Here is a 72,089-nt window from a genome sequence, read left to right as displayed (position 1 = left end):
GCATCAGACACCAATGGGACACCAGCACAGTGACATTGCAATGTACCTTTCCAGAAGTTTCTGCTCTTGGCCTCCTGTCCAATTACTGGTTGTCCTGTTGCTGGTCCATGGCTTGGCTCACTAGAGTCAGCTGCTTTGTGTTGTACTCAGGTCTTGGCCCAAGTGAGACTGTGGTATTCTTGTCTCTCTGGCCCTTTATGTTATAAAGATTTGAGGAACTGGAATTTTGCATTTTATTGTTGGTATTCTCTCCCCAGCCTCCCTGAGTTTTCAACAAGCTTATGCTAAGAGACTAATACTGCTCTGTCAAGCCATCATTCCTCTAATCCTCTGTGGGCTAAGTTCTGCAGGCACTAAAGCCTCAGAACACTCTTGAATGGAGGTCTAATTTTCAGATATTACTTGCAGTGATTGTTCTTCCCTGACAGTACAACACGCACAGTTTTATCCATTTATAGTCAGGCCATCTTTAATTTAGGTTGAATTATTTTTGTCTTTTGAAATGTTTCAGTCTTTTATTTAAACACATTTTCTCCACCCATAAAGAACAGTAGAAAAAAAATAATTTGTAGCTTTTCTCCCAATATGTTTAATGGAAAATTGTTACTGTCATTGTCTCAAGCTCTGTTGAGCATGTGTTATCATTAGAATCTGTCTCCAAGTTATCTAGAGTTTTTTTCATAAGATCAATATATAATTTCTAAAGATAAGTTAAACTAATTGGTTTTGCCTACCAAGATAAAAAATCAGTGTATGTGAGTAGGTGTTTGCATGATAAAGCAGTCTGTATCAGTTGCTAAATTTCAGCTTTAATATTCTGTTTTATGCTGCAGAACTCTTTTGGCTAGCATATTTATGTATTTGAAGCCTGTGTTACATTCCACAGTCATCAAAACATTCATTACAAAAGTCTGCTCCTTTTTTATCAGTTCTCTGTATTATTAGGATGTAGATGCAATCACACTTAGTGCTGCTGTTGGTGTGTACATGATCTGACTTCTTCCCTGATAGATCTGATACTTTAATGTGCATTGATGTAAAGCAACACACAGGTAGAATTAAATTCTAATCTGTTGGCAAATCTACACTGGCAAGCATTGACACTCCTGGCACTTGTTTGACATTCTTGTGCTGGAAAAAATAACAGCTGCTTATCAATGATATATTACTGATGGGCACAAACCAACTGGCATACACATTCACACAGAAAGGAGAAAATACTCATTGGTAAAGTTATCTCTTTCCTCATACTCCATGCATGGCCTACATCTGTATCTTCAATGGTAACTGAGCTTGATTGCAGACTCAAGGTCAATAGAGTCATAATATGTTGTTCGAAAATATTTGCAGTAGAAGTAATTTTGCAATTACCCAGGCTATTAGCTTCCATTTGTTTCTTGAACATGCATATTTGTTCAATGTTTGAGGTAGTGCTGCAGAGCTACAGTGCACTGAGCAAACAAATGCTCAGTGTCATTTTTACTGTCAAGGTGGACATCTCTCTAGAACGGGTAAGGGAGACGACACCATCTTAAAGGACTTGTCCTGAAGGAGCCCTAACCTGCCAGAGATACACAGAGGTTCAAAAGGGGCTGAGAGCTTGCTAGGAAATAATGATTTCCAATATTTACCTGTGAATTCCAAGTTAGAAAATATCCTCTGAGGCTGCAGAATCTTGTTTATAATTCTTACAGACTGTGTGCATATATTTACATGTGTGTGAAAGAGAAAGTGCCAGGTATGCCCAGAAGTAGTACAACAGTGAAAGGAATCATTTGAGAGTAGAAAAAAAGGTTACCGGTGAGAAAAGTTATGGTCTGCTGCACATTTCAGATATGCCACAGATTCAAAAAGGTCGTTGCCAAGAGCTGTTTCATCTGTTGCAATGACAAAGTAAACGTGTGAAGTGGCCCTGAGGGCAAGGTTGGTAAGTCTTAGTACAAACATGTTTGATCTGCAGAGTTTCTCTCTCTCCCTTCAGATTTGTATTTTGTTCAGTCCCATAATAAAGATGTTAGCTACAGCCACAAACAGGGAAAACTGTATTTTTAACTGAGGATTCTATAGCATCTCCAGAAGCTGCAGAGAAGTTGTTCAGATTGAACTTTGGGGTTCCAATCTTTTGCCTCTTAATAGGTCCAAAGCAGCAGAGATTTCTTACCTCCTGGGCTATGCAGTTAATGTACCATCTTTCAGTTTCATGACAGATCTGTCATCTTAGTAGACATGGCTGACATTTGCTTCAGACACTGAGTTACACAGAAGACCTTCTTGGTTTTCAAAGTTTTAAACATCAGTATTTTCATTTTTTTTATAGTAACAGTAAGAGGGCACTGGATTGGCATGCTTGCACAGATACTCTGATCAGCGAACACTGTGAATATGGCTGCAGTTCTCCCTGTTTCTCCTGGGAGCTGTATGCCTAAACACAAATTTGAGTAAGACTCCCTACAGGCATGAAGGGAGCTTTCAATTCTTCTCATCATCTGAGTCACCATCAAGCCTTTGGTGATATCCAGTTTCTTACAATATATTCTGCATGTCTTCGCATTAGTTTCCAGTGTGTTTTGGCTATTTAACTAGAGCATGGTTAAGACCACAAATGGTAGGTTGCCTGTAGGAGTCCAGTTCTTGTTAATGGCATCCTTGTTTATATACCTCCGCGGTTGGCACTTACAAAAGTAACCAAGCATTTTAAAAGAACACTCACATGTTATATTTTATTCAAATATATATTCAAATGCAAATGTAATTCTACCATGCAGATTCTGAGCAATGAATTAGGTTAAGCACTTAAATACACATTAACAGCATTTTGCTTTTATTGTGTTTATACCTGCTTATGAGAAACATGCAATCATTTTTAGCAGAAGCTCTTCTATTAATATACATTTAATGAAAGTTCACTACTGACTATTCAATTCAAAATAACACAGCAGTGTGTGAGGCTTTGAAATTCAGTTTACATTATTTCTGGTAAGTCCTTGAAATGAGTTTATACTGTCACATAAGGCCTTGATCTGTGGATCTGTTCTTGAAAGGAAGCAGCAAGAAACCTTAAATGACAGCACCAACCTGCCAGGGTGAATCAAATCTCAGAAAAATTATTTATAGAGGACTTTGAAAATTAATTTAAGACAATATGTCATGCAATGTTTAGTTTTAAAAATGCCTGAGAGAGGCTTTTTCATAACCTTTTTCTTTCCTGAAGTCTATAGAGGAGATATAGATCTTTCTTCTACAAACAGTTGGGATTTTAGTTACAATCTGGAATATATGCCATCTACAGCAGAACTTCTCTTTCTACATCTGCAAGGTAAGATTTTGATTAGTTATTAAATAAAAGTATTGCTGTTTCACTAAAAAAAGACATCACATGGTATAACAGAGAAGGCACGTGTAAATACACAGGCATGGAATAATTAATAGCAAAATATCTTCCTAGGACCTGCATCTCATCCTCTCTTGACAAAAATCAGACCCAGGATAGGGAAACCATGAGAGAAAGACACATGAAAGAATGATTTATCTATGCCAGTACACTATATGAAGTGAGGCTGTTGAATGGTGTTTTGGGGCATGTGCCCAAGCCTGCTCTTTGTAAAATAAAACAAGATGGGAGGGGAAGGGTATGGTGGTTTTACTCTGCTAGGAAGCTGAACTCCACCACTGTTCTCTCACTCCCTCTCAAAGGAAAAAGGGAAGAAAATACGATGGAAAGGACTTGAGGGTTGAGATAAGGACAGGGAGAGCACTCAACAATTATCATCACTGGCAAAGCAGGATCAGCAAAGGGAGGATCGCCCAAGCAGCGCAGGGGAAGAGGGAATCAGGGCTGTGGTCAGTCCCTAACGCTTCATCTCCGCCACTTCTTCACGGTCACTCTCTGCCCCTGCTCCCCGTGGGGTCCCTCCCACGGGATGCCGTCCTTCCCGAACTGAGCCTGCGGGGGCTGCCCACAGGCAGCAGCTCTTCAAGAACTGCTCCCACACGGCTCCGTACCACGGGGTCTGTCTGTCAGGAGCAAACTGCTCCACAATGGGTCCTCTCCACGGGCTGCAGCTCCGGCCCGGGGCCTGCTCCACCGGGGGCTCCTCCACGGGCTGCAGCGTGGAGATCTGCTCCGTGTGGGACCCATGGGCTGCACAGCCTGCTCCACCAGGGGCCTCTCCACAGGCCTCAGGGGAACTGCTGCTGTGTGCCTGGAGCACCTCCTGCCCTCCTGCTGCACTGCCTTTGGGGTCTGCTGGGCTGCTTCTCACCCATCTCTCTCCCAGCTGCTGCTGCACAGCAGGTTTTTTTGTTTGTTTGTTTTGTTTTGTTTTGTTTTTTCCCTTTCTTAAATCTGCTTTCCCAGAGGCCCAACCAGCATCACTCCCTGGCTCAGCTCTGGCCAGCAGTGAGTCCCCTTTGGAGCCGTCTGGAGCTGGCTCTGATCTGCCATGAGGCAGCTGCTGGGCTCTGCTCACAGAGGCCATCCCTGCAGCCCCCCTGCTCTCAGACCATTGACACGTAAACACAGTTCAATGGGATGTAAGAGAACAGGAAGGGACAGTAAGCCTATGCTGATTGTTACTCGATACAGGTACAGGTAATAGTAAACATTTCTACTGAGTCACAGCAACCTCAGCATAAGGTTCTTTATGTTACATATGTAAAGGAAGACCTAGTACTAATTAAAGATGGTGAAGGTGGTGCTCATAAAACAAATATTAGTACAGAGACAGAGAATTAGACACATATGCATATGTATTGCTGATCTGCTGATCTTGCATCTTGATTTTCAGTGTAAAATGGTGTAGAAGAGGTTTATTATACTGAAGGAAACCTAGAATTAAATTAGAGTTGATGAGATTTGTTTGGCACATTTTGCCATTCTGATGTGACTTGACGTTACTATTAGAGGATAGCTCCCAAAGTGGGTTGTTTTATGATCTTGGTAGTTTTAAAGAGTGTTATTAAGTTCACATAATTATTCTTTCAAGCAAAGGATAAAAATAGGTAGGAGGTATCTGCAGCTGAAAATAGTCACTTCTAATTTTAATAAAACTTTTCACTGTGTGCTTAGTTAAGTAAAGCATTTGCAGTTCTTCTGTGGTCCTCTGAGAGGCTGATTGATTGTGACGTGGTTCTTGGATCAATACTGCAGTAGCATATCAAACAGTTGCCAGTGTAAGCTGTGTGACTGCTTTATGAAAGCAATCTGTCACTTTTCCCTATGTTTTGCAGATATGCTAGTTCAGCATTTTTTCTCTATGCAAAGCATTTCCTGCAAGAGTTGATATCTGTGTATACGTAAAATGCTTTCATTGGCATATTTTTTCTGAATACATAATTACCTAATGAACGAAGTACAACCAGTACCAAAATGGAAACTACAAATAATTTATTTTGTTATAGTCTCTAGCAAATATAAAAATTATCCAGGTACAGGATATATTATTGCATCTTTGCTTGAGTTTCAGCTGTGGAATATTTGACTACTGCTAATAAGATTTGTAACCATAACCTGAAGAAGCAGAAACTTACAGAGGAGTTCCTTGTTGTTTCTCACTTTGTCTAGGAGGATTTATTTTCTCGATGCCTCATTATATACCATGCTTTTAAAAGCTTCAGTAAAGAATAGTACTTTGGGCTTGTAACAAGGAAAGAAGGGGCTGAAGATCTCCTTATTACCTTTGGGAATCCATTAGTCCTTTGGTAGCTTTGTGAGGCATTGTAGGATCAGCTAGTGAACAGAGAACAAGTCTGCGGTCATGTTTCTTAGCAGAGTTACTTACACATGCTGTTCCATTTCCATTTTCCTTAAGGCTGCAGCTTTCATTTCGACCTGGACTGCCTTATAATCAGACCAAGAAGGAACAAAGCTACGCAAATATTACTGAAGTTTAATCTGTAATTTGTAGGGTGGAATGTACCTCCTGGCTAATCCGAGAGAGAACATGATGCTTTATTAAAGCTCAAGGTCACAGGCAAGTTAAAAACAAATGTTTGCTGTGAACAGTTGTCAACTGGACTTGACTGTATGCAAGGGAAGGTAAAAAAGAACAAGGCAGATGCACAGCAGCAGAATCTGCGCTATCAAGTTAGTCTCGATTTTTAGCTACCTTATACTGCAAGATGGTTAAGCTACTGGCATTTTGAAAACATTTCTCTTTTTGGCTACCATGTATTCTGAAATAAAAGTCTGCAACACAGTTTTAATTTTCTTTTGCTGTGATAAAACAAAAGGCATAAAATTAAAAGTACTACCTTCAGATTCTAATGGACTAAAACTGCTCCTCTGTTATGATGCCTATATTAATTATCTGTAGTAAAGAAGAAATCTTTATTTGGTTCATTCAGAAATATTACAGAAGCAAATAATCATATTTTCTTCTTGCAGTCTATACTGTCAGAGAAAAGGTTTTGGTTCTCTAATGGCTGACAAGTGTTTGCCTTTAAACTAGATATAAAAACATTCTCCAGAACACTGGAACGTAAAATTTCCTTATAAAAGTAATATTGTCAGTATAAATCAAATTCTTGTTAAAGTTTAAAGACACGGGAATAGGGACACTTTTAGAGTGCCCACATACAACATTAAAATTAACGTGGTAAAATATATTTGGTTATAGCAACAGTAAATTAAAGTCATGCCTGTAGCAGCAGCAGCAGATGCTATCAACAAGAGGAGGAACAAATATTCTCCACTGCTGTTCAAGCAGTGAATACATGAACAAGCTAATTCACAGGAATATACTAAAAAGTTTGAGAACCTTTGGAAAAATGTATAAAGCTCAATTCAATTATAGTTTATATCACAATCATTTTGTGTACCTTTATTGCTAGCACTACCTACTAGTAATGCAATAATAATAATAATAATAATAATAATAATAATAAACAAGGATAGATAACTTTAAAAATCATTAGTCCAATAACTGCCTCAAAAGAGGTGTCATGTAAAATGCACATATGCAAAAACAGTAATTTATTGCTTTTTTTGAATTTAATGATACTTACTCTCATAATACCTGTATCATTAATTGCTAATGTTTAAACAGAAGAAAAAAGTAGTACTTAAAATTAGAATATAAAACTTTGTAATACACAAATCTTAGTAGGATGTGTTTATTTCTTTAAACACCCTGATGCCTCACAGAGCACAGAATAACCTTTCACCAGTCCAGGTCAATTCAGAAGTAGCTAATTTTAGACCCTTGGAGTTTGATCATGAAATGATTTTGTTATTTTACATTTTTTTGTAAATGCAAATGTTTTGTTCTTAACCTGTTACTGAATTCTTACTGCATCCTTTTTCTTCCCTTTAGCAAAAATTTCAATTTGAGCACTATTTCTTTTATGACAGTATCCATCTTTCTAGTCCTCATAAGTGGAAGAAAGTGAAGTAACTTGCCTACTTTGGGTGACAGATTTAAGAAGACTGCTTTTGCCACAGATTGCTGTACAATGCAAAGCAATAACTTTATGGTTAAGATTGTTGTGTGTGGTTTTTTTTTTTTGAACAAGTAATACAATGGAACAACAGCATGTGAAATGTTGAAATGTCTTGTGCAAAATTAAGTCTCTTTCTGCATTAGTACAAATGGGAGAAAAGCACATGAAGAATTCCCATTCAGCATTTTTCCAGAACATTTTCACATTTATATGTTCTCTCTATAAAAGAAAGCCTAAATAATTTCAAATGTCTGACCATATACAAATGTCCATACCTCCTCCTCCAAATACAGTCCTCCAAAGGGTAAGGAATAATCACAGTTCTCTCTCCAGTAGTCTAGCTTTAATGCATTACTGCTTCCTATTACTATGGCTCTGAGATGTAGCACTCTCCCATCTGAGAGTCTTCACCCTTGAGTTCGATGGCAATACACGTTATCTAGCAGGTAGATGAAAGGTGAGGTTTCTACTCTTTCTATGCCCTGGCCTTCATGACTCCTACAAAAGTTCTGTCTGCCTGTGCAGTGAGACACATGCAGACCATGGGAAAGAGGAGCTACATGCAGCTTGGATGGGGCCACTTTCCACCTTAAGCTCTAGAGTTTTTATTTTCATGATATAAACCTACATAGAATCATAGAAACATAGAATGGCCTGGGTTGGAAGGGACCTTAAAGATCATCTAGTTCCAACCCTCCTGCCATAGGCAGGGATGCCATCCACTAAATCAAGTTGCGCAGGGCCTCATCCAATCTGGTCCTGACCACCTCCAGGGAAAAGGCATCCACAGCTTCTCTGGGCAGCCTGTTCCAGTGCCTCGCCACCCCTGAGTGAAGAATTTCCTCCTAACCTCTGATCTAAATCTCTCCTCCTTTAGTTTAAAACCATTCCCCATTGTCCTGTCATTACCTGACTGAGTGAAAAGTTATCGTCCATCTTTTTTAAGGCCTCTTTAAGTACTGAAAAGCTGCAAGTTCACCCCAGAGCCTTATCTTCTACAGGCTGAACAGCCCCAGCTCTCTCAGCCTTTCTTCGTAGGAGAAGTGTTTGGGCCTCTGCCCAACTTTGTGGCCCTCCTCTGGACCTGTTCTAACAGCCCCACATCCTTCTTGTGCCGGGGGCCCCAGTACTGGGCACAGCACTCCAAGTGGGGCCTCATGAGGGCAGAGCAGAGGGGCAAAATCACCTCCCTGCTGGCCACTCCTCTGTTGGTGCAGCCCAGGATGCAGTTGACCTTCTGGGCTGCAGGTGCACACAATGGATGGGTGAAGAGTAGTTTAAGGCAAATTCAGTTCCTAATAGCTAATACTCCAGTGTTCCCAAAGGTCATTTAAAGAGCTAAGCATTTCTTCACTGCAGTTGATTATAGTGCCTGAGCACTCCATGGAAACAATTTCCCACTGCTTCATAGGAGGAGCTGTTATTGACATTCCTTTTATTTAACCTTCAGTAGCACCTAAATTGTACTTTTCAGCTACAAAAAGAGACCACAAGAGAGATGTCTCTGAAGGAAAAAAAATGTTTTGTTTTGTTTTGTTTTGGCAAACTTCTATTTTGGCAAATCAATAAACGCCGTGTATTTTAAGATATCAAGGTTTAAGTATTCAAGACTGAAAATGCAGACCTATGATTTATGGCTATCTCACCATGATTATATCCAAAATTTGGGTAAATAATATCCTGGAAAAAAAGTGAAATACTTTATGACAGGAACTAATTTCATCCAAAGCCTTGAGAGGAATCTTTCTGCTATTTTTCTTAAAGAGAACATGTCAAAAGGAACACAAGATAGAAAAGCTTTTTAAGCACATTGAGTTTCTGATCTATTGTCAGATCAAAATAAAATTGTTTGGGAACATATATATCCTTCATAGCCAGAGAGGCCCTTGCCAGTTACTTCAAGCTTGATCTCAACCCAGCAGCTTTCAGCAGCACATATGCACACACACTGACCCATACACTAAGGTGTCTTTCCCATAGCTAATTCATCCACCTGTGGAGGAAATGTGGTATATATAAACTCAATAATAGTAGTTGCTTCTTCTGGAGAGCTTCTAAAGTTAAAAGTTTTAATTACGATTATTCATTTGTCCAGAGATATTTCTCGATACTTGTTGTGAAGTTACCTGTTGTGATACAGCAGGTCATCACCCACACATTATTAATCTGTGGGTCATTACTCATTTTCCCAATCATTTTTCATTTACTTGGCTATCTAGATAAAGCTATTAATAAAACATAATTTTCCATTAATACAGTAAATTTCCTAGCTCTGTAATGATCTACCAAAGTTAAATTAGGTGAACAGTTTGGTTTTATTTGACTCTTGCCCTTTTTATTTTTTATTTTTTTAAATTTGGATGTTTCCTTTCAGAAAGCTAACAGAATATTGCACTGTGATTGTACAAGTACAAGGTATGAAAAAGCAAAAATCTGTTTTAAATAAGTGATAGTTATTGTTTCAGAAGTATACGAAGGCAATACATAGTATCAAGCATGCACAGTCCATCAGCTGGAGACAAGATGATTGGACTTGATGATCTTGAAGGTCATTTTCCAACCTAGATGATTCTGTGCTTGTATGGAAAAGCTTAAACCCTTGTTTAATGCTTTACTTTATGAGGAGGAACTTTAAAGCCAATATTACTGCCTTTAATTATTTATAAATTTATTTAATTTATTTATATTGATTTATATTGATTTATTTATATAATTAATTTATATTAATTTATATTAATTTATTTAATTTATTTATATTAAAATAATTTAATAATTTCGGCTAGCAAACGTGACGCCCATCTACAAGAAGGGCTGGAGGGTAGACCCGGTGAACTATAGGCCTGTTAGTTTGACCTCAGTGCCAGGGAAGCTCATGGAGCAGATTACCTTGAGTGTTATCACGTGGCACTTACAGGGCAACCAGGCGATCAGGCCCAGTCAGCATGGGTTTATGAAAGGCAGGTCCTGCTTGACGAACCTGATCTCCTTCTATGACAAAGTGACGCGCTTGGTGGATGAGGGAAAGGCTGTGGATGTGGTCTACCTTGATTTCAGTAAGGCTTTTGACACCGTTTCCCACAGCATTCTCCTCAAGAAACTGGCTGCCCATGGCTTGGACTGGCGTACGCTTTGTTGAGTTAAAAACTGGCTGGATGGCTGGGCCCAAAGAGTTGTGGTGAATGGAGTCAAATCCAGTTGGAGGCCGGTCACTAGTGGCGTCCCCCAGGGCTCAGTACTGGGGCCGGTCCTCTTTAATATCTTTATTGATGATCTGGATGAGGGGATGGAGTGCACCCTCAGTAACTTTGCAGATGACACCAAGTTAGGTGCGTGTGTCGATCTGCTCGAGGGTAGGAAGGCTCTGCAGGAGGATCTGGATAGGCTGGACCAATGGACTGAGGCCATCTGTATGAAGTTCAACAAGGCCAAGTGCCGGGTCCTGCACCTGGGGTGCAACAACCCCAAGCAGAGCTACAGGCTGGGAGGTGAGTGGTTGGAAAGCTGCCTGGCAGAGAAGGATCTGGGAGTACTGGTTGATAGTCGGCTGAATATGAGCCAGCAGTGTGCTCAGGTGGCCAAGAAGGCCAACAGCATCCTGGCTTGTATAAAAAGCAGTGTGGCCAGCAGGTCTAGGGAAGTGATTGTCCCCCTGTACTAGGCTCTGGTGAGGCCGCACCTCGAGTACTGTGTTCAGTTTTGGGCCCCTCGCTACAAGAAGGACATGGAGGTGCTCGAGAGAGTCCAGAGAAGGTCGACGAAGCTGGTGAGGGGTCTGGAGAACAAGTCTTACGAGGAGCGGCTGAGGGAGCTGGGATTGTTCAGCCTGAGGAAGAGGAGGCTCAGGGGCGACCTCATCGCTCTCTATAGGTACACTAAAGGAGGCTGTAGAGAGGTGGGGGTTGGTCTATTTTCCCACGTGCCTGGTGACAGGACGAGGGGGAATGGGCTAAAGTTGCGCCAGGGGAGGTTTAGGTTGGATATTAGGTAGAACTTCTTTACTGAAAGGGTTGTTAGGCATTGGAATGGGCTGCCCAGGGAAGTGGTTGAGTCACCATCCCTGGAGGTCTTTAAGAGACGTGTAGATGTTGACCTTAGTGATACGGTTTAGTGGAGGACTTGTTAGTGTTAGGTCAGAGGTTGGACTAGGTGATCTTGGAGGTCTCTTCCAACCTAGACGATTCTGTGATTATGTGATTATGGAACAGGCCAAAAATATTACATTCTGTTGGATTTGAAGGTTTCAAAGGAGATGTCCTTCAAGACTTTCAAAGAGTCAGTTACTTTCTATTATGTATTTGTAATACATGTAGGGGTAATTTTAGGTTCTGCATGAATAACTAAGCTATGGATAGAACTGAGGATGTAATTTTCTGTTCATTTTTTTAATTCTTCTACAAGGCTGTACAAGCGATGTTTTTGATACTCCTAATAAATTTTGTAATCTTAAAGCCTGTGGAAAATCAACTTGTTTCACTTCATTCGTTTATAATAATTACTTTTAGCTTGTGTGGATGCTCATTGTCTATGACAAAAGAATGGATTGTGGAGACTTTCTTGTTTGGAGATTTCACTCAGGGTTGCATTCAATACTGAAGCCTGGACTCTGGACTAGGAGTCTGAAGAAAAATTTGAATGATGGTCAGAACTGTTTTAAAAATCTATTTGGCTAGTTCTAAACTGAGTACCCACAGTTTACCTGAGATAGCAAGTTGGAATGTGAAAAAGCGAAGTCATTTCAGCAGAAGCATAGTTCAATTATAGCTCTTCTCCTGGTCTTTTGTAAGAACTCTGAGTAATTTCAATTAACATTAGAAAAAAACACAACAGGAAATTATTAGTGATTCTAAACAAAGTATATGTTCCCATCCTGCATGTCCCATTCTGGTAAAGTTGTCAGGATTAGCTGTGGAAATGCTAACAAATTGTAGACCTGGGCTGCCTTACATACAGGGGGAGGAACATATTTTTAGGATCAGAAGTGGAATCAGAACATTTTTTTTTCAGAAGGAAGATTTTAGTTTTACTAATCTTCAGATTTTCGAATTCCCAGAAAACAATGAGCTCTTTCTGGCTTCACATCATGAATACAAAGAAATCACCAATCAAGGACAGACCTGTTTGCTTTCTTCTTAAACTAGATTTTTGTCCAGGAATTGAGGAAGAGATACTTTTTTAATGGATCTGTTTTTCATTAGGAACAAAACAAAATATTTAGAAAAGTTTTCCAAAAACAGAAAATAAAATAAAGGGAGAGAAAGGAAGCTGGAACAAACTTAACTTCTCTTGCTAAATTATCATAATTTTTTGAAATGAGTAGTCATTTCAATAGAGAAATGGGACAAGCAATGAAAAGTTATGTTTATCTGCTCTAATGTATTATTTCTAATCAGAACAAGAGAAACTAATTAAAGATAGGAAATGTTAAAATTAGACCTGATAAATGTAACTACTGAAAATTTTATGAGAATTTATTTTCACACCAAAAAATGGTTTCAGCTGACATTTTCCAAAAATGAAAAAAAAAAAAAGCTTTTATCACCTTTTGTACGTATGAAAATGGCTTGTACTACATATTACTTAATGCAGTTTTTAAATAGGTCTTGTACAGTTTCCAAGGAGTCCTAAACAATCCTGTGTACAAAAACAGTGCTGTCTTAATAATTATCAGTTTTACAGCAAGTATCATACCCTGGGTTTTACCAAAAGAGTTGTTCTTTGCAAGTATAGCCAGTTTAAAAATACTGAACCAGAGTTTTTGCTGTGAGACCTAAAGGATGCCTCATTTTTTTCAGGCTCTTCAGTCATGCATGAGAGCAAAGGACAAGAATGTTGCTTTTAACAGGCACAGCACAGGTCTACACATCTTTGGAGCTTTTAGGGTTAAGGTTTACATTCAGGAGAGAAAGTAGCTTCAGATCTAAAAAAAGTTACCAGGGACTAGTATTAGTCAGATTCATCATTACTGGAAGCTTAGTCAAGTAAAATATGAATTACTAAGGCAAACTACACTTTTAAGATTCATCAAGAATTTGATTTCAGGAGGCATAAGAGAACTACAATTTCTGAAAAATTTAGTATTAATATTTCTAGTAAAACACTACAGTGCTCAAAAGCACTATAAATGTTTCTGATAAAACAATACTGCTTTTTGCTGCCTGAAAGAATGGACCCAGGAGCCAACAACAGTAGACTAGTCTGCATAAACAAGTTGATGTGATTTGTACTTTGTATCAGGTTCAGACATAGTCCAGATCTACATTAACATCAAGGCATATCCTAGAAGCCAGCTGTTCTACATCTGTGATATTTGTAACTCTCTAATTCTTGAGTAAGTGTCCCTGAGGAGCTGCTTCACAGTTTAGGAACAGTTGATATGCTTTCATGTTCACTGGGTTTGAACAACTTAAAACTTTTCATACAAAAAGAAATCTATGCAAATACCAGTCAAACACTGTTACTGTCCACAGTTAATTCTTTTTTACTGGGGATAGCTGGTTTGCATAAAGTAGAAAAGTGGAAGTTGTTTGACTCCTTGGTTGCCTCCCTGCCAGGGCTGTTTCCCACACTTTATGAGTGTCACCCTTTCTAATTGTCTTATATGTAAGCAAGCTGTTAATTTCCAGCAGCAATCTGTGAATTACCATAAAGGCTCATATTTCTTATGTCATAAGATAGTCTTGAAATAAAGCCATTATTTTCTGTTGTTCGCCTCCCATTTATTTATTTTGCTGACTTGTTTCTTTCTTTTCCTGATCTTGATATCTTCCACATACATCAATATTCTAACTTTTTATCATTTGTTTTGTTGTTGTTAATTTCTGCCACTTATTTACCATTAATTGAAACAAGAACCATCAGCACATAAATCTTTGTCTTTTCCAATTAACAGTCTTTCCACCTACCATGCTTTTCAGGAGAAACTATTCTCTTAGCTTCCTTTTCTTTGTCTAGCTTATAGAAAGGTGTATAATAAAATTCAAAGAGCAATTTTACTACACCTATATACAGAATATTTATCATACATTTTAGTAATACTGTCTCTCTGAATTCTCAAACTGTGGCTGTGGGACTTAAGTTGGAGATAGGTTATATGAAAGGAAATGAAGTTTGTTCTCCTGTTATTACTGTGGTGTATCTGGGTGTGGGCTCTGTGCCTGTATACATGCTCAGTGCATTCAACACATTAAATTCCTCCAGTGCTTCAGGAACTTCCCAGTTAGTCATCTGCACAGGTGAGATAATGGATCAGCTAGAGGCAATAGACCACCTTGAAAAGTTACTGAAGTATTTAAGTATTTGACTGATATTTAAGTATTTGACTGATAGTTACAGGAGCCTTCCAGGTGTGAATTTCAAATAGTTGTAGAAATTCCCCTGAGGCAACGCCTGTTGTGTCTAGCCCAGTTTGCATGCCTAAATGTGTCGATTAACATTCTGGGTGGAATGTCCCAAAGTGTCATTCCTGCAGCAGTGTCAGATTGTGCATGGATAAAAACATTTATAAAAGTCAACAGAAACTGCTCCTGCGAAACGATGACAGTCTTCTGTATGCAGTTAATTCTCATGAAACTGTACAGCAACACCAAATGAACTCTTGGTTTCAGTGTGTCAGGACAGTACAGAACTGCTGCAAATGCAGTTGCTTGACACATGGTATTGCCCTGTAGAAGATCAAAATCTTACTAATTTAACTGAAAGGGGGAACTTAGCAAGAGGCATGGATTTGTCACAGTGGTGGGCTTCTCCTTGGCATAGGCCCGTGAAGTATCTGGTCCCACTGTCATCCTTTAATGTCACTGTTGCACAGTTCCTCTCTCTCCCTTGACCTCAGACTGGCCCATCACCACTTTAGAAAGTTCATATGAATATTGTATTTACTGTTTTCAGCTAATCTCTTAGGCGTCCTGAACTACTCAGAGGTACTTTCCCTATTCCCCAAGGCACAACACCAGCAGCACTGAGTACTTCTTAAATTCACATGCTGCAGCTTGTTGTCGTAATCTGCCAGGGCTAATGCCTGTTTCAGGCCCTCCTATGTCTGATGCTTCACTGTTTTTTCTTTGTTCAGTGACTACTGAAGCTCACATTTTTCTCAGTTAAAAAATATACTAGGCAAGAAATCTTACTCCTCTTGAAAATGCTAATTTTGGAAATGGGAAATGCTTTCAGGGAAATGAATGAAAGAGCCTTCACATACCTGTGCTTCTGTATGAAGGGCTTCCTTGTCCTTAGAAAATAGCCTCAAATGCTCTCTCGGACTATTTGGTTGCTCTGAGTGCTCTTGATGACATGCCCCATTTTTAACCAAGGGGACAAGGGGTGGATATTTTCTTAGTATTACTAAACACTATACCTTTTATGTTTCGTATTTAGTCACTCATCCCATATATGTAATAGATTTTCAGGGTCACTCTCTTCCACTCTGAGTAGCTGTTAAGACCACAAAAGCTTCAAAGTGTGATCTGAAAAGGCTGTCTATGATTTTCTATTTTTTTATGACAACTATTTCTTGCAAATACAAAGTAAAGAGAGGCTGCTTATTGCTTCTCCATTTTGTTACATTGCCAATGTATTTCAGCTTACTTGAAGCTATTCTTCTGCTGTCAGCTTGGTCTCCTTTGCTATGTCATTTGGAATTCACTCACAGCCACTGAGCTCCAGCAAAGTCTGTTTTGTTCAGTATTCCTTAAAACATGGCATCTTGTTTAACATGAACCTGTGGCCTGCCACAACAACTCTGATACGAGTCAGTCTCCTGGTCAGGAGGCTGGGAGAGTGGAGAGTGGTGGGAAAGGCTGGAAGATAGCAGGCTCTGTTGTGGGATACTCTGTACCAACACAAGAACATGGCTATCACCAACTCTGTGGATATGGCCCTGCCTATAGCCCTGTCATGATTGCTTCACACACACTCCCATCTCCCACCCTCCCCACATGAGAAAATGCAAGTCTACAGATCTTGTGCGGTGCCCATTTGGAATGGAAGGAGCCCGGAGGTGGATCTGGGCTGAGCACACACTGGCAGGATGAAGCAGATTTCCTCTACCCTAGGTACGTCTGTATCTCAAGGAGATAAAAAATCTCAAGGAGATTTTGTGATATATCTCAAAACCTATAAATCATAGATTTAAAATCCATGCTAGGAAAAAAAAAAAGTTATATTTTTGGTCAGGGGAGGTTAGGTTGGAAGGCCAGGGGAGGTTTAGTTTGGAAATTAGGAGGAATTTCTTCTCACAAAGAGCAGTCAGGCATTGGAATGGGTTGCCCAGGGAGGTGGTGGAGTCACTGTCCCTGGGAGTGTTTAATGAAAGGTTGGATGTGTCACTTAGGGACATGTTTTAGTGGATGATATTGTTGGTAGGGGGATGGTTGGACCAGATATCTTGGAGGTCTTTTCTAACCTTAATGATTCTATGATTCCATGTTTCAATGCTGTGCACAGGTAGTCTGCTCCTACTCAGACCTTGGGCACTGTTTTCAGTGTCTCCAATTATAAAATTGATCTCCTTAGGTTCCCTATAAAATCAACAGAGAAAGGCAGGGCACATACATTTAACCATGTTTGGAGTCAAATGTTTGGCAAAAACTAATTTTTTTCACATGCAATAGTAAGTAAGAGCTGGCCAAAGCCACCAGCTAAAATATGAACATGTGCTTGAATTTGTGTGACTATGTACTCTATTTGAAAGTGACACAGAATGAAGTCTTTCAGTCTTTTTTTTTTTCACCTATGTGGATGATGATTTAGGTGAAATTATGATCCAAACATCCCCCAGTGTTGAAAGAGAATTTAGTCCTTTTACACCTAATATGGAAGTGTCAAAAGCTAATAAATGTGTGTTGCCTTGTTTGAGCATCATCCAGCTGACTTTTTATTAAAATGTGAATGTTTAGCTTTTCTTGTACTAAGTATTCATGATCCTAGCTCTCTCCATCAGATGTGCCTTGACTGTTCTAATGTTTTATTCTTCACATTTTTAGGAGTGTGATTTTGTTGTTGTTCTTTGACTTTCAGTTTATCCCTTAATGAGTGACTTTTGCAAAATTGACTATTAAATTCTTAAAGATGTTACATGTTAATTTTGTGGAAAGATTTGTGTTACTATGTTGAAAAAAACTGGGAAAAAATAATCTCCTATCGTAAGGCGTGAGGTAGTACCTTTGCTGTCTCAAAAGTAATTTGATTTGCATTCCTGAAATTAAGAGTTCTTACCTAAACTCCAAGAAAAACTTGCTCATGCACTTTTGGATGACACTTCAGTGAGACCAGATTTCACAAACATATCTTCACCTAGCATAAGAGAATGGTAGATGCAAAAATTACCTTACCTGATACAATGATAGTATGAAGATCCTAGAAAACAAACCACAGCGGTTCCTGAAAAATAGAAAGGTAAATAAAAATATGGATATTGGGTATGTTGATTATTTAGATTCATTAGTCTCATGCCTTTTTTTCTCAGAGACTCTAAATTAAGGTGGCGCTTTTGGGCAGGGGGGAGGTGGAGGAGAGGAACGAGTTAACTATTGCAGCTTTTCTGAAAGAGATAGTCTTGCTTTAATCCTCACAGATCCCTTTAGTTGATCCAAACTGAAGCACAGTCTGGCATACACCAGTTTGAATCCTAACATAAGGGCATTAAGAAAAGATACCTTTCTCTTTTTTATGTTTTTCTTTTCGAGCAACACCAAGGACCATGGACCTTTATGTCGTAGACCATGGGCTCAATGATTTTTGGGGTTGGATTTCAAAAGTTTGGAGTGCAAAGAGTACTTATGTACAAGCATGAGGAACTAAATTAAGTGCTTATATTCTGAACCGTGAAAAAGTAATTAGAAACTGTGATTTATAAATCGCATACTGAGTAGAAATGTAAAAAAAAAAAAAAAAAAAAAAAAGGATAGCTATCGTTTTATCTGCACAAGTTTAGATGGCTGTCTGAAAACCACATTATTTAGCTCATCAAGGCAAGTAAGGGTATGAATATGAAGTTATTGGAAATGTCATCTTTCGAAAAGGTTATGAAACATTTATTAAAAGGTCATGTTGCATTTTTTCACTGAATCAATACCAAAATCAGTTATTAAAAAGAATTCCAAGGGTTTCATATTGGTATATATATATGTATATTGGTTACTGGAACCATCTATTCTGTCTGACTCCTAAAATTAAGGAGTAGACAGCAGTCACATTTTGCACAGCTCTGAGCACATTGTTGATACCTAGCATATGTTAAAGAATGTAAATCAGTGACCATAACTAATAACTGATAGGCCATTCTGTTTATTTGTCTGTTTGTTTACCAAAATCTTGCTTGGATGGCAATATCCTGCAACTCTGTATTTATCCCCTGTGGTCTCTGTTGAAAAAGTCATATTTAATTTCACTTCATAGAAAATCAACAAACAGAATCATTTATTCTAGGGTAACGTGTTTTTGAATCCTTTTAGGGTGGAGATGGCTTACCATTGAAAAGTTATTTAAATTTTCTACTGTTCTCACTTCCATTTATAACACCTGCAGTATTTGAAACTGGCACGTTGGCTGCTAAAAAAAAAATGTATTTTCATAAAGACTAGTCATTTCTGTAGCATTTGCTAGCACACACACTCAGAAACCTATGTAAAGAATGTCAAGGACTGTAAACAAAATACCCATTTCCACATCACATTCATTCTAATAGGAAAAGGATAAGGCTCATACATAAAAAGATAAAAATAATGACACATTATGGCACTAAAAATAAATATACATTAACACACTATACCAAACAGTGTATCCCAGGGACTGCTGTTCTATTCTGTCATTCTACCTGTTGATCGTCTTCCTACTTTGGAACAGCAATATACCCAGAAGATGAAACTCTTCATTCCTAGATCCAATAAGAAAATAAAATCCTGTTATATAAGACTTCTAGCAGTGTTCAGTGCCTCTGCAACCTCATTGATTTTCAGTTTGGTGAATTGTCCTAAATATTTTGACTATATGAGAAGAAAGGACATATTTTTCTATGGTACATGTAACGGCAAATCATATGTTCAATAATCTATGTATCTTTAAGCCACAGAAATTTTATAATTCTGCTTCAATCTATGATCACACCAAAACAATTTGTCTTTTCTGAAATATGCTTCTCCTCTTATAGTATAGAGGTGAGGGGTTTACTATTGTTATTGTTATTATGATCATCATCATTCTCATTATTTTAGTGGAAATAAGATCCAATCCTGAGTAAAGAACAAGATGTCCACAAGACAAAGCTTTGATAATTGAGGCTTTTCATGTTTTTTAGACACAGACTATTACCATTAGAAAAAAGAATGAAAGAACATTTTGGGCCAGCATGGTTGATACCAGTGACTTTGTAATAGATACCAGTTTTTCTAAATTATTATTTTACAAATTATGATCATTACTTCTTTTGCCAGTTGTTATTGCAGATTTAATGCAGTGTTCAGTGCATGTTTTAGCAAATAGTCATGAGGAGTATTGGAAATACCTCTGGACTTGACCATTTTTCTTGATTTACTGAGAGATCAAATAACTCACTGAAGGATGTCAAGCCAGAAGAGAACGAGAGAGAAATTCAGACAGGAAAGAAGGATGACATAACCTATGTACCGTTTTGCTTGATTAATCATTAAAAACTAGAGCAACATGCCTTCAGTAGGAAAATAAATAAATAAATAAATAAAATAAAACATGAGGTCAGATTCATGATTCTAAATCTAGTGGGTTTATGAGGACATCTTCCCTAATACAGGCTAGGCAACTTCACCAGGTAAATGAGGACATGTTAATATATTGCATGATCTGGAAAACAGAATATATGTTTTGTATATTTTCAGCCAGTTTACAGATTCACAGATTCACAGATTTCTCTAGGTTGGAAGAGACCTCAAGATCATCGAGTCCAACCTCCGACCTAACACTAAGTACTCCACTAAACCATATCCCTAAGCTCTACATCTAAACGTCTTTTAAAGACCTCCAGGGATGGTGACTCCACCACCTCCCTGGGCAGCCCGTTCCAATGCTTAATAACCCTTTCGGTAAAGAAGTACTTCCTAACATCCAACCTAAAACTCCCCTGTCGCAACTTTAGCCCATTCCCCCTCGTCCTGTCACTAGGCACGTGGGAGAATAGACCAACCCCCACCTCTCTACAGCCTCCTTTCAGGTAACTGTAGAGAGCGATGAGGTCGCCCCTGAGCCTCCTCTTCTCCAGGCTGAACAAGCCCAGCTCCCTCAGCCGCTCCTCGTAAGACTTGTTCTCCAGACCCCTCACCAGCTTGGTCGCCCTTCTCTGGACTCGCTCGAGCACGTCCATGTCCTTCCTGTAGCGAGGGGCCCAAAACTGAACACAGTACTCGAGGTGCGGCCTCACCAGAGCCGAGTACAGGGGCACAATCACTTCCCTCGACCTGCTGGCCACACTGCTTCTTATACAGGCCAGGATGCCGTTGGCCTTCTTGGCCACCTGAGCACACTGCTGGCTCATATTCAGCCGACTAATAGCATCCACTACCAAAACTATGGTGTCTGATAGATAAACCACACTGGAAATTGGACAAGGTAAAATTTTATTCCAGTCTGAAACTCAGCTTAAATTAAACAAAATTTTAATGCTTGTATAAGAATTATAATGACTATCGTGATTACTATTTTTAATATTATTGCTGTTAGGTTTTAATAATAAAAGCATTTTTAAATACACGAAGTATGACCATTCCTAAATTCAAGTTTATATGTACATGCAAAAAATATACATGAAAATTCTTCTTTTTACAAAAATGAGTCAAGATGCTAGGAAAAAGAAAACTGCTTTATAAGAATTTTGTATGTTCAGAGCTATTTTCCCTGCAGAAATGCAAGCACCATTACACAGCATCCTTGATTATAAACTTATTCTAGTACAGGCCCCACTAATTAGGTAAAAGCATCATTAGTGGTGCTTTGGTGGTTTGATATGAGAGTAAAGACAAGGAACTAGGAAATGAAATAGATTGCTTTATGAAATACGTGCAGCATTACCCCTTTTATACAAAGTAAAAGAAACCATGCTAATACAGTTTTAAGATTACAGCCAAAATGTTAGTATATGCAAATAAAAGTTTATGTGGAAATGCTAAACACTATGTTGCATAAAATAATATAGTAATACTAATTTTGTGGGAGGGGTTGTAGTTGATAAATATGTAGTTTGATGTTTAATGGGCATTATAAAATACTTGTTTATAGAATTGCCAACTTGGTTTCAGAAATAGTAATCTTTGCATTTGGTGAGACAGAAAGTTGTTACTTTGCCCTTATATTAGTACGGGCTTTGCAATAACATTCTACCTTTTCTTGAAAGAAAAGTCTTGTGCTTATAAATGTTAAGTTTTAGATTCTGACTACTATATGCTGTGTGTTACAAATCACTGATGTTAAGTATTCCTATTCCTGTTCAGCCAGGGGCTTGACTGGCAGCAGTAAAATAGTTATGACATGGTAGAAATCAATTTGATAACAAATGGTCATTTCAGCTTGCTCAAAAAACTGGAGAAGGAAGAAGCAAGCTGAAGTCAGGGGGTTTACATCCCACATTCTCTGCTTCTATCCCTTCTTTCTCAAACCTTTCTGGCTTTCTATTTCTTTGAATACTGAGTGTGTAAGTTGCTATTTCTTAATTTTTCATGTACAACTCATGAAGCAGTCCCACACAGCCCCACAAGTTCAGAATTCTGTGTTCCTATTTCATGCTATGTCAGAAATACATTAGACAATGCTAAAGGAAATCCTAGTAACTCTGAAAAGGACAGTCTCAGAAGAGAGATTTTGCTTTTGCTTTTACTGCTTAAATTGTGCCTACACTTTGTGGTGACCCAAAAACTGCACTGTTCAATAAATACTGAAAGTACGAAGAATTCTTTCTCTCCTTCTCTCCCATGTGCCTTTATATGCATTACCGTAGGAAGCTCATAAATGTGAAGCATCAGGGATGAGGGTCTTTATTTAGCTGAGACACATAGTAATTTGATACAAATGTAATGCACATAATGTGTTGACTTGCAGATGGAATACTCTAAGATCTCCAAATGCATGTTTTCAATAAAACAGTATTTTAAGAACATTTTTTAAACTAATGCGTTCAGACAACGTATGTATTCTCTATTATCTATTCATGAATCTGCTTCCCCTTCATGCACTTGAAATAAATGTTGAATTGACTTGCCCACTAATTATAGAACAGTGCTAAGCAAGCCTCAGCACAATAACTTCAGCTCCAGTGTCCTGAGTGACTTAGGTAATACCAGAGGCACTCAAATTTCTTGGAAATAAGGAGCTACATGAGATGAACTCCTCATGCTGTATTTGTAGTACAGTATTTCAGCAGCCAGATGCAAGCAGTGCTCTTTCCAGGTCACTCCTTTGCATGTGGGAAATGAAAGTGAGGTTTATTAACTGAACTTTACATTTGGCTGAATAGTCTTTTTAATCCTGAAAAGACACCATGAAGTATCCTTTATTTGTTCATTCTGAAAATACATCCCTGTTATCAACTAAATGGATGCCAAAGTAGCTGAAATCCTGCTAAAAATATGTCCTTACATATATTCTGCCTTAAGCTGCATAGTCATGCTTCATATTGTAAGTGATGTAGATTGGAAGTAACTTCGGACGATGAACTGCATTATTCTAAATTAAATGCATATACAAAATTGCAATAATATATGTCGCTAGGTTTCAGGGAGCAATTCTCAGGATCTAAAAAATAGATAAAAATAGATAACATTCTCTTGTTATCCATTTGCTCAAGAGTTTCAGCTCTTCAGAAATTTCAGTCCCTATAGCTGGAGCATTTGTTGGGTTAAAATAAATAAATAAATAAATAAAGCCTGAACCTTTACTGTAAAATGGTCACCAACCTTCACTACACCCATGACAAGAAATTTCTCCTGTTAAGTCTGGAACCCAAGTGGACCTCCAGAATTTCTTTCTGAAAACCTGTGACAGCTAGTGAGAGTTCAGTTTATTTACCCTGTTTACCTCCTCTCAGCCTGCCCATTTTTGTTCACTGCCAGTGTTGAAAGGAAGGGAGAATCAGGCCCCCATGAGTACATTACTACAGAGGTTAGTGTTGCTTTCTTGGAGATTAGGAAAATGCTTCCTCCTCTGACATTGCAAGTTAACATTAAATGCAACTCATTCCTTGTAACAGTTGTAAGTCAGAACATTTTGACATGTTTTTATCTGTCCTTTTACTGAAATAACACAGATTTAAAAAAAAAAAAAAAAAGATGTTTCCAGTGAAATTCATAAAATTTTAACTTGAATACACACCTGAGGTATTTCTCAAGGAGTTTTTGCCTGGCTACAGCATATCACTGTGTTCCCTGTAAGGACTTAATCTGCTTTAATGCAACATGTGCATAAAATCTGGGGGTAATCAAGCAAGTATTTCCTGCAGAGAGTAACCCATAAAAGAGCTGTTAAACAAAACTCCCACTAGCCATTACAGGACCATATTCCATCAACTTATTTCAGAGATGTTATTTTTCTGCCAAAAAGACAAGGTTTATTTGAGGTAAAAGATTTTGCTGCAGTTCTATCTGCTGTTTTATAGCAAGGCTGTGGACTCTCAATCCAGTTTCCCTATTTGAGAGTTGATACAATATAAAAGATACCAGGCAGTGCCTGCTCTTTCTGAACTTCTACTATGTCCTTGATTATTTCCTGAAATATTTCATTCCTTTTCTTTTTTTTTTCCTCATTTTCCTTTTCATTTTCCTTTAACTTTTCCTTTTTCTTCCAGAGATGAAAATATTATGTCCTGGAGATGGGTTAACCCAATCTAGGATAATATAGGAATTTCTGGATGCCCTGGATGTTCTTTCTACATAATTTCTGTGTTATTGCTGCTTAGGTACAGAGAGGTAATTTATTTTTTTTAATTAGTGCAAAGAGTAACTAAGAAAGAAGAGAGAGTGAGTGAGCATTGACATAAACATAAATATCTCTGAGCCTAGTGACCCCTATTTCCTTTATAATTAGGATTTTAGGTAGGTGGGAATGACTACCACAACAGTTCATTTTGTAACCTTTTTATTTTTTACTTCATATCCACCACCAAAGAATTTCCATGTATTTATTACAAAAAGCACTTTCATCTTAGTGAATTTCAGCATTAGGTGACATTGAAGAAGAATTACCTTTGGTTTGAATAAATCTCAAATGACTTTCCTGTTTGGGGGCTAAAATAAATGATCTGAGAGTGAGCAAGCTAAATATATAGAGGATGTAGTATTTGATTGATATTGAAATAGTTCTGTTCTAGCTGAAAAATGTTTTGGCCAATAAATTGCACTCATGGCATGCATTCCTTTAAAATATAGAATAAAGGCTGTGGATGCTTTAATGTCCAAGAAGAAGTGAAAGGATATCCATATTCAGAATTAGTCATAAAGGCTTATGTAATATTATAACACCTAGCAGCTGATGCATTTCAAGATTAATGTCCAATGCTGTGTTGCAAAATGCAGAATAAAAATCAGCCGTTAGATGGAAAAGTTAGGGTCTGTGCACATTTATCTTGGAACGCCCAAGCTGAGCTGCTTGGTCAGTGGAGCACTGCTGTAATGGAGCGTGGGTGTTTAGAAAGCACTCATATCATGGAGCTGCCCCCTCCAGATAACACTCCTGTTGCATTCACAGCAAGGTGACAGATACACAGAGAACAAATACCTCCCCCTCTAAATACATTAACCAGTACTGACAGAAGATTAATGAAGGACAATAATTATGACAACCAGGAAAGAAAAAAAAAAAAGGAAGGAAAGTAACAATCTGTTTGCTTAATGCATTTTAGCCTGTCATTCCTTTGCAATGAAATTAGACAGAAATACAAAACACTAATGCTTCACCTAGGAAAAATATGTTTCTGGAAAGCACAGAAAGAGAACATTTGTCTGTTTGTTTGTTTGTTTGCTTTAAAATTGATTGCATTTTTTGCAGGTGATATTTTATTGTGACAATGAGAAAGAATTACCACATACCATGTACATTTACCTTGCCTTTTACATTCAAGACTTCACTTGATCTGCTACTCTCATGGGGAGATTCTCTAGCTCCTAACGTATTCTGTTAGTGTGATTCAACGGTAATCCTAGACTTCACCTGAATTTAAACATGCAGTGGGTCTGAACTGGAGTCGCAGCAGAATTAAATTAACATGGTTAAAACATAATGGGAAAATACCCATTCAAAGCAACTTATAATAAGTGATAACTTATAACTTATTGTGTATTTTACCCCTAGTATCATCCTTTTTATTTCTGCACTACTGTGAGACAGTGAGAGTTGCAGTTTAGAGGTTCTTGGAAAGACAGATTACATCTAAAATAGGTTCATTTAAGAACCTATTATAGGTTCCAAAATCTTCCTCAAAATCTAGCGCGAATTTTGAAATGCAGAAAATACCCTGTCTATTTATAATGTGACAATAGAATTAAACACACACAGAGAAAAATATAGAACACTTGTAATCAACAGGTGATTGAAAAACATTTTTAAATGTATTAAAAAAAAATGAGTGCATGTGGTATTTCATACAAGTAGTTTGTTGTAATGAGTAGGGCCTTTAAATATATCAAGATTTCAGATATTTAGCAGCCTTTTCATCAATTTCCATTTTCAAAAGAATTGTGATGAAGCATGTGGTTTAGGGTCCAAGATTTCAAACTGACCAACATTTTTATGCTGTTGCAATACCACAACATAACCTTTTTCCTTCTCATTTAGCTTTCCTAGCAATGGTTTGTATGTGCTCACCTTATCTGAAATAAGTAAACTACGGAGTGGGAAACATACTCTTAAAGCTTGGCTTTTAGCTTTCACCCACAGAAGCAAAAAGCATATCTCCAGCTGCTTCCATCTATTGATCCACTCCTATTGTGCTGAAATAATTCCTGAAGTAGGTATGGCTGGGGATTAAATAAAATGATACAACCTCTTCTGAAATCACTGTCAAGGTCCTTGAAGAGGTGGTGAAATCAGCACTTTAAAACTTTCTTGTTTGTTACTTGAGTCATGCATTCATGACTAACCCCTGAACCACTGCTCAAGGAGAAATTCAAGCTGGCAAAAATGGGAAAGATCTGTAAAGGCGGGGGTAATCAACTGTAGAAAATATTTGCTGGGGTGTTTTAAGGACTTTCCATCACTCACTAATTCAAAGTCAGTTTTAGATGTTTTTCACTTTTCTTGAAAAAAAAAAAAAAGCAACAGAGAGAAAATAATGATAATAATAATAACCTCAATAATGTCTTTTGGAAAAATTATTCACAGTACTGATGCATTTCTCCAGGACACCCTGGCCTCAGCCTCCATGATGCCAGTGGTGAGACTGACACCCAGCCAATCCTGTCAGTCCTCTTCTGTTATGGTAGATGCTGGACCTCAGTGCACCCTAAAGATGACAAAACATTTTTATCTTGCACCCTGTACTGCTACGTCAGCTAAATAAGTAAGGTGGGATTACAGGTTTTACTTTATGGGTACGACTGAAAATAAATTCTCTTGAAGCCAAAGATGCCAAAGATTTAAGAAGATGCAGTGCCTGACAGCTAAGAAAAACAATGTTTTGAATGTACAGGCCCTTCCTCTTCCTGTTACGAGTTGATCTTATAAAAATATTCTCTCTCTCTAGCAATTGTGTCCCATCATAATGACTACAGAAACTTTTATATTTCTACTTTTGAGAAAAAGCCAATAGGATGACTCTGAACATACAGTTGATTACTGTAACTGGAAGCTGAATCTTCTCTTTTGTACAAGAAGGTGGCACAAGTTTGAGAAACAGTGATTTCTTTTTCTGCAATTTGAAGCATAGAGAAGTAGGATAAAAAAAAAAAAAAAGGAAAAAATATTTTTTCCCCTGGCTTCCTCCCGTTATACTTATCTGATTCTCTTTGTTGTTAGTGATAGCCATTTTCTATTACAAAGACATATCTCCTGGTGACTACATGCAGTATATTTCACATCTGCTACTGCTGGAACAGCTTAAAATGGCATATGACAGAGTGCACAAGAAGAGAAATATGACAGAGTCCCTCCATAACCGAAAAGTCAGCCAGCACACTGAACATGGTAGTGGTCAAAATTTTCATGGTCAGCAGCTGTGAATACAATAATCCAAAAAATATTTTGCCAACAATATTAAATCTGGTACTGAATGAACCCTGCTTAGGTTTTCCTTTACAGAAGAGTTGAGAAGTGACATTAAGAGAAAAAGTGTGCATTCATGAAGAAATAATACATGATTAGTTAAAAAAAATAAAGTAAAATGAAGAGGGATTTGCAAGTATTTTACATTTCAGGAAGCTGTTATATCACAAACAGAAACAAAGCTTTCAACTAAGTTACAAATAAATGTTAAAGTACATTGTTTATGGGAGTCTTAATCACTGCACATATTAGAAAAAAAAAAATATTCCTGACAACTCAAATTGATTTTGATTTGTGGTTCATTCTTTTATTGAAAACCTGTTTCTTAAGTGGGTTCATTTATCATTCTTGCTTCTATAGAACAGGCTAGTATACAAAAATAAAATCTCATTTCATAGAAATAGCTATAGTCCTTACAGTTATTCATTACTATTTTCCATACAATATATGTAGTATGACAGTAGGATGCTCTTTTTTAAATATGTAGTATGACATGATGCTCTCATAAAGTCTGCTTATCTCACATGCAGGCAAGAAAATTCTTGAAAGAAAAATGCAAATTTATTACATTTCTTCCAAATTCTAGCCACCTTGACATTGCAAAACAGAATTTGTAAGGCCATCACTCTTGCGTCACTCATACCCCAAGGGAAGTGGTGGCATCACAGTCTCTGGGGGTTTTCAAGGAAAGGTTGGACCTGGTGCTTAGGGACATGGCTTAATGGGTGATATTGGTAGTAGGGTGCTGGTTGGACCAGATGATCTTGGAGGTCTCTTCCAACCTTAATGATTCTGTGATTCTCATTTACATTTTGTCCTACCAGAATGCAGATTTTCAGAATATTTGCAAACAATATTCTCTAGTCATCTAAAAATAGTTATATATATATATATGTATAGTTTCTCAATCTTATATTACTCTTTAAAAAAAAACAAAAAAACAGCATTTCTTTCTTCTATGGCTTTAAGCATCTTCAGAAAGAGCTACAATCACCCTTCCAAAACTAACAGTCTTAGATTCCTCTTTCTTTCCTTTACAATACAAGGTTACATTAAAATGTGTCTTTTTCCTAGCTTATGTTCTACCCTTCTTTTTTTCATCTCACATCAAAGTTTAAAGTGGCTAAACGAAGAATGTCAACCCTAAGTTTCAGTGGGAACTCTGAATTTTTATACTTAACGTAACCAAAATAACAATGTTTAATACAAAACCAAAAAAACTACCACCCACACCACAAGAAACACTGAATAACAGTTTGTATTAGAGCTCCAAAATAAGTCACATTAAAAACAGATTAAATCTTTATTAATACAAAAAAACTTTATATAAAAAAAGTTCATTCTGTACACTTAGAGAAAGGACAAAGATGAAGCTGCACAATAGCAATAAGGTAAAAAGATACAACAAGGCAATTTAAAGATTCCTGAAACTGTTTTTATCATTGAGTTCTTTTCTGTTGTCGTGCCAGGCACCTATTGCCTGTAACAAAAATATAAGCTTCCTGAAACCATTACTTGATATACTTTAGATTTTTAAGCATAACCACGACAATCACTACTCCATAATAACATTTTAAAAAGTTACACTTGTATGGATGTTTGCTATTGTTACTTCATCCAGTGATGGACAAAGGTCAGGTAGATTTGGTGATAGTACATCAAAAAGTTGTGTAGATAAATATACAGAAATGATGTCATCCAGCAAAATATTTGTAATTTTCTATGACCGTTGATGCATTTCAGTCATACCCAGTAGAACAAACAATCTGATGTACTGCTTTGCAATGCTGAAGGCCAAATGAAAGCATACTACAGTACATTTCAAAAGCAGAAATCACGACAAAGGTAGACTTGGTTAATAACATTAACATTATTTGAGTTGAACATTTTGGCAGTTCCTAGATGTAAGAAACTAAGCTAACAGACAGCAGTGAATACTGATAGGAGTAGTCACCTGAGAACAAGTGGGTCTTTAAGAGGCAGCAAAGCAGGTGAGAGTAATTTAAAAGTAAAACAGAGCTGCAAGTATCAGCTCTGATTAAGGTTGCTCTTCTACTTGGCAAATGTCAGTATCCATTAGGATTACTGGTTTCTTGTCTCTCTGCTATTTTATCCTTAAACATGCAGAGACGTGAATGAAAGCTGTACCTGTGTATTTAGGGTTGTGATCTACACACCCAGCTGGAACAAAGAGAACAAACTGATTACTGTTTCTTTGTGTAATCAGGCTTTATAAAACCAAAGCTATTAGTAAGCATTCTTGTAAACTCTGCTCACTGTTAGTGCTACCGAATAAATGATAAAAACATACACCTCACAGTCCAGAGTAGGACTGCTCTGTTTGTATCCTGTTTACAGCAGAGTGAATGTCTACAGAGCTGACATACTGAAGGTAAAACTTAAGATACAGTATCACCTATTGCAAAGTCATCCCATAGATATACTTCTCCTAAACCTACGCTATCTTACATCTTTTTTTTTTTTCTTTTTTTCTAAGTATCCAAGTAAGTCATAAGGATATTTAATCCAGGTAACTTTCATTAGTCATCTCAAATTATAGTAACTCTGTAATGAAAAAGGTAAGTCATGGACATGTCCATTATGCAATATTGTTTAAGCTACTGCCAAATCTTTTTTGAAAGTACACCTTTCCTTCCTCCCAAAGGTTTTGTCATCTTCTTGCAGCTGAACCCAGACATTCAGAAGATCCCAAGCCTCTTGGAAAAATAAGTCTGTGCGTAGTATCTCAGTCAGTAATCCAGTTTGCTGTCATATTCAACTGTTGGCACTGCAGAAGAATATATACAAAAAGGTTATGAGTAAGATTATCATTACATTTTCCACAAAGGTATTTATCTGCCTAAGCATTTTTTTATTCATTCATATAATCTTTTTAACAAAGTAAAATGGAACTACATATGTAGGTGTGCAAGTGCTATGGGTAGAAGATTAAATAAATATTGCTACAAATGACAGTAATAGTCACTAGCATAATATATAGTATGAGTCCAATTATTAAAATGAAAACATGGGAAGCTTCTGTATACCTTGCAGTATCTTTTATTTAAGTCATCAAAAGAGCATTGTACCCCCAGGTTGTTTTAGCTGATTATGACTTGTTTAATAGTACTTTTACCAAAGGGAAAATATAATGAGTAGGAACAGGACTCACCTGCTTGCTGATAGTGTTTTTCTGCCAACAGTTGGTGGAGATGGTTCACAGTGGAAAAAGCTTTTTATCCACCAACATTTATCAAGTAATTCAGGTAACCCTGCCAAAAGGGAAAAAGCTTGCACTGTTAGACACTAGCAGAATAACGAACAGACAGAATTCAGAATACTGCAAGAAAGGAACAATACCATGAAATGCTTTTTCCTGGTCCGTAACACTCACAGGATCTGAAGAGCAGGAGGAGCTGGAAGAAACACTGGATTCTGAGTTCTGTCTTGCTGTTCACAGAAAAGAAGAACATACGTGATGGAAAAACTGAATGGATTTCCATGCCAATAAATTTTCAGACCTGCTACTGTCTCAGAGGAAACAATGTTTGTAAAAGATAAACTTAACTACCACTACTTAGCTACAAAGTATGGCTTCAATATTTTATATACCAATTTACTGTGGTTGTTTAGGTGTAAGCTTTTATCAAAATTGGTCTCAGTCTACTTACTTTTCACACAAAAGCACATTGAGATCTGCTTGTACAGATTTCACTGAAATCAGCAATGTATCTTATGATCACTTACACATTATACAATAACCAGGCAGAAAACAGCTTCTGTACCTGCCGTTGTGTTACAACTATAAGTCCTGTATTTGCACTATAGTATTGCATCTTGTGCTATAGGGTCTTAAAAAGACCAGATGTAGTCTCACACTGGCAGCTGCTTCATGCACTAAGAAACAAATACGTGAGTTGATAGTGCATTCTGTCTAAGTCTGCAAAGCAAATATGAAATACAGCCAGAAGCCAGGATTTGTTTGCCTAATGCTTTTCAGTGTCATGCTGTACAGTAAGAAGATTGATACTATGTATTTCTAATGAACTGTTATAAAGAGGAAAAAAAAATAAAAGAGTAGGTGAATAAAACAAAGCAGATACTCATTAAAACTGCAGTTCCTGAATAGAGAGAGAGAAAAAAAAAACAAACAAAACAAAAAAAAAAAAACAAAAACAAAAAAAAACACCCTCTTGCCTCCAGCTCATTCAGAAATCTCCCGAAACACTTCCTAACTTTCTCCTGCGGCAACAACTCGGGTGTCCGCACGCAGAGGCTGGGGGCTCAGCCCCCGGAGCATCCCGGAGCCGGGAGGATCGCGGGGCAGCCCCGCACCCCCAGAGCACTTACTGCGGTAGTACTGGTTCTTGGCCAGCAGGCAGCCGGCGGAGGGTACCGAGGCCATGGCAGCGGGGAAAATACTTCTCTCCGGTGGAGAAGCAGCCGTCGAGAGGACTCTATATAGATAGGTCACGGCGACGGGCGGCCCGCCCCGGGGGCGGTGGGACGGGACGCGACGGGACGGGACGGGACGGGATGGAGTGGGACGGGGCAGGACGGGACGGGATGGGATGGAGCCAGCCCCCGCCGCGCTGCTGCCCCCAGCCTGTGTCACCTCTGTGCCACCGACAGCACTGACCGTGGCATGTGCTTGGGGCACAGCCTGGGACTTCCTCCTCTAATCACTTTTCCGTGGTTAAAAAATAAAATAAAATTATTATTATTATTAATATAATAATAATAATAATATAAATCTTCACCTAGATAAATGCACAACTCTCCTTACGTTTTTTTAAACCTTATCTCAAGGCAAAGATTGTCATAAAATGTGCTGCCTCCCCTCTCACACTCAACGGTGAAAAAGTAACTTTGGCTATTTGAAGTGTTCCTGCTTCACGAGGAAGTATTTTATCACTATTTTTTTCATAACGAGTTGTGGGTGAGAACATGGGTGGTGTGTGATATACCATGGTACTGCAACGTATCTGACTGCCTGAGTACTGTGCCCTATCTCAGACGATAGGGACATAGTTCACAGTAGCTCCTCACATATTTCTAAGCATATAAATCATACTGCAGGGAAACTGCCTGTAAGATAAAACTTGTACAGCAGCTGGGCCAGAAGAGCCTTTTTACTGACCTGCTGCCTGAAACTTGACAACATGGTGGTCTTTCCTTAGCAAAGCCTGAAGGCTCACCTTTGCAAAACTACAAGACTGAGAGAGAAAACAGTTTGCAGCTGGGCTGGTATCAAGAACTTGGATGAATTACCTAATATGTTTATCTTGTTATGTAAAAAAGCACCAAAAAGGTAGAAAATTCTACAAGTGCTTTGATACCCTATTCACAGCTCTTCCTGGCTCTGTGTCTGGGCGTTTGTAGTGATAGCACTGTGTCCTGACTGAGCTAGTAACATTGTCTTTTACTGTATCTGCCATTCTTTTCCAGCTTTAAGATCTTGATTTAATCTACTCATAACCTTTTCAAGGTCATTACTTTAAAAAACAACAACAACAAAACTGATTAGGGTCTAAAATGCCCATGGTTTAGGCACTGTATTTGGTAAGAAGGCAGGCATAGGTGGTTCTGCAGCTATCCTCATGAATCCTCCACCTACATTGGAGTTAAAGCAAAACAATCAGGACCTCGGGAACACCAGCTCTGTGAAACTTTAGCTTGCTTCATGGCTGCATGTGTATTATTTTAGCATATCATTTAGTGTACATGGTCGTTTACCGGTTTTGTTTTGGAGCCCTCTTTCATGCATTGCACTGGAATAGAAAGTACTTATTTGATGAGAACTTTTCCACTGTTTCTCGCACTCTCGCACTCAACCTATCTATTGTGCTCTCTTCAAGTAATGCTCTGAATACAGAACTATGGATTTTTCCAGTTTTTTTCTGCCATGGTTATTTTGACAGAATGCTTCTAAAATACTAGTATATTTATTTTCACAGCATTACAACAAAGTCAAGGTGTGCTATTATCTGAAGTTAACAAGCATGAGTTCTGAGATTCAAAGGAGCAAAGATAAAAGAATTCACACAGCTTCCCTGTCTCATTTGAGAGAGGTCTAGGACTTGATTTTTATACCTATTCAGTACTATGCCACATTTTATTTACCCACTTACAGCTCTCATTCACTTCAGATCCAGATTTAAGCATTCAGTCCCTCAACAGGGATACAATAAGGGGGATAAGAATCAGATTCTTATCAGACTGAAAAAATAGGTTAGGGGTCATCTATGATAAATTTATTGTAAGTAAATCCTGTAGTGTCAGTTTCAAACTTAGGAGTAAAGTTATAATTTAGCTTTTGGGACAGCATTCAGTAGCTTTAACCCCTGACCAGTCCTTTTCTCCCTTGGAAGTCTTTGCTGCACTCACTACTCACTTTTCATGAACATGGAAATCCTACTGAATATACTCTCGGATCTCTGCAACTTCACAAGCTTCAGCTCATATCCATGTTTCGTGCCAAAAGAGACAGGGCCCCAAGAAAACAAAAGGTACATAATCCCCAGTTTTATAGAAATGCATTTCCAGAAGGAGTATTTTAAGTCTTTTGACTGACTAATACTGTGACCTTAAAAAATGTGTTCCTTTAACATTTGTGTATGCATAATTATAAAATAAACCCAACATTGGATTATATGTCATCCCATGAATCATAGATACTTATCAAATGTATAACTTAGATCTAGAAATTAAAGTAACATGACACATTAACTGAATGAATCTCCCAACTAATCCTGCCAGCATTACCTGATATAACCCATTTTCAGACAGTAAAACATCTCAGTGACAACAACAAAAAACAAAAGAACTGTCTATTTTGAGCTTCACTTTGAAGCTGATCTGTTAATTATTCACTAGAAAAAGTTTATCTAATAAACATGGCTACTCTTTCAGTTCTTGGAATACATGAACAGGATGCCTATCTTTTTCTGGGACTTGTTTTGGCTGTTTTCTTCTATGCACTTCTGTGCCAACTTTTTGAATTTTCCTTGGTGCTTAACCTTGTGGAAGAGTAGTGTGACATTTGAAATTGTACAGTGTTGCTTTATGCTTCTGTCCCTGGAATGATTGTACCAGTATTCTGCTATTAATGTTTAGAAAGATGCAAACAAATTCAGTGAAAGCATCTTTCCACATGCGTATGCAGAAAGGTATATTTTTGACAAGTCATGGTTAACTATTCCCTTCTCCCGAGTTTCTGGAAGAACAGATTTTGCACACCTTTAATTGCACATCTTTTAATTGTCCAGTCTCATTGCCTACCCACAACTAACATTTCAGTCAAGTTTTGTACAGAAAGCTTAAATTACTCTTATTTGAAGGGAATTGTTGTTTAAATTGATGGTATGACTTTGCATGAAAAGTATAAACTTCCCTGAGCAGGATTTTATAATAGGTGTATTAACATTTTCAGATCACATCTTTCACACATCTTTCAGTAACTCTAATTATTCACTGCCTCAACAAGTTGTTTTGCATACTACTTCTTGACTAATTTTGAAAGAAGCATATAGAAAGAGGCTTACATTAAAGAAATGAAGGAGCCCTACTATGTAAAGAACCTTTGATATGCAAAAACTAGTTATTAAAACCTGTTGGGTTTGTTAGCTACTTCCAAGGAGCAGTGCCACCAGTTATCTTTTCCTTCATTTGATTTACTCTTCAAATATTCCTCCAAGTCAGACAGCTCTGCAGGAATGCGGGGCTAATCTATCAGAAGCAAGAAGATTTGAGGAACTAATGAAAAATTAAATGGCAGTGTGCAAGGCAACAGGGGGAATGATATGTTCTGTCACAGCCTACAAAAGACACACAGAGACATAAAGCTGCTGGGGAGAGCCTGAGCACTCTGACTCTGGAAAAGACTGCAAAAGCAAAAACTGTGGCAGTGGGTGGCACCACTGCAGTTCATCAGCTCTCTACTAATGACAATTCCTGGTCATGAAGTAGTTGTTAATGGCAGTTCTGGCACTTATTATTATTATTAATTAGCTAATAATAATAATCCTTAATTTTATAATCCTCACTACAAATGTGAAGGGAATACTCCAAAACCAAACCAAACCAACCAAACAAACAAACAAACAAACAAACAAACAAAACACTTAAACAAAAGAAAATTAGTTATTTTTGTGATATGTCTGACCATTTATTCTCTTTCTGCCGAATACTGAAATTTTTTTCTTATGTTTGTTCTTCCTCAGAGGAAACAACAACAATCTCCATGTAAGTAAAGACATCAGATGACATGACACTGAAAGCAAAGAGTAAACACTGAAGGTTGGACTCCAGGCAGCACATCTCTGAATAATGCGCATTGCCTGAAATGTCAACAAAAGTAGGGAAAACACATTTTTTGACCTGTAAACTGCATTGCCAAAATAATATACATTGCTGAACTATCGGTACAACTTTGTGTGCTTACAGGTAAGTACATCAAGTTTTCAAAACTAATAGTTACAAGTTTCTCTTCATTCAGTCCTATGCCTGAAGGAATACTTAAAAAAAAAAAAAAAAAAAAAAAAAGTGAAAAGTGTGTCATTTGAGCTCAATTTTAGCTTTAATTGAAAGACATTTTCGATCCAGATACAACAAGCTGCACAAGCTTGACTAAATTCTTCCAGACAGCTATATAATTTACATCTTTTTATGGCAGCATACAAATACTTGGATTTTTTGTTACTTTCATTTCTCATGTATTCCAAATAAGAAAATCTAAGGTTCCAGGATGACCATATATGGGTGTTATAAATAGTATTCTTTAGAAGCAGAATATGCAATTGAATGGAATATAATAGAAAGAAGTAAAGTTGAATCATATGCATGTTAATATACCCCTTCAATATGCCCCAAGGTGGGTGGGAGTGGGTTAGTATCTTTGTCTGTTTTGGATCACATAAGCATTTTATTGTGTTGCATCTACTTTTTTTCTGATATCTATAAGCAGTACTGAACATCTAATTTAACTAAATTCACTTTAGTTCCTATGGTTTCATACTTTTTTCCTTTGATAGACATGCAGCAGTGCAGCATGAAATACATTTTTCATAGAAGATGCAGAAAAATAATGTTAGAAAGCATATTGTCATTAATTTAAAGAAAAAAAAGAAAGAAAAAAAAAGAGAGAAGTGTGAAAATGTAATCAGGAGAGTCCTACAAACCATTTCTTATAAATTCACATGTAAATTTCAGCTACACTCCAGATTTATGCTGAAGACTGTTCCTTGCAGCCCTTGGAGTTTTCTGGACTTACAGTTGTGTCTGTGTAGACATGATATATTGCCATATTTTGCACGATTGCAATATTTTGCATGATTTTGCACTTGAGTCCCATGCCATTGACTGTCTCCAAAGCATAGATTTTGAAGCGCACACAGTCTCTGCTCTGATTCACTTCTGTACCTACTTTCTTTCTGTCCTTGCAAGTAGCATGGACTCAGCCTCCCACATTGGACTCAACCTGACACCACCACTGTTCTGCAAAGACATCTTAGAAGGTACTTATAGCCTAACGTACCATAGTATACATGCACTGTTCCTCAGCACTGAGATATGACACCCTTGGCATCTCCATTTCTTGGCTAGTTGCTCTGTCACCAGGCCAGATGCTCAGAACGGAGCAGCATGAGGTGCAAAAGGAATCAAGGAGTTTGTGAACATGAAGCACACATTCATAATTTTGCAGCTGGAAAATTTCCCATTCACCAAGCAACAGAGCTGGCCCAGGCCAGCATCCACCACATTACAGAACTGTTTCAAATTTGACAAGCCAAATATAGTATACTTGTATGTCTGGGTTAGAGCAGACTGTCAGGGCAGGCAAAGCCACGAAGGTGTGTAGGAGCCCCATATGGCGAGGTGACTGTGTCCTGTGGTCAGATGATCTGTGGCCCTTTTGATGGAGGTGACAAGCTCCCTTGCCCCTGCCCCATCTTCAGAATGCCTATGCTAATGTCCTACTGAGTCCTGTGAGGGTGGTTAGAAGGCTGGAGGAATGTCCTTCTGCCAGGTCACATCAGAATAACCTACAGCTCAGCCCATACAACAGTCCTGACAGTGTTGAAGGCCATGTCTGAAATTGTTCACACACTGGCTTCTAGGAAGCTTTAAAGGATACACTGCTGCAGGAATTTATTCTGCTAGAGTGAGTGGTTACTCATTCCTGGGAACAAGAAAGAGGAACAGGCTGGATGGTCAGGCCAGGCTGGATGGGGCCTTGGCCAACCTGATCCAGTGGGTGGCATCCCTGCCCATGGCAGGGGTGTTGGAGTTAGACGATCTTTAAGGTCCCCTCCAATCCGAGCCATTCTGTGATTCTATGACAATTGTTTAAACTCTATTAAAGTGACAAATGTCCTCTGATTTAGTGAAAGCCATGTTTTCAGGAAGACCTAGAAGCCCCATTTAGACAGCTCATTTTGCTAACACATTTTTCTATTCCATGCCACTTTTGTCTCTACTAGCAGGTAGGAGAGGGAATTCCTTACTGATCACAGTTCAGGGCTGTGTGCTGTCCCTGAGAAGGAAAGCAACAGATACAACACAATGGTGAAGAAGTCAACTGCGTACTATGATAGAGCATGATCTCCTCCTGCCTAATTCAAGTCTCCTAAGGCCTTTAGAGCACCCCAGACATCAGAAGTCAACTCAGGTATATGACAGTGACATCCCACATCAGACCCGATGCAGTTACAAATTCTGCACAATGCACTCTGAAAACAAAAGCACCATGCAGTTCCATAACCAGTAATATAACACCATTGCTATTTTCTGCACTTTTATGGCATGACTCAAAACAGTAGTGTGATCTCATCTTTCTCTGGCATCCCAGATATCTCTCCAGCAAAGCTTTCCTTCTATCTGCCCACATCTAAACCATAGTCTCAGGAAGAGATATTTCACGATAGAAATATACCCTTGAGAAATCTTGGCCAAGTTTTAGCCATACTCTCATGATGAGATTCCTCAGCCTATGGAAGGGCAGGCCAGACACTAGCAGAACTATCAGATAGTGGGCACTCTGGCAAAGGAAAAAGAATGTTCTCTACCATCCCTCACAATGGAGAATGAGATGAGGAATGCTTTAGGGCAGGTTCACAGTTTCAGGAAGATAAGATAGTGATAATGTGTAGTCATGATGAAGTGATCTATTCCATTAATCTCCACTTTACTTACACTTTGCTCCTCTTCTAAAACAGGCTATATGATGTCTGCCATATGTGAGTCACTTGGAACTTAGCTAGAAGGAAGCTTTGCATGAGGCAGGAAATTATAAGTAGTTCTGGATGTGGACAATCTGCAAAGATTCTAGTGTCCCCAAAGCACATCATAGCAATATCATACATCACATCTTCTCTGGGCAACATGTTCCATTACAACAATATCTGCAACATGTCTCAGATACCTGCTCCGTTTTCTAGAGGGACACCTGAAGCAACATAGAACTCTTAATTCACTCACAAATCAGATCAGTCTGCAGACAGGCATCATGGAGGAACACCAACAGTGCTGTACTTCTCATGCAACAGCAACAGGCTGGATCCTCAGTTCTTTATACTTACTGTTTCTTTCTTCTTTCACACTTTAACCAGTTGGCCTCAGAACTGGAAATATCTTTATGGCTGACCTGGGACTCTGACATATTTTCTAGATTCTCACACACTTAAAGTTTGTCTGTACCAGTGATTAAAAATGATTGGGACCTTTCTCTGGCCCTGAAGACAATTGATGTGGAAAAGCCCATATCCATACTGTTTTATACTGCAAAACAAGTTAGGTATGCCCAAAACTGTCCATGAAGAATTGTCTCTTGCTTGTGTTAAACCCCAAGCTGCCTGGGATTCTTCTGGGATGAAGCCAGGGAAAACCACAAACCATTCCAGCACCTTTCTAACTATTACATAGCATAGACAATCAGCTTCTGACAAAGTTTCTGACAAATCAGTTTCCTGACAAGCTCCCCGGCGTAAACTTATGGTTTAACTAATTTGATACAACTTCACTGATGCCCAGTGTAAGAGGTCCCGAGCCAAATAGGCTTACAAAAAAAAAAAGTGAGTCTTTTGCACTGTCTCCTGCAAAGCTGCCTTTACAACCCCATTGCCAAATCTTCCAGCACAGCAAGAGTTGGTGCATAGTCCCATTCAGCAAGCGGGGGGGGGGGGGGGGGGGGGGGGGGGGGGGGGAAGGGTGGAGGTCTCTGCCTGAAGTATCCTGCATGTCAGCAATGAAAAAGCTAGAGAATAGTCACTGCCAGTCCCTGCTTCCATGACAACTTAAGATCTCCCTAAGAGCAAAAAAAGTGAAGAGAAAAGAACAAAACAAGCAGTTTCTTTGGGAGTCTCTTTAGCTCCGATTTAGTTTGTGAGCTGCTTTAGTTCTAGTCTCAGTCCTGCTAGAAACCATTGCTGAGCCTCTAGATGTGACATACTGACACTGCACTTCAAGTTGCCTCCATGAAAACTCGAAGTGAGCCAAGCTGAGTCTCAGGGTAAGAAATACCCAGCATCCCAGCAGAAATTGATGCCAACCACCAACACACCTCACTAGTAATGAAGGCATAGTTGACAGCATTTGCTGAAGTTGAGGAAAGATGATAAAAGTCTTCCTCAGGTCCCCTTGCTTATGCATCCATGTGTTTATGTCTGAGAACTCTTTTTGACATGGTTTGCATGATATTTGCTAGTTCATGTTGTGTTTGGCTATGTACCGTGGACCTTATCTGCATGCTGTTTTCTTTTTTCCTACCCTGTTTTGCTTGGTTTTGGTCTTTGACCTAGTTTTCCCTTCTCCTCTTTGAATAAACATGTTTGAACTGCTAAGGCATGTTGATCTCTCTCATTTCTATGAGTAATTCTGGGGCCCCTGAGTATTCATCTCCTTGTATGACCAGCTGTTGCAAGGCAGCACAGCCAGCTCCTGGGGAGTTCAGGGTCCAGAACTAGAAGACAGCATAGAGATTAGAGACAGGAGCTCCAAAAGTATAAGAAAGGCTTTCAGAAAAGGAGAAAACAACATGTTGCCAGGTGGACAGTGTGTTTGTGAACTGGGAGCTTAGCTTTGACAGTTTATAGAAGTATCCTTTTCAGGCCTGCCAGACCCCAGGATCTAAAGGTGATAGCCTTTGGTTAGACTGGAGGGAGAATGATCCTCTTTCTGTTCAAGGCAGGAAAAAGTTTTTATTCCTCCCTTATTAAATGTGCTAGTGGGAGAAGAAGCAATTTATCCACCAGTATTGGTTTACCTAGGGAGCTGGGATTGTTCAGCCTGGAAAAGAAGAGGCTCAGGGGCGACCTTATCACACTCTACATATACCTTAAAGGAGGCTGTAGCGAGGTGGGGGTTGGTCTATTCTCCCATGTGCCTGGTGACAGAATGAGGGGGAATGGGCTAAAGTTGCACCAGGGGAGGTTTAGGTTGGATATTAGGAAGAACTTCTTTACTGAAAGGGTTGTTAGGCATTGGAATGGGCTGCCCAGGGAAGTGGTTGAGTCACCATCCCTGGAGGTCTTTAAAAGACATTTAGATGTAGAGCGTAGTGACATGGTTTAGTGGAGGACTTGTTAGTGTTAGGTCAGAGATTGGACTAGATGATCTTGGAGGTATCTTCCAACCTAGACGATTCTGTGATTCTGTGATTCTGTTTACTGACATTGATTTATATCAAATGACATGACGATGTCTAATGGCATTTAATGATATAAAATATGATGTAAAATCACAGAAATGGGTGCTTAGACTGATGTGATACTGGTTGAAGATATCTCCTGAAGGTACCTGGGAGGCTGACCATACTCTGTTCAAGATATAGGTTTCTCTCCTCAGTGACTGGACTCTGCACATATGGAAGAGAAAACTCTGCATATAGCTGCTTAACTCTCTCCTTGACCATCACTCAGTTCTTATAGTTTAAAATATTCTCAACCTTGCATCAGTTTCTTTCATTTCTTCCTGACAAATGAGAATTGATGTCTATGTGGAGGTTTGCAATTTCAGAAACACATGTATACGTGTAATATAATTGTACTGCTCAGGTTCAGAGTAGGTTTTCTTAGCCAAAAAGGAAAAACAAAAATTAGACAGGGGTCTACAAAATTCAGTCAGTAGTGTAGTCAAAGTATAACACAGCTAAATTAAATTTTCATGTTTACTCTCATTTGATCAGTGTTTTATGTACTTCTTAGCACAAGATCTTGTACAAAGGGGTGAGTTTAGACACTAATTTACCAGTGAGATGAATGATATGAATTTTGTCATTTTTATTCACACCTCTGAAATACAATAGCTGTAAAATGGCCTTACAAGGGTCAGTCTCATCTATGAGGAGTCTGGTCAGACAAAAAGTACACTGCCCATTTCCCTCACCCTGTTTAAGTGGAATCTTTCCCTTCATTTCACTTGTGATATAGTTAAATTAACTGCAAGTTTCTGGAGTGAGCTCAAGTCCAACAGATCCTTTATAAATTTGGAAATGGAAAGCATTTCACACTCTGTGTGAAAATTGACTATTGGCAGAAAACTGAAATTGGCAGCAATCGAAAAGGTACACTAAATTATTATGTATGAGATCACAGATTAGGGTTAACACTGATTTGCTTCCTCTATGCCTCCTCCTGTTTTCCATCTTCTCATGTCAGTGGCAATGAAATCTATTCCCTTTGAAGAATTTGCTTGTTAAAACCACCAAATTATAGAAGACCACCAAAGCCACTAATGTGCCATAGCCACCAAAGGTAACATTTCAATCTTTATAGTGGAATGCACAGGCAAGATGAAACAGTCACTCCGATAAAAACAGAAACAATGTCTGATTGTTAAACACTTGAAAATATCCTGGAGGATATAATACAGGACACGTGTCTGTCTTGCGGTACCATTTAGAGGGCTGAAATGTAATAACTGGCTCAAAACAATAGAATGAGCAAATGCAGTGGAAACAGCAGTGAAGGACATACAGATTTGTGTTTAGAGCACAGCGACAGTCAAACTGACCCAATGCATGAAATGCATTTTTTTAATGCCTCTAAATCTTATAGACTGTTCTTCCCATAGAGAAATTGAGTTACCAGTTCATGACTGAGAAGTATTTCAACGTCATAGATCCCTCCACCTGAGACTCTTAGACAGAAAATGAAAAGATAAGTATTGAATAAACATCTAGGATGAAAAGGCTTATTGCATTGTGAAGGAGGATGACACAAAGGATGTGAAGGAGGATGACACGAAGAACAAGATTACTGTTAAACCTATTTCAGTTTCCTGATATCATCCAATTTTAAGTGGCCTAAAATAGAATGAGTCTTCAAAGAAGACAAAGGAAATAACTAGTGGAAACTTGGAAAAATGATGACTGAACTGACAAGCTGAACAACTCTCAAACTGTGATAAGCATGAACTCAGCCCAGTGACAAAGAAAATAAGAATTAATGGATTAATCTATTCATTCATGTAGGGAGAATAAGGAAAAAAAAAAAAAAAAGAAAGAAAAAAAAAAAACAGCTACCATGCCAGAGAGCTAGATCAGAAGACCTCCTCAAATCAATTACTAACTTCTCTATACTCACTTGTTAAAATGAATTCCAGCTCCAGCCTGAAGAAAAAGTAGATCTTTGTCTTTTAAAGTCCACTTAAAGTGTTTAACTAATCATAAAATAATATCAGATCATCCTCATATGTAGAGTGAAATTTCATTTGGGCAGTTTTTGCCTTTTTCTGATGGCCATCTGGAGGAATCATGGCCAAAACCAGACAGTTTCACTAGAATTGCATTAGTTGAGTATATATTAAAATGTCTAAAGAGACACTCCCCAGCCTTCTGATTTTCAACAGGTTACATCATAGTTATAAACTAACAATGGAAAGATGTAGTTAAATATTTTCTGTGGGAACAGTAGGTTCATCAAAAATATATTTTGTCCAAAAAACAAACAAACAAACAACCCAACAAAACTACAAAGGGTGGACTAAGACTCTCTTTTTTCAAACTCTGGTTTAGTAAACAATAATTTTATTCTTTTGCTCTGCTTACAGTGCTGCAAACTGAAGGCACGTGATCCTCCTGTACCACAAAGAAAGCTTGATAATTAGTTTGTTCTCTTAAAAGAGCCACTGTGACATATGAACCTTTATAAGTATACAGAAATCTAGATACCTCTTAGGAAATTATCTTTGCTACATGAAAGGTGTGATGGTGCTGTTGTTCTACCGGTTTATATAAAGTTGAAAATCAAATCAAATTAAGAAAAAGAAAAAAAAAGTGATTGGAGAAGTGGTTTAAAAGTAACTAATAACTCGGTATTCATGAACAAAATGGTAAATAATTTCAAAATTGATATCTATCTTTTTCAGCTTCAGTTTCTTTTTGCACACCACCCATTTAAATTAACATTTCTATAATGGAAGTAGGATGTTAACTAAACACCATATTTTCTGAAATTTCCCCTGTATTTAGGGAACTATTATTTTAGAGTCTACCAAGATAAAACATACTTAAAAATATTTTAAAACTTTAGATATATCTGTACATCCCTATGAGGTTTTCACATAGCTTTTTCTAAAATTTAACACAGACTGACATGACCAAAAATGTACAATGCTACATTGGAAACTGTGGTATTTATAATCCTGTGCAATGCACAGCAGTAACAATGCACACATCTTTTCATCTGGACTCCTTGGAGCCTTTGCTGTGGAAGTGTATCATCTGCAATACAGACATCAGGCATGACAAAATCAAGGATAACAGTGGGCCTTGGCTCTGATTTTTTACACATACACTTCATTCTTTCAGTTAGTGGAAACAAAATATTCACTGTCTATTTAATAACACGGTACTACTACTGTGGCTGAAAATGGAATGAAAATTGTTACCTGCAGATTGCCAGCTCAAGAGGAGTTATAGATTCGTTGATGTTGATTAAAAGTTGCCATTGACAATGATAATAATGGTTATGATTGAATGATTACTTGTTGCCTATAAAGTGAGTCAGTGTCATCAGTTCTTTTCTTGTGAAATAGATGTTCATGTGGTAGTATAGATAAAATGCACCTGTGTAAATGTTATTAACTGGATCCATCCTTGACAGCCCAAGCAAATGACTAAAGACTAAAGAAATTAGAAGATGCTATCCTTCCTAGACAGGAAATTTGCATTGCCAGTGTCCGTGTTACACTTATTCTGAATATGAAAAGAAGGCCAGGTGACACATTTATGTAGAAATGGAAATACATTTTTCAAACACTGCATTTCTTTGGTACTTGCAATTATCTACAAGTCCCATTAAATGCTTAAAGAACTCATTATCATCCACAAATGAGCCATGTAGTATCTTGAACTACCCTGTGCTTTTAGAATTGAAGTTCTATTCAGGACAGAAGACACAAGACCAAATCCTGGATTATCTATCTCTGATGAGCTCTCTATATCCTCAGTAAATAAAAAGCGTCAAGCTTTAACAAATGATTGAGGCTTCACGTCTGTGTTGTTACTGGTTAAGGTTTGCTTGTTTTGTTTTGTTTTTAAAAACCAACAAATCTGTTCTAATTGCTTGTGTGACCAAAGAAAGGTGGGAGCAAAAGAAGCTGAGAGAACTGTTGGATTAATTTCATATATCTGTCTCAGAGCAGACACAGACAATGGAGTATATGAGCTCAGAGAGCCTAGAAATACCTAACGCTGGGTTATGCAACACTGAAAATATCGCTTCTGCTTGGTTCATTTCAATTCTCTTTAGTTAGGCTTTCCAGCAGCTCGGCTCTTCCAGACCAACTAAGACAGGAGAGCTTATTATAGGCTACAAGTGTTCATATTCTCTTTCTCACCTTGGAGCAAATGAACTGCTGTTGGCAATTGAAGGTGGTTATCAATTCCCTGGGTAAAGTAAAATCCTGCAGCCACTAATCACGGGCTGTCCTCACTTGTTACTACGACAGCTGCTGCCAACCTGAGAGGGAGAACTGCTGCCACATGATATTTGACCAACCCACTTGAAGCTCTTTCAGGACTGCCAGAAAATAATAGGAACAAAATTTTAAGAAGTAATTGTTAAAAATAACAGCTTTTCATTATACCTTCAATTTTCTTATGAACCTTTTTTAGGGACAGGTAGCTATGCTTGTCTGAAGGAGGGTTGCTATTGGTGCCAGGACAAGCACAGAGCGGTAAAGTTAGGCAAGTTTTCAGAATGAAGTAGTTTTGCCCAGCACTAGCTTCAGTTCTCACACATCTACTCTATAACTCATCAGATTGGTACTGTTGGCATTTAGAAGGGCCAGTGGGTGGACAGGAATCAAGAGGAGTATTGCTAAATACTTCTGAGGATCTGGGTACAGGTGCTTTCCAGTTTATTAAATTATTACTTCTACCTCTATAGTCTAACCTGGGAGGCCCAAGCACACCAAAACCCTGAAGTTAAAGATTTTTTTTAATAAATATTGATGAAAAGATTAATTCTCAAAAAAAAAAAAAAAGAAAAACTATTTTTATTTTAACTATTAAAACCTGTAGCCAAATAATCCAGTGCTGTTTTCTAATTAGCTCATTAAAGAAGGTATTGATGAATAAGAGCAGTTCAAATTCAGTTGTTTATATTTTGGAGCAGGTTCTTTGATGCACAATTTGTAATATGCAGAATGTCAGGCAAATGTACACAAGATGGTTGTGCATCAATCACAACAGCATATACAGCAGGGTTGGCTAGTCAGAGATAATTAAAAAACAGCTAGTAAGAGTGGGTTCTACATTCAGACACTCAACTTTATGCACGTCATTACGATGATTTTGTCTGTATATCATGAATAGTTTTACATTTTTTGCTTCATCTGAAAGTGGAGTACCTGTAATAGAGACATAAAACATCATCCAAACCAAACAGCATTTCTGAATATGAAAGCAGAGATTCAGATACAGTTCACTGACCTCATTCATTTTAATTATAACAATCAAAAAATTATATGCCCTTTTTTTACAGTATAATGACTCATTTAATTTGCCAGAGGTACAGAAAATGAGCAAAAATAAGATCAGAAAATCTTAATGCAGAAATTTGCAATTTTCTTATGAAGTATGATTGCAAAATATTGTTCTAATACTCATTTGTAACAAAGTTCTAGTTATTTTATGGTTCTGAAATTGATAGGAACTTTGATAGTTCTGAAATGAAGAGTCTTTGGTAGTTTTAAAGCACAACTTCCTCTCCCTTAATTCATTTAGTCAGGGTTTCTCCCTAGAGTTGTTAAAACTCAATGTTTCCGTCTCTGTCAAATGTTTCATAGTTAAGTAAACTTAGAAAATAATGAGCTAATGGTGTAATTTCATCCTGCCATACCTCACTGGAGGCTGAAGGATGACAGACAATTGAGCTTAGAAACAGAAGAGAGCACTGTTGCAGGTCCTCACAAGGACCAACAGGGTGGCATCAGCAGCACCTCTGAAGCACAGCAGGGTCTGTGAAGCAGCTGCGTTCCCACAGAGTGACTCCTCTCCTTGTGGCTTCCCCGCTGTACTATTCCAGGTACTAAATGAAGTCTGGCTCACCCTGCTCTCTACACTAGCAGCTGGCTCAGCTTGGAAAGAAGCCTCTCTTGGCTGCCTTATGGCTTCAAATTCCACCTTCTGCAAATTTGCAGCATCTTGCCAAAGTATCATTAGAGTCATTTTTGCCACTTTGGGCTTATTGAAGAAAAAAGGCACAATCTTAACACCTACCTAAAAATTCTTACAACTTTCACAGAAGATCTCAAAGTAAGTATTCAAACCATAAGAAGTCTGTAATAAAGCTTGGAAATGCATCATTATCACTGGCCTTTTATATATACACACATCTGAATCATGTGGAAATCTTACACATGGGTATTTGCCTCTTCACCTGTTTCTTTCTTCAATGGATCTGCAGTCCTGCAAATAGGCAAACAGAATTAGGCCACGTCTACACTGTTCCCATGACTACTATAAGGAGGCCCTAGACTGCTTTGTCTTGTTTGTGTCTGCACCAAAACACTTGCAGTTCCCTCAGTTTGCCACAGGTACATTCCTGCTTTATTGAGGATGAAGTTCTCAAGTCTGTGACTAGACTCATGCAAGCTCTTATATCGACCTGGAAAGACATCTCTTACTCCTTCACAGACTGGGAAACTTGAAGGACTGCTGTCTGCTACCATCTTACAGCACCTGCACTGATCTCAATGTATTACAACATGCTACAACTTGCGCAGTTGACAAAGGACAACAGAGGCAGCAAAAAAGTCCCGGTAGATCCAGACTCAAGAATAGCAAAAGCCATCATCCTGGATGGCTGCTGGAGGCCACTTGTCTGCTGGACCACCTAGGTCTCTTCAAATGTTGTACCAGCACCAGCTGAATCTCTGTTGTTTTCTGATACACTAAGAGCATGGCAGATGCCACCATCAAGTTCAGTTTCGCCAAGTCTTAATAGTTCTGGGCATGCATCACAAGACCCTCCTGGTGATTTACATTTATGTGTTGCTAGTTTCTGAATGCAAAAGATTATCTTCATGGGCCAATCTCAGAAACTGCTCCGTGCTGGAGATGCATCACATCTCTTTCTGTGTCCCTTTTTCCAGTCTAGAAATGTATGGGCATTTCTTCTTGGAATCTGTTCCTGCCAGACTCCTACAGATCCATGGCACAACAGTCTGATGTTAGTAAATCTGTTGTGGCTGTGGCTGTAATGAAAGTCAGCAGGCCACCACCATCTGCTCCTTTCCTGTCTGGTGAAAATCTACACTATCCTGGACATCTTTGCTTTATTCAAGTGGAACAGCATACTCAACTGTACTGGGATGTCAAGATGACATATTTCCCTAGCTATTGCTCCTTGGCCAAGGCCAGTGCTTAATACAATCAAATGAACTGCTGATCCATCATATTCCACAGTTGAGAACCCGCAGGCAATTCATGCACACAAGAGTGAGCCATGTGCACTTGTACTGCAGGCTTCAAAATTATTGCACTTTCTTCTCAAAAAGAGAGAACACACTCATCCCAGTAAAATTGATATCCATGACATGTAGATGCTCAGCCACAAGGTGTAGATGGTGCATATCTTCTGCTGCTGTCTCTATGCAACTCTGTCCACATGACTCCAGTGACCATGGGAGTTCAGATACATACCTAAATCTGAATGGCAATTAAGGTGCTGGGGAGCCTGATAAGTCCTTTCTATGAAATGCCCTTTCTATGAAATCAGCTCAATGCTGATCTGAAAAATGCCATCTCATTCACTGTGATTTAACGAATGTTCCAGAGTCTGCGCAATTAGGGTAGAGATCTCTTTTCTAGCCTATGTGGCTGCAGAAGTAGAAATATTTAGCTAGTTCTGTCGCAGATCCTCCACACATACATGCAAGTTCATCCTACCTTCACTGTGCAGCCTATTCCAGGAGCATTCTCTTGTTCATCTGTAACTCAATCGGTCTTTCTTGTTAGCAGTCTTCAGACACATTTCTAATTCAGGAGCCCTAGGCATTTTAAGTGGGGAAGGTCCAGGTGGTGAGTTATTCAGATTTTGTGTAGGACTGCCTCCAGAGCTTTCTCCTCCAGTGGGTGCATTCAGTTCACCCTCAGGAGCATTTCACAGACTGTGCAACACGGAAAATTAGATTTTGTCCTCTTGAGTGCTGGAAGTAGAATTGTGTAAATACAAGCAGATGTCTGCCCAGTGGTATAGAGATCTTCCTGTTGTGAAGCTCAGTGCTCATAATATTGCTGTGATTCAAAGAGAATGAACTAGAAGTCCTTCATATTAGCGGCTGAGAAGCTGTTGTTTTTCAGGGGCCCCTCTCATTGTGCAAGGTCACAGGCCTCTGAGCTGTACCATCTTACACAGAGACTGTCCGCCATGCAGAGAGGAAATATCCTTCCCATATTAATACTCACCTCAGTGCTTAACATGTCCACTTTGATGATGTCTTTTGATGTCTTTTATTTGCAACTTGCACATTTTGCAAGACAGAGAAACGTACAGTGCTCAGTACAGTAAATTGTTTTCTTAAGGTGTGATTTTCAGATATTTTTCAGGCTTCCATCTGTTGATCTGCATTACCTCCAACTACCTTGATCCTCCATCTGGTGGCTAGATTTTCTGCTCAAACATTCTTCACACTCTCCAACAAACGCTTGGAGAAGAATTATAATTCTACAGATTTTGAGCTTGATTTTCAAATTGTTTTTACTTGATTTTTTTTGCATAGGCACTAAACCATAGCTCCGGGGAATCTTTCAAATTTGCTAGTAATGCTTTCAAATTTAAAGATCAACAAAAAGTTTCATAAGATCTTACTTTGAATCCAAAACCACAAATCAATGAGGAAATCATAGTTTAAAGATGAGTGTTACATACTCTGTTCTCTTTCTTTTTCTTGTTTCTCAGTTCTGCACACATAAAAAGGCAGGTGCACTTATTTCTGTACACTCTATTTAATTCCATGGCCAAATCTTCAACTGTAATGGGACAATAACATTTTTTCAAATTTTTTTAATACAGCTTGACAGGTTTGACTATGAAAGTAGTAGTTCATTATTTTATATTTATGAATCAAGCTGAAATTCTACAATATCCTGTCCTAACCTGATCTATTGTTGTACTCTTATTTCCTGCCCCTGTTATCTGACTGCTGCTGGAAATTTTACCCATAGGTGCTGATGTGTTGCTTTTAAATATAATCATGTATTGTTGACTGTTCTCTCAGTTTGATTTATTTTGGGTGATAAATGGACATCTTGAGGCAGTTATCAGACTTTAATTTGACTGAACAGATCATATCTGAAAATGACAATTTTCCTAGAGTGCTTTTGGAGAGAAGCAGTAACTTCACATTTAGCTATACATTTGTCGCTGTTTATTGGTTCTTTACAATATGCACTGCAACACTTCTTCTAGTATTTATGGCACTGTTCACATATATTACTATCAATGTAATAAGCTACCAGTAACAGGTAAAAATATATTTACCCACAGAGCTTATGATACTGGGGAAACATAGAAATGCAACACTACTACCTGTGCACCTCAAGCAATATAATAAGTTGCTTTATATACTATTAAAACTAAAAACTCCATTATGAGTGCTTTTCTTCTACCATTTTTTCCACCTAAGACTCTCGAGAGCCTCAAATTTGAGAAGCTTCTTATTTTGCCTTGCAGGGCTTTTCAACATAGTTGCATATAGGTCTTGTTCTGCTGTTACATTGATGTAAATATTGTTGACAAGGGATGCTCTTCTGATCCATAAGACTGGAAATGTTCTATCTCTTTCCTTTCCTCATCACTCTCCCTAGTCTTTATTTTCTCTTGCCCTTCTTTCTCTTCATGCAACCCATCCTGGTTGGGCTGGAGACTTTCTGTTCTGTTTCATAGATTCATTAGGTTTAAGACTAGTAAATAAACCCTTCCATGCTCCTGTACAATAAAGGCCACAGGCTATTGGCCCCTGCTGAGCCCAATAACTCTAATGTGGCTGAAAAATATCTTTTAGGAAGCACTTGGTTTCTCTCTGAAGGCAGCAAAACAGGGATCCTCTATGACTTCTCTTGTCTACCTCCCTACATTTTCCCATATTCTCAATATTCTCTTGTAGAGAATGTCATCCAAAATCATACGTTTTCTTACTTTTGGCTACTATTAATTGTTACTCATATAGACTTCTGGTAAAGGTGATATACAAGAAAGGAGCTGGATCCCAAAAGCCTTTCTTATTGTAGCAATCACATCAACTACAGCAGCATCTGAATCTACTTACTGTAAAAATGCAAAGTTTTCTGGCAAGGTTCTAACATGACAGAATAAGCATGGTCAGCTTTAATAATAATAATATTAATTATATTAATAATAATAATAATATACCTTTCAAAGGGCCAGAATATTTTTGTTGTTTTCAAGGAAATACCACTAGAGTGCTCTTCCCTCTACTGTAAGCCTACTAGTGCTGTAGCATCTTTACACTCTGGAGAACATGGGAATGCATCATCCACTCATCACATAGGACTCCAAGGGGACAGGAAGGAGCCCACATTGTGCATTTATTCTCTAGCTCTAATACTCAGCACAGCAAGGCAGTTTTTGTGCTGTTTGATTCATCTTGGAAAGGATATGTATGAACTGAGACAATGCTTCTGTGTAGTCCCTCTGTATTGCTGAAACTCCAAGTTAGACTCTAGATGTGAAGTCTGGAACTTGTACCATTCTTATGAAGGTTTTGAGCCCCCAAAACCAGAGCCTTTGAAATTTGACCTACCCAGTGCACTTTCTAGTACTGTGAGTTAAAAAGTAAGACTTTGCTGTAGTTCTCAAAAGTCAAAATTCTGTGCTACATTTTCTTTAGTAGCTGATGCTTCACATAGTCTTCTGTTCAACTAATTACAAACCATTTTTCTGGTAAACACACTTATTGTTACAGATGACAGAGAAACTCCTACAATTTTCTAGAATATTCAAGGGAAAATATGTTCTTACAGTAAATATTTTTTTGAGTTTTCCTGTGTGACACCATACTCTGAAGAAAGCCTTGGAATAGAGTGTCTCCTCTCAAAATCCATAAATGTTTAGATCCACTAAATTAGTTTAAAAGTATATAAAGGTTATTTAAAAAAAAAAAAAAAAAGGTAGGACCTGTCACCACAAGCAGGTAGATCTTCAAGGAAAGATATCTGTGGCCATACCCTGCTTTGAAACAATCATGAGGTGCTGTTGGGTAGTAATTTTCACTACTCATGCTTACAAGTCAGAAAAGCAAGGTAAAAAACATGGGGATGATAACAACCAGGCACTGTATCCATCATGAGCCTCTTTAGGTAAGTAACTTTCAAAGATACATGTGGAACAAAATATCTGTCAAAAGCGTGTTAAAGTATTTCATGGAAGTCTTGTAATATTCTACCTCTTTTGTGAAATTTGGCCTCTTTCGTATCTGCTCCGACGCTTACTGCAATCCCTTCTGCAGTTGCCGTATGTTAGATGGAGTGACTGAATAGCACATGATGTGGTTATGACAAAATCTGGAAGATAGACTGATTACCTATCTAGCTGGATATGTCAAAAGACCCCTCTGCTAACTTCTTATAACATATTCTTACAAAGCTGCCTCATATATGGTAGGCCAAATTAGCCATTTCATATCGCTTTTAGCTTCTTGGGGAAAACACTTGTAATTTATTTGGAGCAAAAACTCATTCTGGTTCTCTTGTATAAAGGACTGCTCTTGTCAGTCACTGGCAGTAATTCAGTCAGGAGGGGATTGAACTAGTAAGAAAATTCCAGAATATCGCTCCAGCTTCCAAAAATGTGTTCAAAACAACATCATGTACTTTTCAGCTGTAACCTCTCCTGCCTCTCTTCCCAGTGTCAAGAAAGGGAGATAGAGAGGGCTGTTGGAAGAACCAGAGCAAACATGCACCAGAGCTCCTGATAGCTCAGCATGCCAAGTTACATACTGCGCTGGTAAAAGTCCACTGATATTCTGAGAAACAGGAAACAACACTAACTGTATTTTGAAAAAAAGTCTGTTCTTTGGAGGTAAACTAAAATTGACTCTCTGCCCAGCCTTCTGTGAACAATCTATACTTAGTACTCTTTAAGGAATCTTGGCTTGACTTAAATACAGCCTCCAGTGAACATCAAGCTGGGAATGACTGTACCTTCCCTAAGTTATTGTAATTTCTCATTTAATTCACTTGCTGTGAATTTCCTCACCCCATAGACTGAGCGTTAGCTGAGCTGCCAAGATCATACCTGCCTCAAGCCTGGCTTTGTGTGGTGGGCAGGAGGAAAGACACACTCAGGACTAAAGGCCTGTCCAGTCAGGAGTGTTAGCCCAGAGTTCAGTGCCTAATTTAACACTCAACCACACTGATAAAGCCTTCCAGTTGAAACTGAGCCATACCCAAGGTGAAGCTTATGCTGTCAGGCTGGGGACAGTTTGCAAACCCTATGATGCTAACGCTAGTATGGAGTGGGAGAGTTCAAGTTCCTCTGCTATTGCTGACACTTGCTGACACTTCTGCACTTCAGACTACAGTTGCCCATCTCTCTCTCTGCTTGTGAATTAAACCCTATGGATATTGTTCAAGTGTCATAATTTAAGCTAACCAGTGCAGTGAAGTCAGGCCCTGAAAGAAGATAGCCCTGTTTGGGCTGAACCACATTTAGAAGGAGCACAGCAACAGCAGTAAACCAGTCCATCCTACTTTATATTTCCATGCAAGGTATTCAACTGCCTTGACATGTAATAGCTCAAAAGTAAATTTCCTTCATTGAAATGTAATGCTGGAGTTGTCTTCAAAAGATCTGTGTCAGCAGCTCCTTGTTTCCAGCCATCCTATTAAAAAAACGTTATGAATGCAATTTTATGCCTGTATGTTCAAGCCAAGCATTTTATGGTGTTTAAAAATTAATAGGAATTGAAAAGCCTTTGATAGTGCAAACTTCAGCATTCTAGATTTCCTTTTTCACTCCTTTACATTCACTGCCAAAATATTTGTTAACCAGCTGCAACCTTTACCCTAGTTTCACTGGGTACTAAAATAGTCTGTTGTGCTGCAGACGTGTTTCTCTGCTTTTAATTTGCTGTTCACGTACAGTACAGCGTGTAGTAACCAACAGCTTTTTGTGGGGCAAAGGTAGCTTGTGGACTACAGCAAAAACAGCACAAGGAAAATGTTGAACTTTCAATCCTATGTATAAGCAACATTCTCTGACATTTAGGCAAACCTGAGTTCAGATTTCTGAATGAAATACTCATGATCATTAGTAATGTGTAAAGCATTTTCTATCCAATCTGTTTTGTATTCCCTATAAAGTCTCCATACATTTAAGCAAGGAATTTTAATGTGTCTTAAACTAAAATGCTTCAGGCCCTCAGCACAGGTATGAGAAAATGAATGATTCTGGTTTTGCCTTCTTTAGTACAGCTTGGAACTATTTGAATCATTCTGAAAACAGGAAAAACAAGGTAGAATAGTTGTCATACTATTCATTAAAAATAATAAACAGGTGAAACTGTAATTCGACTAAAATCCTACTGATCAGGAAAGCTGGGAAAAAAAAAAAAAAACAGACTTCAGGGCTTAGTTCTGTAACTCTCATTTGCAATAGGTAGCATCTTTTGTCTAAGGCTTTTATAAATACTGAAACCTGGACTGTAATAGGACTAGAGGAAAAGAAGGATATACCCTCATACAGAAAGTCATGGTCACAGTTTCAGAATTCAGGAGTATCCCCATATTCAACCGCCATGTCCCAAAAGACAAGTAAGAAAAAGAGCCCTTTTTCACAGGACAGGACAAGGTTGCCCAAAAGTAACAATAATAGGCTGCATCAGGCTGCAGAATAAGTGATTTGTACCATCCTGATTAGCTTGCAGGTTGGGAAGATATTGAACATCAGTGTACTGCAAATTCTTAATGATATTGTGCCTCTTACAATGCCAAATTTAAAGTTTTTTTGTTCTTTTTTTGTTTGTTTTTATTTATTCTATTTTTCATAGAAAAGGAAGATGGGATATGTCTCAAAAGAAAAAAAAAAAAACATACTGTTTTAAGGATGTTCTGACAGCTCTAGCAACATGAAGAATCCCAAACAACTGTGGATTTTAATGGCTTAACCAAGCATTTTGATACTGGATTTAAACCTGAGACAGAAGAACACAACTCTGCTGCTAGAAGCACTGGAAGAGATCTGTTCTTAATTTATTTTCTACTGTACTGAAACTTCCATTTCCATTATTCCTATGTGCATGTGTCTTTTAGAAATACAATATAGTATAGATCATTTTTTTTTTCTCTTGGTGTATTCTCTCTGTATTTACATATTTTAACATACACTCCACCTTAAAACTAAATGCTGAAAAGTCACACATACAACATAATTAATAAATAAAGGTGATATTTGAAAGCTTCACTGTAAGTCTAAATGGAGCAAGTTGCCAGAGGAAAGCAAAGGACTTTGCAGAAAGTGAAAAAACTTTTTCGCCAGCCTTATGCCCAGGTGTCAAAGAAAAGAAAGACAGGTTTCAGGCAAGCTTTCATAAGGAATATTTTTTCTTAGGTATAGACTTGCCAATCATTTACATTTGTAAAATATGTATGTTTTGAGGGGGAAAAAATCTCCTTTTTGACTGATAGAATAATATAACTTGCAAAATTTTGAATAGTTAATTTTCAAGCATTGAGGCGGACTGCTTCTGCAGACGGAATCACAGCTGTGTTCTGATATCTATGTCTATCAATACAAAGGTATTTTCAGACTTGTTCAAGAACTGAAGTATAGAATCCATAGTCCAAACACATTATGCTATTGTGTTATCTCAAATTTATTTAATTTCATTAAGCTTTAAGTTCCTGCTGCAAACCATCAACCTTATTGTCATTTACATGTCATGTATTCACAATACTAATGTCTGCATTAGAAGTAAATGAAATCCTGTAAAGGGCTCTGAAAGAAATAAGTGTATATGTGTACATTTCTCACAGTTGTGCCTAGTTCATTCATAGTGATTTTTATTTTGTTAATTTGGTGGAAGAGGGACTCTGGCAGAATAACGTGTTCACTATTTTAACATGGATGTAAGTGCAAAAACTAGAAAATTCATTTTTGAGACTAAACCTTTTGACGCAATGACTTAGCAGTGTTTTTTATTCTTAAAATGATCTTGTATCAGTCCAGAGTTTTATGGATTTTATGTGTCATGAAGGCTGAACTAAGATTAGAGAAGGTATTACATCTAAATTTGTGATCTTTTGACTTTTTCTATTTCATCTTTAACATTAAGGAAGGGTGAACTCTGTCTAATTTCAATGATATGGGAAAGCTGCTAAATTCTTACCCTACTTTGAGGAAAGTGGGATCAGTTAGAAATATAGTGGAAAGAGCAGAAGAGAGGAAAGACAAAATGTCAGATGAAAGATAATTATGTTTGAGCTAAATTCAACTCTTACCTATGTGGACACATCTATATGGGATGATGAATAATAGTAGTGAGCTAGGCTGTGAATCTGCCATGTTCCAGTTCCTCCATATCATATATTAAGAATGAGTCAATTTGTTCCATTCTGGATGTCAAATAAGCTGCACCACACAAAAGTACTTTCAGGGCTACCATATAGGAGTAAAACTTTGGAGAATTAAGAGAGTGTGTGAAATTCAAGCACACTCCCCTCCCTGTACCGAGACCCTCATATATCCTGCTCCCAATGGGTCCACTCATGCATTGACCTACCAACCAGCTGTACCTCATATACAAGATCCAGAGCTGTAAAAAGCCCTTACTTCTTCTAAGGAGCCAAAGTGAGTTAGCCTTACCTCTGTGCAAGGCTCTGCACCTAGAAGGCCCCTCTAGGCTCCAGATTGTCCCCAAGTGAAGCCTTGGGCTGTGCCTCTTCTGTGTCACGTTGTAGCTGGGCTCCTGCCACATCCCTCAAGGCATGTGGTGGCTTGATTCCCATTGTGTTACTCAAAGCACAGAGCTTCGTATACTGGGTCAGGAAAACAGGGACAGATCTTTTTATTAGTCACCCTGACATAGCAACGTACTGGGTGTTCTGTGTGTGCCTCCTACAGATAGTGTTTTGCAGCCTCTGTGTCCTAGCCTGACTCACAGTCACCTCCCTGGACAGGCAGTCATTTAGGACTAAAAAAGACAGCTCTAGAGAGGTGTGAGCTTGCTCTGATTGCTTTCTGAGCTGGCCCACAGACTAGCAGGCTTAATAACTGGATCCCTCTAACATGATCGATCACACTTAGCTTGTGAACTCCCGGCCTGAGGCCAGGGCAGAGTGAGTACAGAGTACCTGTGTGCACGTGGCCTGTAGACATAGCTAAAAATACCCACAGGAGAGTCACTGGCAAAATTTAAATCAACACTTTAGCTTTCTTTTCAATCACATGTATAGATAGGTAACTCATTACATGAGTTTAATTCCTGAGTAGGCCCACTTTGCTAAAACTTGAGAAGAGTATGGCCTATATCACAGTCTCTGTATGTAGAGCAATTCTCCTGAGAGTGTTGTGCTGTTTATGTGCTTGCTGCAAAGAGAAAGAAAATAAACCTTTTTTTTCCTGTATCAAGGAGTGACAGGAAAAGAAGCAGGGGCTTACACTGTGGCAATAGATAAACTGTCTAATGGTGAGATAGTTGCATAATGGAGTACACTGCCTGGGGAGCTGTAGTGTCCTCCTCACTGGTGTTTTTTTTTTTTATCAGGACATAACAGAGCCGTCTGTCAGGAATGATTTATATATAGCTTATCCTGCCTTGGAGCAGGGGATAGACTAACTGACCTTCTTGGACCCCTTCCAGACCTGTTTTCTGGGATTCCCCATGCTAAGACACTTCTGTAGATGTGAAGTATGCCTTTACATACTGTATTTCCTTTGTATTCTACAGGCACAACCCTTACCTCTGATAATTTATCTTCTTCCCAAAACCAATTCTGTTTCATTAAGTGTAATGGCAGTTTAATGCACATTTCTCCACCCTGTTTACAGTATTCTCATTCATCTGTAACTCTACAGTGCTGGGACACAGAGCTCTCCTTTTAATCTGCAGTTCAAAGCTCTGCCCAAATCTGTCAATATGGTAAAGGTGAAGGGTAGAGCTGATCTCCTAACAGTGATGGTTGTCACATGTTGTTCGCTGAAATTGGAAATGAAAGCCAAGAAGAAACATAAGAAAAAGCTGTGCCACAGCCAAATGGGAAAGAAGCAATCCACGAGATGTTTTCTGCAATGATGGAGATGCACGGCCACGTGGTGGAGGGCAGCACCACAGACAATGGGGAAATGCAACATGACCCTGTTTTTGTCATCCACAACTGCGTAGGACTGAACCCAGTGATTCAACAGGTCATCTTCTATCATATGTTCTCACTGCACAGTGAGATAGGAAAAGGCAGACTACTTCAAGATAGTAGTTTCTAATGTTGCCAAAGATGTTCTGAAAGGAAAAATAAATTCTGTATTAGTATATGGTGCCATAGGCAGCACTTCCAATTCATTACCTTTGTCTGATTTTTACTGTCTTCAAAACATGTCAATTTGTTTTTTGTTTTGTTTTGTTTTAAAGTAATTACCAGTTCTGTTGACTGTTTAATAATCCTGTCTCAGCTTTTCCCTATTGTTTGCAATTTACCTTTTTAAGATGCTTAACACTCTCTTTTCAGTTATGCTGTTCACTCTCTGAATGTCTCATGAAAACAAACAAACAAACAAACAAAAAACAGTATTATTCAGGTACTGTATTGTAAACAGAATATCCTGGCAGATTCTTGTGTGCCAGTGACATAGCTCTAAAGTGTTGACAAATTAATTGATGTCACTACAATTGAGAGTTTTCTGTTCAAAATCTCTTGTCATGGCCATGCACATAAATTATGTTTGTATACTTCCTATTAAGAGACATAACCAAGTAAATCATCCTTCACCATAAAACAGTCCCAAACATTTTCTTTTAAAGTTTGTTGGTGATGTGTGAACCGTTTATGAAAGAACAATGCAAGGATTATTACAGTCAGAGTAACTGACCTATTTAACTACTTAAGAAATATCTACTGCATATCTCTATAATATTTATGTTTAAAATAAGCTATGTGTATATGCACGTGCCTACATGTGTTTAGAATTTAGGAAAGGTTTTATCATCATTTCTGTTTCAAAAATACAAAAAAAAAAGAGGTTGAGTTGCACTGATTAGTGCATGATGAGTCATAGCACTTGCTGGGGTACAAAGTTCAGTCCATCTCAAAATACAATTGTTTTACCTTTTTCTCCATGATCTTGTCTGACTGGAGTGATATCACTATGGGCCAAATATTTTCAGGTCCTTGGAATACACAGGAGCTGTTGAGATTGGCAACAAACCTTTCCAGTTTTCTCCCACCACAGACCAAACAAAATTAGATGCAGAGCAGGTTCATCAGCACCTGTTCTCACTTCTCGTGCCCATATTTGTATTAGGTCCTCAGTTCCTGTTCTCAAAAGTTCATAACATTTGATATCAAGTGGGAGAGAAAAGAGAGCCTGCTTCATATGCACGATCCATTAAAGAGTGCATGTCATTTAAGGTCAGCTGCCTCCTGCAAGAGGAGCTATAGTGAGATCACAGGCAGTGCTTATACTTATAAATAGAATAGATCTGAGTCTGTTCTCTGGGGAGGGGCATGGCATGTTTTTTAACCATACAACTATACCATCTTCTTCCCAGAGCGTGTTAACTCATTTACACTGTCCTGTGGATATAAAACCTGGTCCATGCCAGCCCCAACACCACACCCGAGTATAGCGTGAGAAAGCCTAGTTACCCTGGGCAGAAACTATTCCAGAAAGCATGCTAACAATTAAATTATTTTCTTATTAATTTAATCCAACAACATGCCTTAGTTATCCATCAATTCTTGAGCTAGTTTCCTGTTCCCATGTCTTTAGCTTGAGTAACTGTAGACTCAGTTTTTGCATAAGCCACATGGGTTAGAAGTGTCACAAAATTTTGGATTGACAACATGTAAAAATGAACATATATTCCTCAATCATAATAATGACAGCAACCATGCTGCTACCATTTTCCTCCTGGAAAGTGCTCCCTCTGGATCCATATCAACACCATGGTAGGCTGTATACCTAGGTGACAGAACCAACCTAACAGGGATCACAGGACTACAGGAATTCCAAACCAACAGCATAAAAAACCCCAACCTTTTTAATTTTGCAAGACCTGGTATGAGCTACATCTCTCCATTTACTTGTCTTTGTGCAAACACAAAGGAAGGAAGACACAGGCATGCTCCAAGGACCCAACAATTTACAACCAGACAGTCTACTTAAAAGTTGCTGCAAATGAGCAGGCAGGTACCTTCAGGCAGGTACCACAATTCATTTTCTTCGCTGGACATTGTCCAGAGTCTATTGTACCTGATTCAACAGATACTATACGCTTTCTTTCGTGATTTTTTAACAAAATGAAATATTACTGTGGGTTTCTATTACTATTAGGGCTCTTGGATAATAAACCAATTAATAGGAATTTATAGTTGATTTATTAGTTCAAACAAGAAATAGATAATTTTCATTAACAGATATGGTGAATGACTGTATATTATCTACTTGTATACCTGTTTAACAGGTAAAGGCTTTGATTCCCTCACTGACAAATTTGAGCCTGTGGGTCCTTGTACGAGCAAGTTGCTGCTCTCTAAAGTACTAACCAACACCATATTTTAAAATATAATGACATGTAAGAATATGTCACAGTTCTTCCCTATCGTGTCCCAGTTGTGTCTCAATCAGAATTTTACTGAACACTGCCTGTGTCCTTTTCAGGAGATAAAAACTTCTCTTTCCTCAAGAGAAATTGCAGCTAAAATTTGCCATGTTTATATTTGTTACTATTGACATACTGCTGGTAATGTTAGTATTTCCTGAACTTCAATATTTAAGAAAAAAATAATCTATGATCCCCTTGTATTTCATCTCTTTGGCTCCCCAAAGTGTTTCTTCCCTTTAAATTTCTACCAAACTTTTTAATAAAAACAACAATAATAACAAAATAATTGCAGTAACAAAAATAATTTGAGCAATGGAATAACTTTTTGAGCTGCTCAGGACGCTGGTTGGCCGAGTCCCTTGGGAGGCGGTTCTGAAGGGCAGAGGAGTCCAGGAAGGCTGGGCGCTCCTCAAGAAGGAAATCGTGATGGCACAGGAGCGGTCCGTCCCCACGTGTCCGAAGACGAGCCGGCGTGGAAGAAGACCGGCCTGGCTCAACAGAGAGTTGCGGCTGGAGCTTAGCAGAAAAAAGAGGGTTTATAATCTTTGGAAAAAAGGGCGGGCCACTGAGGAGGACTACAAGGATGTAGCGAGGCTGTGCAGGGAGAAAATTAGAAAGGCCAAAGCTCATCTGGAGCTCAATCTGGCTACTGCCGTTAAAGACAACAAAAAATCCTTTTACAAATACATCAACGCGAAACGGAGGACTAGGGAGAATCTCCATCCTTTACTGGATGCGAGGGGAAACCTAGTTACTAAGGATGAGGAAAAGGCTGAGGTGCTTAATGCCGCCTTTGCCTCAGTCTTTAGCGGCAATACCGGTTGTTCTCCGGACACCCAGTGCCCTGAGCTGGTGGAAGGGGATGGGGAGCAGGATGTGGCCTTCGCTATCCATGAGGAAATGGTTGGCGACCTGCTACGGAGCTTGGATGTGCGCAAGTCGATGGGGCCGGATGGGATCCACCCAAGGGTACTGAGAGAACTGGCGGAGGAGCTGGCCGAGCCGCTTTCCATCATTTATCGGCAGTCCTGGCTATCGGGGGAGGTCCCGGTTGACTGGCGGCTAGCCAATGTGACGCCCATCTATAAGAAGGGCCGGAGGGCAGACCCGGGGAACTATAGGCCTGTCAGTTTGACCTCAGTGCCGGGGAAGCTCATGGAGCAGATTATCTTGAGGGTCATCACGCGGCACTTGCAGGGCAAGCAGGCGATCAGGCCCAGTCAGCATGGGTTTATGAAAGGCAGGTCCTGCTTGACGAACCTGATCTCCTTCTATGACCAAGTGACGCGCTTGGTGGATGAGGGAAAGGCTGTGGACGTGGTCTACCTTGACCTCAGTAAGGCTTTTGACACCGTTCCCCACAACATTCTCCTCAAGAAACTGGCTGCTCGGGGCTTGGACTGGCGTACGCTTCGCTGGGTTAGAAACTGGCTGGATGGCCGGGCCCAGAGAGTTGTGGTGAATGGAGTCAAATCTGGTTGGAGGCCGGTCACTAGTGGAGTCCCCCAGGGCTCGGTACTGGGGCCGGTCCTCTTTAATATCTTTATCGATGATCTGGATGAGGGCGTCCAGTGCACCCTCAGTAAGTTTGCAGATGACACCAAGCTAAGTGCGTGTGTCGATCTGCTCGAGGGCAGGAAGGCTCTGCAGGAGGATCTGGATAGGCTGGAGCGATGGGCTGAGGTCAACTGCATGAAGTTCAACAAGGCCAAGTGCCGGGTCCTGCACCTGGGCTGCAACAACCCCAAGCAGAGCTACAGGCTGGGAGATGAGTGGCTGGAAAGCTGCCTGGCCGAGAAGGACCTGGGAGTATTGGTGGATAGTCGGCTGAATATGAGCCAGCAGTGTGCTCAGGTGGCCAAGAAGGCCAACGGCATCCTGGCCTGTATAAGAAGCAGTGTGGCCAGCAGGTCGAGGGAAGTGATTGTGCCCCTGTACTCGGCTCTGGTGAGGCCGCACCTCGAGTACTGTGTTCAGTTTTGGGCCCCTCGCTACAGGAAGGACATGGACGTGCTCGAGCGAGTCCAGAGAAGGGCGACCAAGCTTGTGAGGGGTCTGGAGAACAAGTCTTACGAGGAGCGGCTGAGGGAGCTGGGCTTGTTCAGCCTGGAGAAGAGGAGGCTCAGGGGCGACCTCATCGCTCTCTACAGTTACCTGAAAGGAGGCTGTAGAGAGGTGGGGGTTGGTCTATTCTCCCACGTGCCTAGTGACAGGACGAGGGGGAATGGGCTAAAGTTGCGACAGGGGAGTTTTAGGTTGGATGTTAGGAAGTACTTCTTTACTGAAAGGGTTATTAAGCATTGGAACGGGCTGCCCAGGGAGAACTTTTGTTATGTCAATCTGAGGACTGTACTGTACTCATTAAATTTGAAATGAGGTTTATTTGCCTCTGAAGCATACATATGCAACACAACATGCAGCGATGCAGTTACACTCTTCTTATTAGCATTAATGAAGCTCTCATCATCAACTCCCTTATCTTCAATCTGAATACCATATGCTTTTGTGTTCTGTTGTGCTCACGCATGTTTTTTGTTTCATTCTCCTGTAGATACAACATACGTTATAAACACCAGCAGAGCTTTGGTAATTGGCTGATTTTCCTGCTCAGCTCTGAACGGGCAAAGATTTCCCACTGGGGCTGGGTGGATAAAATCCAGAAGCAGGGAGAGAAGGGTCAGAAAAAAGTCCCATGTTCCCATGTATGTGACAGTTGTTTGTCCCTTATGCTCTTTCAAAACAAACAAACAAACAAACAACAACAACAACAAAACACACTCTAAATCGTAATTATAATGATCTCTGATAATATCTCTCATCTCTGTATTATGAACCAGCCTCAACATTAAAACAAAAAAAAAATGATATGGATGAGCTGTGGGAGCAGAGAAGCACCATGGTCCAGATATTAAGGTTGATGGTGGATGTAAACTACATTGAACTTTATCTTAGAGTGATTCTGTTTGTGTATATCACTTGTACGCTACATGAGTTTGTAATTTTTCTGGTGGTTTAAAGGCAGTTTGAATTTTGATTGTATTTAGTTTCTGAGTTTCCTTTTTTATTAAAAAAGAAAATACAATAACAAGTGAAGACAACAGATATTAACAACTCCTGTATGCTGAAATAATAGAGCTTTTCATAGTGCTGACTTGTGTAATATGAGACTGAAATTAAGAAATAACAAACAGAACTATTTAGATGTTTATTTTTACAGCACAACTGTCTATTGCAAAATGTTGTTTGGTCAAAAAATGAAGTGTTCACTTAGAGTATGCTTCTGGTGGGAAATTATCAGGCTTATTCAAACTCAAAACAATGCTTAGTATTGATTTCTCTCTACAGTTCCATCTGAAATCTTAAATTCTGTGTTGTAGGTGGAAATTCAGAGTTAGTGTCCTTACAGCAGGTATTACCAGAATTAAGCGTTTGAACATAACTAGAGAGAAGGAAGCATTTTAGCATGATCATTTTGATGTTTCCAGATCCAAATTCTCTGGAAAATTTATCTCCTGAGAGAGACTTAAAGTTTTATTATTTAGAATGAAAACATTACAGAATGTCAGAATTTCCCACATGACAAAATATGGGTTTCCAGACAGCTTGGCAGCCACTTATTGTCCTCTAGAGCACAGTGCCCTGGAGCCTTCATGCTCTGGTGAGAGCTCGCCTGAGAGACAAGACACACTCTCATTAGCTAACACTGCTACAACTCTATTTTAATTACAGATTTTAATAGAAGAAGAGACTTCAGCAACAGTGCAGCTTCCTTGCAAATGCATATAGAGTGAATACATTTTAGATTATGAAAAGATCAAGGCAGGGCTTGGGGGAGGGAGGACAGAAACAACTTCCACTCTTCACATAGAACTGCTTATACTACACACACCTCTGTAAACAAGTTAAAATCATTTCATTCATATTTCTTGCCAAGCTGTCTTTGAAATCATTTGATATTTAACAAAGTGTAAGATATTTTCCATTACTTCGATTCAATATCAGCATTGATTTTTATTATAGACAACTCATCCTTTATAACCCATGTTTAACTTGCAAACAAGTTAAAAAGTGTTCCAAATCATAAAATGCCATACAAGCTTAGGAAGAAACAAGCAGAGGATTGTTTTAAATGCACAAATCTACCTATCGGCTCCTCTTTCCACCTCTGAATCCTAAGGACAATCTTCAATTGTCTCAGGTTTTGATTCTCTTTCTGATTTTCAAATGAAAGCAAACATTGCCATGTCTCATTTTTTTAATGGGACCTCCAAGTTCGGAAATGGATTTTCATGCTTTTCTGGTTACCACAGACGTACTGACAGCCTGAGACTCTAGTTCCATTTGCATGCAAATATGGTGCATTTGGCATAATAGTTGTCACCTGATGAGAGTATCTTATGTAGGTAGAATGGCATTTCCAGGTCTCAGCTCCTGACGTGAAATAATAATGAATGTAAGGCATTCACACACACATATTTCTCAACAACCATGGAACTAAAATCAAAAACAGCATTGCTGCAGATTGTGAGGGGTCCTTGGAAGATCTAAATGCTATTATACTTATGAATGCCATGGTTCAGGGTCTCTAGTTTCTTTGAGCAATGCTGTAGTTTCTCTGCGTGCGTGGCTCTTGGACCAGACATCTTGTGCCACCCATCACCACTCCAACTGGAGTTTTGCAGCTCATCTCTAATGGCCTGGGCCTCAGAGTATGTTGCATGCTGCACCAAGGAGGACCATTCAGCAAGTCTGATGGGCTTTGAAATTGTCTACCTTGTCTTTGGAGAGCAATAGCTTTCAAAAAACAAGTATGATTTAATGTCAGAGAAAGAAAGAACTGCTATGACAGCAAATATTTGTGCTGTATAGCAAGTCTATATGCTACACCTATATAATCTACATCTACTTCTGTTTTAACCAAGGCTTATGAGGGCATTCCTTAGTTCATTCAGTCCCATCTCCAGGAATGACACTGGGGTTTATTGGTCTGCACACAGGCAATCTTGTTCTTGCCTTCCTTCTGTACACAAGTTGCTGTGCCTGCTTACCCTAGTTCTTTGCACTTTCCTCTACAGAAAAATGTGTGGTTTATAAAATAGTCACTGAACTACTATGTTTTCTTATATATTTTTCTAGGCAAATGCAATATGTTTTGTTCTTGGTTAGAGTTGATCAAATCAGATCAGATAAGAGATCCGCATTACACTCTTAAAAAAAAATGGGCGTATTTTTAAGTATTCATACTGTGCTGTGTATTTTTAAATATTCAAACACAACTGCTATGTTTTGGGTCAGTTTGCATAGGCACCCTGCACTTTGCAAAGATTCTCTATAAGTCGTGTGCTTGAAAGGATAAAGCAGAGGTTTGTCGGCCAACACATACAGAAGCTAGCTAGACTTTCACAAGCTACTAGGCTAGGCATTGGTGTGTTCTCTACCCCAATAAGATACCAAAGAGACTTTGCTGGTGAGGAGGGGATCAGTTGGCCTCCATGGCTTTGTGAAAGAGAGCTGCTCACCGGTGAGCTTCTGTCATTGACCAGTTCCATCAACACTGACATACCAATGGCACTGACAATTGGACAGATCCTTGCTAGACCCACCCTGTTCTTCCGTTTAGCATTTTACACTCTGCCAGACCAATATTTTTCTTCTTGAATCATTGAGCTCTTAATGACCCATCCCAAAAATCCTGCCTACATTTCTAATTTCACCTTTCTTATTTCACCTTTCTTATTTGAAAGTCTTCACAGACTTTCTCACAGCTTTCACACAACTTAGCAACATTCTCAGCAGTCTGAGCCAAGGCTGTACAGCCAGGCCATATCACAGGCAGACCTTGGATCCTTGAAACATCAACATATGAATCTCTGTCCCCTAGTTTATGGAGGAAAGTTATGAGAGGGTAACAAGCAGAGAAAGTTATTATAAGGAGAATCACAATTACAATACAAATCTGGATATATCTGTCTTCATCTCTGCCCCTAAAATTAGTGAAATGTAACGATTATTGATGCAAAAGAAAGGTACTATCCATACTTTTCAAACTTTTTTTTTTTTCTCATATGAACCAAGATCTTCCCAGAGGCCTGTGTTATGATTTATGTGTCAACCTCAAATCAGGCTCCACAGCCATTAGTTAACTCATAAGCCATAAAATTATATGTTTTGATTAAAAAGTGATAGCCATCATTATTTTGCTAAGGGAATAGTCTTCTAATTTAATTCCTGCAATAGAATTTTAATGAGCAATTTACTGCTCTCAATACACATGACCATAGCATGATCATATATTTATTGTACTCATTACCATCTAGGAAAACCAATCAACTCCTCCTATACAAGCAAAGTACAAAAGTTTATAATGCCATTATAATTAATAAACAGCATTGAAACAAATGGGCATGTTGGATATAGGGCATAAAGACATCTTCATCTGACCATAACTGGCCCTATGCCCAGGAGAAAGAGTGAAGTGAGTGGTACCGAGGTGTCACCAAGGCCAAAATTGGTCATGCTAAGGAAACAACTGCTTCCTCTTGTCACCAATTTTCATACATATCACCTTCCTTATTGCTGAATCTGCACTGCCCTGTGTACCTGTCATGCCAAGAAGCAGCTCAGTCACCTCTAATAATGCTCGTGGGAAACCTTCTTCTGGTTTCCTCTGTTTGTCTTTCGGGTTCACTTGGATAAATGACTTTTCTGTTACTGAAGAGAAATAGCCATACATAAAATAAAGAATGAACAAGTGCTAAAACAACTGCTTTGGGAAAAGAGAGTCAAGCTTCCTGTGGTTGGTGACTTGCACAAGACATGCTTGGGGCTTCCCTGAACAAAAGATATGCTGAGAAGATGCTTACAGATTTCCTCTTCACATAGTATGTATCCATGCTCCTGAAACACAGATAATTCTTCCATTCTCCTACAGGAAAAAAAACAGCATTAATTTAGAATGAATGAACAGATGACTAGAGATGTAGCCTGAAAAAGGCTGTCTCAAACTGACAGAGCAAACACATCAACAAGTATAAGGTTAGAGGAATTTAATGAACCTTAGATTTCCTGTTATGGTATATTTTATAATATGATCCCAAAAATTTAACCAGATTATTTATTCATTAAGTCATATAACCTGTGTAAATATGTCTTCCCTCATAAGTACAAACTAGTAAGGCATTCATCTACATATCCTTTTCTGCAGCTCAGATTTATTGACCACTGCCTCCTGAGAGGAACAACCTGGGGCCTTTGAATGGTACTTTAATTTTGAGAAAATGTAGAATTGTTTTCAAGTCCTGAACTATTACTCATGTTCCCCATTACATGCCAGTGAAGGCAAAAATAGATGTGAGTGAAGGCAAAAATAACAGTATATTAGTGTTGAGTCATAGCCTTTGACATCAAGAAGGCAAGTCTGATAAGTCTACATCCTTAAGCATAGTCCTGTAATAAGATGCCTTGCTGAGATGGCAACATTTTGCATCATGTTTCCAGGTCAGCCAGTACTTTTGTCATTCTAACTATGTGCAGTACTTACGGTTTTGTCAAGAATTCAGAATGTTTCTTCTACATGAAAAGTGTCATGCACACCTTTTACTAAAGTAAAAGGAGAAAGGATATGAAAATCTTAGTCAAACAAACAAACAAATGAAAAAAAAAAAAAAAAAGAATGAAGTCTGATATAAGGAAATGCCATAAAGCCTTTGATTTGTTTACGTAGAGACTACAGAACATGACATACCCTACTAAGTTTCTATTCCTGTTTAATTAGAACTGAAGGAATATAAATACATGCTAATATTTAGAAATTTAGGAAACAATTTGATCTGGCAAAATATAATCTCCAAACGGTTTAACTCCAGTATCACTCTGTTGATTCATAGACTCATAGAATCACAGAATGGTTTGGGTTGGAAAAAAAAATCACCTTAAAAATCACCTAGTGTCAACCCCCTGCCATGGGCAGGGACACCTCCCACCAGCCCACATTTCCCAAAGCCCCATCCAACCTGGCTTTGAACACCTCCAGGGATGGAGCATCCGCAGCTTCTCTGGGCAACCTGTGCCAGTACCTAACCACCCTCTGAGTAAAGAATCTCTTCCAACTATCTAGTGTAAATCTCCCCTCTTTTAGTTTAAAGTCATTCCCCCTTGTCCTATCGCTACACTCCCTGACAAAGAGTCCCTCCACAGCTTTTCTGTAGGCCTCCTTTAGGTACTTGAAGGAGGCTATAAGGTCTCACCAGAGCTTTTTCTTCTCCAGGCTGAACAACCTCAACTCCCTCAGCCTGTTTTCACAGGAGAAGTGCTCCAGCCCCCTGATCATCTTTGTGGCCCTCCTCTGGACTTGTTCTAACAGCCCCACATCCTTCTTGTGCTGGGGGCCCCAGGGCTGAACACAGTACTCCAGCTGGGGTCTCACAAGAACAGAGTAGAGGGGGACAATCACCTCCCTTGCCCTGCTGGTCATGCCTCTTTTGCTGCAGCCCAGGATGCAGCTGGCTTTCTGGGCTCCAGGTGAGCTTTCTGGGCTCATGGTGAGCTTCTCATCAACCAGCACCATCAGGTCCTTCTCCTCAGAGCTGCTCTCAGTTCTATGAAGTTGTCTCTGATTTACCATTTACCACAAATGACAGGATAATTTATGTACTATGTTAAATGGAATGTTTTATTTGTAATGAAGAGAGGTTGGTTGCTGTTGAGGGCTCCAAACAGATTTATCTCTCATGTTATTCCACTAAAAGCAGTAGATAAAATTGTGTAGAATAGGACCATCCTGTGTCTTTGTAAATCTGATATTGATTTTCAAAGTGAAACTGATAGCAGTCCCATTGCACTACTTTTATTGTAATGAATTTTATTTTTTCTTACCTCCTATTTTATACATCACTTGTCTTCTTTGATTGCACACTTTGATGTTAGATGTGTTTGTTTATATGATAGGTATCACAAATGCACCCCTCTGGGGAGGGTCATGTAGACTGCCTGGACACTGAGAAGACTAATACAAATATGGAACAGAGCTACACACAATACTAGATAATGTGGCAAAATTAATGTTCAGATATTCTTTCCCACTCCTGTTCATCCTGTTGTGTTTCTGTCTGTTCATCCCACTCCTGCCATTTCTTCTAAAACTCCTGAAAGCAGTAAACCACATGTGGCAGCTAGGAAGAATGGTCAACAGCATTTTCCTCATCATCTGAACAGAATTTGGAGATGTTTTTTTCAGATAAGAAAGGGTAATGTAACTAACACACTCCCATGACATACACTATAATTTTTAGTCTAATTACCACAAAGCCTGGGATGCTTGACATGGAATAAAGGCTGAGAAAAATTAAAATATGAATATTTTCTTTTTGTTTGTTTGTTTGTACAAGTCCAAACTACAAATTGCAAACTTCATATAAGCAAAAAAGTGTAAAATCTGTTATGGCACTAATGAAATCCCACAGTACTGACAGAAATGACCTATTCTATTGGATGATCTGTAGGGTTATTGAGTTCCTGTAGATGTTTCAAGGAGGTTCCTAGCACAAAAAGAATAAATGGATTTCCTGCCATGTAACAGCAGAAATCCACTACAGTGACCTGTAACCTGTGAATTTAAAAGCAGAAAAAGTGAAAGAAGGTTCAGACAGAGTAAGTTTGCTTTAAAAAAAATCCCCTACATTTGCAATAACAAAATGTTGTCTTTTGATTTAGCACATATTGGGAGAAAATTCAAAACAAATATAGTCACACCTTGGGGCAAGGACAACTGCAGAGGGCAAAGCTGGCTTTTCCTCACACACAAAAGTACAGAGTTAGGAAAGGAATAAAACCCAACATGACTGGCTTTTTCTCTCTCTTAATGGTTTTATTGAACAGCCAGAATAGACATTTTTTCACACACAACAACACAGAGTGCTGCTCTGTAATACTTGGATATTAATTGTTACTACAAATGGGATAACTGCATAGAGCAGTCATGTTTGAAAAATGTTTGGTGCCTGACTTTTCACTCTTTAAATAAATATTGCCTGACCAATTTTTACTTCAACACTTATTTACTATAACTTCTATTTTCATCATAACTTTGAGAAGCACAGAAAGTTCACTAAACACACCAACCTTTTCCCCCATACTAACCAAAAATTAATAAAAAACATGCCAAAGGCAACTGCTTTTTAACTTGCATCCAGTTTCTCATTATCATTCCCCTTCTCATCTCCTCCTTCACTCAAATGCTTGGATCAGAGAGAGACTTGCTCCAAGGCTTGCTTCGTAGGTAACAGGCACTTGTTCATTTTAATGACTGTCACTATCTCAACATGAATACAAGAAAGGCTTTACTCTTTTATTCAAATAATGGTCCAAGTATTATGAAAATAAGCTCCTTGTAAAGTATTTCATGCTGGGTATGTAATGAACTTGAGAATAGAAACTGTTTTCAGTCCTGCCTGCAATTTCTTCTGTCTGTCTATTGGAAGATGTGCTAGTCAGGAAGCACAAAGTAATCTCATGAAAAGGTAAAGATGAAAATCTAGAAGTGCTAGGTCTGAACCAGGCCAAACCCAACATTTTTTGACATTTCTCATAAAATGGAGCTTGTTGAGCCTGTAGCACCACGGTGAAATCAACATCCCTGTCAGTTCTACTTTGAATACTTTTTCAAGGTTCCTAGGGCTTTGGGGAAAAGCCAGCTTTGCAGTCTCTCATCTGTGACAGACCCTCCTGGCTCAGTTATCAAGACCCAGAGCTTCAGTTTTGTTCCATTAGATAGCATTTCATCAAGGATCATTTTTATACTGCCAGTACTTTCCCAGTACATCTATTGGCCTCTCGATGTTTTGAATTTATATTTTGTATAAAGTATAAGGAAGAAGAATTAAGGAAGGAAAAGAGTTTTAAAGTTCACTGCTACATAGAATCTATAGTGACACTAAATGTTAGATTAACAGCACTAAGTACATGTAAAATGCCACTGAATATTCTTGTTTTACTATTATGGGATTTTGTTATGCTAGCAGTGACCTTTCATGGATTAGTATCAAATTAGTATAGTGTTCTGGGAGCTGAATCATTGTTAAAGATTTCAGATTTAACAGTGAAAAGAAGGCGGTCAGATAATCCTGACCTTCTGATCTGGATTAACTGCAAGAAGCCAA

General features: G+C 38.7%; 1 protein-coding gene across 2 annotated transcripts; it reads right to left on the bottom strand.

Annotated features, from left to right (window-relative positions):
- Window positions 1-28,830: 28,830 nt before the first annotated feature.
- Window positions 28,831-57,134, bottom strand: PPDPFL (pancreatic progenitor cell differentiation and proliferation factor like). Of its 2 annotated transcripts, none has more exons than XM_048072451.2 (4): window positions 56,979-57,134; window positions 31,009-31,098; window positions 30,821-30,920; window positions 28,831-30,436 (listed from the first exon to the last, which is right to left on the bottom strand). In XM_048072451.2, the coding sequence occupies exons 1-4, from the start codon at window positions 57,088-57,090 to the stop codon at window positions 30,424-30,426; spliced, it is 315 nt and encodes a 104-aa protein (XP_047928408.1). In that variant the 5' UTR covers window positions 57,091-57,134; the 3' UTR covers window positions 28,831-30,423. The 2 variants fall into 2 exon arrangements, with proteins under 2 accessions (XP_047928408.1, XP_013040328.1); XM_013184874.3 differs by lacking the exon at window positions 56,979-57,134 and adding an exon at window positions 31,999-32,150.
- Window positions 57,135-72,089: the final 14,955 nt, after the last annotated feature.

This window comes from Anser cygnoides, chromosome 2 (assembly GCF_040182565.1).
Source record: "Anser cygnoides isolate HZ-2024a breed goose chromosome 2, Taihu_goose_T2T_genome, whole genome shotgun sequence".
In the NCBI taxonomy this organism is placed as follows: domain Eukaryota; kingdom Metazoa; phylum Chordata; class Aves; order Anseriformes; family Anatidae; genus Anser; species Anser cygnoides.
This window is presented reverse-complemented; position numbering and strand designations above follow the sequence as displayed.

What these genes read in the sequence shown, in the direction of transcription:
- PPDPFL (XM_048072451.2), bottom strand. Translation starts at nt 57,090, where the DNA reads ATGTGGCAGGAGCCCAGCTACAACGTGACACAGAAGAGGCACAGCCCA. An exon ending in GTGCAGAGCCTTGCACAGAG is followed by an intron (nt 31,099 to 56,978) that starts GTAAGGCTAACT and finishes TTCTGTGAACAG; the next exon opens with CAAGACAGAACTCAGAATCC. An exon ending in CCAGGAAAAAGCATTTCATG is followed by an intron (nt 30,921 to 31,008) that starts GTATTGTTCCTT and finishes CCCTTTTGGCAG; the next exon opens with GGTTACCTGAATTACTTGAT.